This window comes from Dysidea avara, chromosome 1 (genome assembly GCF_963678975.1).
Source record: "Dysidea avara chromosome 1, odDysAvar1.4, whole genome shotgun sequence".
NCBI lineage: Eukaryota > Metazoa > Porifera > Demospongiae > Dictyoceratida > Dysideidae > Dysidea > Dysidea avara.
In genome coordinates, this window is record NC_089272.1 from 42054634 (window position 1) to 42118214 (window position 63581).

Below are 63581 nucleotides of genomic sequence, written 5' to 3' on the forward strand. Positions count from 1 at the left end.
ATTCAGTGTCATTGCTGATGACACAAAAATGTACTTAATTATTTGAAGCATTTGTGATGTAATTAAATTGTAGAAAGGCTTGGCAGAAAGGCTTGGACAAAATGCAAGAATGGTCAGGATTGCAGCTGTTCAATCTCAACCTAGAGAAATTTAAAGTTATGCACATTCAAACTTTAAATACAAATTACACAATGGGAAATCTTCTACTACCCCAAAGTCCCTAATGAAGTTGACTTTGAAAAAAACTTGAGGCTTGTGAAAGGAGGGCATGTGGGCACATAAACTTTGCCAAATATTAATAATTCTTTTTAAATGTAATTATTCCATGAGCTTGCAATTTTCATCAAATATGTAACTAGGCAGGCTGACATTTTATCCCAGTACTGAATTAGGACATATGACTCATTATTGGTTGTAGTAGTTATGTACCCACATGTCCTATTTTTGCATTCTAGTCATATTCAATAAACCCACAACCACATACTCACAGCATTTCTTACAAGCATTGTTTACCTAAATTATAAGCTAGATCTAGGTCACATAAAATAATAATAATAGAAAGTGAAGCAGCATACAGTGTACATATAGCTAAATTATGATCAAGCACATACAAGGTGCATAAAAAAATATTTTAAAACATTGCAGCTTACATACTACATGGAAACACCAGCTATTACAATAAGATATAAATCACTCCAAACATTTATAGTAAAGTGTTCAATTAAAGCAAACAATAACACTGTTTATAGAGTCTCATGGATATCCTGTAAATCCTTGATTAGATCGCGTTTTAATAGTGCCATACTCGTCATTAATCCTCCCTGCATTGCACCAATAAATCCACATGTAGAGATGTCTTGACCAGTCAAATATAAGCCAGGCACTGGAGTCTCAGGACGTAGCATTGCTGCTGTGATGGGGCTAAATCTGTCCCTGTTGTGATCACAACCATAGATCTCACCCCTGGGAGATGATAAAAAGTATCTGTTGGTCAGGGGGGTTCCAATTTCAAAACATTCCACCTTGCCTTCAAGCTGTGGGAACATCTCTAATACCTGTGTCCAAATTTTGTTACCCAAATTTTTTTTAAGGTTGTGATATTCTGGACTATATTGTCCCATTTTCTCATGATCATCTTTCCAGATTTCAAACCACTCATAAGGTGCCAATGCTATGACAGCACAAGTGGTCTTTCCTGGAAAGCGCTCCTTCCAAGTTGGGTCTTTGGTAGATGGAAATGAAATGAATAGGGAAGGGATTCCTTTCTCTTTAGCATCCTCAGGTGTACCTGACACATAGCCTTGTATAGTCTTGAGATTACTGTCTATAAAAGCCCAAATGTTACTACGGACTTTTACATCCAGCTCCTCATAGTTACCTCGTAAGCCAACAAATAAATGCAATGTTGCAATTCCACTTTTAACTTTATTAAGGGTTGTGTTTAGGCCATATAAGTTTGGGGGTAATAAGCGGCTATAGGTATTAAGTATGCCAGCATTAGATATTACAAGTGGTGCTTTGATTTCAACAATTTTTTTATTACCATCCTGTACTTCAACACCAGTGACATGTGTATTGTCTTCATTCAGTAAAATACGTGTGACAGGAGCCTTAACTAGAACACGTCCTCCACTTCTCTCAATCACTGGGATTATGTGAAAAGCAATCTCGCTACCTCCACCAACAGGATAATAACCACCATTTAAGAATTGATTTACTAACAAGGCATGCATTACAAAGCTGGTGTCATTAGGAAGATTGCCATAGCAACCAAAGTTATATGCTAGAACTGTTTTGAGATCCTCATTATCAGTAATGTCGTTAAGAACGTCCTGTAAAGTCTTCTTGCTCATCTGAAAAAAATCTGAATGGTAAACCAACCCAGTGTAATTGAGAAAAGAAACAAACCACTGTGGAAAAAATTTGATGTACTTGAACATAGCTTCACCTTTACATGCATCTTTGACCATTGTCAAATATTTATTGATTGCTGCTACGTCTTCTGGAAAATGCTGGGTAAGAGATTCGACAAATTCATCTGAAGTAGAAAGAATATCAAAATTATTTCTACCTGCAGAGTTCCTGATATGTACGCTATCGTAATTATTATCCAGTTCTTTCCAACGAATTTGTCCATCAGAAATTTGATCAAGTAGCACCTTTGAAACTGAAGGGTTGCTATTGCCCATTCCGCCAACATAGTGAATACCAACATCAAATTCATAGCCTTTCCAAATAAAAGTGCGACAGCAACCACCAGCCTGGTCATGCTTTTCCAAGACGAGGACACGCTTTCCTGTTCTACTGAGAATAGCCGCAACTGTGAGCCCGCCAATTCCACTTCCAATAACGATCGCATCTAAATTATCGGGAATCTTTTCTTTGCTAAACGGCTGGTTGAGGACTTCCTCCCTTTTTATTCGATCTTTAACTAGTGGCTTGGGTTTATTCCACTTATTATCAGTACGAAACGGATTTTTATATCTTGGTATAAGAATCCAGAGCAAGCCACTTGATATAGCAAGGAGACGAGCGTATCCGTCTAAGCGCTGAACTATTTTAGGTGAAAATAATAAAAGAAGCTGTAGTAGTACTACTACTACAACTATACAGTAGGCCAGGAATATCATACTCGAAGTTTAATTATGAGTAGGTGATGCAATGCTGTACTATTTATATAGCTAGCTAGCTAGTAATTGCTTTGTCATCAATCAATGGCTTTGTAATTACGTAATCAATACACCTGCACGGTAGTGTGTCGTGCGGCCAAGAAGCCAGCACGCAACACCCGCACGTATATTGACAGGAAGAAAGAAAACGCGATTTTCACACTTCCGTAGCTCTGTGTTGCCCCTACGAAACAAGACAAATTTTGCTGTGGACACGCCCGCAAACTTCAGTACTCCACATACCAAATTTGAGCGAACTGAATCTCTTCAAGCGTTCCCGAGATATGTGACTTTCAAAAATTGGCTTAGTTTCTTCGGGTTTTTTTTCTTCCTCTTTTCGCACACTTACAAAAACTGTCACAAAACGCGAACGCCATATCCGATTGCCTTGAAATTTGGCACACAGAGGGGGTATAAAGGCGCATCATGGTACCAAGTTTGGCTGAATATTTTTATTATTTCGGCACTAATGGCACTCCCATCCTCCCTGATCTCTAGCTAGAACTTAAAACTAATTTAATTTATATAAAAGACAAAAAGCAGCTAAACCTACAGAGCCTACACAGGCCTACAAAAACACCGCATGGACCGCCAGCATACACACAGCAAAACCCCCTGACAGGGGCCTTAAATACGATGAGCAGTGAAGGTGTTAATAGCGATTATTCACGAAAAATAACACTAATATCAGATCTGTGGTCGCATGTTAGTCCGAGGATTCACTTTTCTGTTGTACACATTCATCATAATCATGATGGTCTTCTCTCTCTTGTCACGCCTACAGGGTAAACCGCTGTCACAGTGATATGTGTTTTCCCGAGTTTCGTGTTTCCCTGCACACATAACCCTAGGGATCCATGTTTCCCCGCACACATATCACTAGGGATGCGTGTTTCTCCGACAAAGGCGCTAGTGATATATGTTTCCCTGCCAGTTTCTCAGTTTTCTTATGGCTACCACCGCGTTTATATACTTTCTGCTGCTGATAAGACTAGCTAGCTATACTGCTATATTGCTGGGCTTAGCTAATACTGCTACTGCTCACATATCACAGTACTAATATACTGCTGCTACTGTAACTACTTCACTGCTTACTGACTCTACAGCTACTAGCTATAATATCAAGACACACGATATGTCGTGCGGCCCAAGAAGCCGGCGCGCCACACTGTGGGTATATTGACAGGAAAAAGAAAACGTAATATTCACACCTTTGTATCTCGGTAATCCCTTATCCGATTGGAACCAAATTTGTTACAGTGTTTCCCGCCACCCAGGGGAGTCTATATTCCAAATTTGAAGGAAATCGTTCCAGCCATTTCCGCGATACGAACTGGCAAAGTTTCAATTTTTTCTTCTTCGTGCATGTTTTCGCACACTTGCAAAAATAATTATTGCTATAAAACGCAAACGCGTACTCCGATCGCCTTGAAAGTTGGTACACAGAAAGGAAATCCAAAGGCGAATCCTAGTATCAAATTTGGTGCAAATCCAATGAATGGTTCAGAAATTATGACCGATTATTCGCGTAAAACAAGATCGATTTGTTGTCACGCCTACAGGGTAAACCGCTTCGTGGAATGAGTTGAAAATTGCTATGTAGATGGAGTAACCATCGTAGGAGTGATTTTTGGTGGTTTGAAGAGAATCGAGATAAAGACCATGGAGATATGACACAAAATCCGACCTGTGTCACAATTACGAGATCGATTTTTATGAATAAAAAAGTATTAGTTTTTTCCACGCCTACTAGGAAAACCGCTTAGAGCAATGAGCTGAAAATCGGTGTATAGCTGGAATAATCTTCATAGAAAGTACTTACAGTAGTACAGAAGAATCGGATTACAAATCACTGAGTTATCGTACGAATTCGGAAAGCCAACTCCGTGAATAGCAAATGCGAGATCGAGATACTCTAATAGAACAGTCACCCTAATAGAGCATTCAGCTAATTTATTTACTCTATTGTAGAATTCTATTACATTGCAACTTATTCTGTAGGGAGTTCAGCTGCAAACAGTAAATCTTATAGACAGTTCCGCAAGAAGCAAGTCACCTTATAGAGAGTTCAGCTACAATTCAGCCTACAAATATATCATTGTAGTGATCCAGAACATTACAAGTCACACTGAAGAGAATTCAGCAATAAACAAGTCATGCACCCTGTAGAGTTCGACTACACTCTCTAGAAAATTCAGCTACAAGCAAGTCACTGTGGAGAGTGTTCAGCTACAAAGAAACTACCCTGTAGAGAGCTCATCTATACAAACAAGTTACCCTATAGAGATCGGCTGCAAACAAGTAGCCTTGTAGAGAGTTCAGCTACAGACAAGTCACTTAATAGTTTATACAATGTTCAGCTACAAGTAAGTCACTTTGAAGAGAATTCAGGTCACTCTGTACAGAAGTTTGCTACAAACAAGTCACCGTGTAGAGAGTTCAGCAACCAAAAAACCACCCTGTAAAGAGTTCAGATTTACAAACAAGTTACTCTGTAGAGAGATCAGCTAGAAACAAGAAGAGAGAGCTCAGCTAGAAGAAGTCACCTTGTCGAAATCTCAGCTGCAAAGAAACCCTGTAGAGAAATCAACTACAAACAAATCACCCTGCTGAGCGTTCAACTATAAACAAATCAGCCTGTAGAAAGTTCAGGTACAAACAAATCACCATATATAGAGTTCAGCTACAAAAAATCACTTTGTAGAGAGTTCAGCTACAAAGAAACCATCCTGTAAAGAGTTCAGCTACAAACAAGTTACTCTACAGTGAGATCAGTTTGAAACAAGAGATTTCAACTACAAACAAATCACCCTGTAGAGAGTTTAGGTATGAACAGATCACCTTGTAGAGAGTTCAGCTATCAAGTCACCCTATACAGAGATTAGCTAGAAGCAAGTCACCTTGTAGAGAGCTCAGCTACAAAGAAACCATCTTGTAGAGAGTTCAGCTACAAACAAATCACCATGTAGAGAGTTCAGCTAGATAAAAGTCACCCTACAGAGACATCGGGTCATCCTATACAGAGATCAGCTAGAAGAAAGTCATGCACCTTGTAGAGGGTTCAGCTACAAAGAACCCAATCTGTAGAGAGTTCAGCTAGAAACAAGTTACCCTATAGAGAGATCAGCTAGAAACAAGTCACCCTGTAGAGATTTCAGCTACAAACAGATCACCCTGTAGATAGTTCAGCTAGATACAAATCATCTTGTAGAGAGATCAGCTAGAGGAAGCCACCTTGTAGAGAGATCAGCTAGAAACAAGTCACCTTGTAGAGATTTCAGTGACAAAGAAACCATCCTGTAGAGAGTTCAGCCACAAGCAAATCACCCTGTAGAGAGTTCAGTTACAAACAAATCACCCTGTAGAGAGTTCAGCTACAAACAAATCAACCTGTAGAGAGATCAACTCGAGGAAGTCACCTTGTAGAGAGATCAGCTAGAAACAGATTACTGTGTAGAGAGTTCAGTTACAAAAACATCACCCTGTAGAGAGATCAGCTACTGTAGAAACACATCACCCTGTAGAGAGTTCAGCTACAAACAAATCACCTTGTAGAGAGTTAAGCTACAAACAAATTAGATACCCTGTAGAGAAATCAGCTACAAACAAATCACCTTGTAGAGAGTTCACTTACAAATAAATCTACCTGTAGAGATATCAGTTACAAACAAATCACCCATTGTAGAGAGATCAGATCACCCTGTATAGAGTTCAGCTACAAACAAATGACCCTGTAGAAAGTCCAGGTATTAAAAAGTCATCCTGTACAGCGTTGAAACCGGGTCGGGTCATCAGGGTCATCCGGGTCACATTTTCTCAGGGTCATCCGGGTCTGACCCGGTTTACAATTTATCCGGGTCTGACCCGGATTTGGATCACGTGAGAAACGAAATTGTTCGTTTGACGACGTGGAAACTTATAAACGCTATCGCGTAGCTCTTTCGTGAGCCACGCCCACTTATCGCATTACCAACATACGCTCAGCCACGCTCATTTGTTAGTAAGTGTAGTATGTAGCACGAAATTGAGGGTATCTATGGTGAGGGGTAGCTATTGTCAGTAGGTGAAGACCCTTTTTTTTTTTTTTTCTTTCTTTTTTTTGGTCTTCAACCTACAGCCAGGCTGAAGTTGCAATATTTACTCAACACGAATCGAACGCTCAAAATGTAGACTCGTTCGCTCGCTCGAGACTATCTGAAACGCGTCTCGGCTTTAATTAATCCTGGTCACATCCGGGTCAGCAGTAGTGACCCGGTTTCAACGTTGATCCTGTAGATAGTTTTGATACAAACAAATCACCCTATAGAGAGATCAGCTAGATGAAGTCACCTTGTAAAGAGAACAGCTACAAAGAACCCACTCTGTAGAGAGTTCGGTTAGAAACAAGCTACCCAATAGAGTGATCAGCTAGAAACAAGTCATCCTGTAGAGAATTCAGCTACAAACAAATTACCCTGTAGAGATTTCAGGTACAAACAGATCATCCTGTAAATAGTTCAGTTATAGGTACAAGTCACCATGTAGTAGGAGAAGTCACCTTGTAGAGAGATCAGCTGAAACAAGTCACCTTGTAGAGACCAGCTACAAAGAAACCATCCTGTAGAGAGTTCAGCTACAAACAAGTCACTCTGTAGAGAGTTCAGCTACAAGCAAATCAGGAGTTCAGGTACAAACAAATCACCCTGTAAAGAGATAAGCTAGAAACAATTCACCCTCTAGAGAGAATCATGTGTAGAGTTCAGCTACAAGCAAATCACCCTGTAGAGAGTTCAGCTACATTTCAAGTCCCTTAGTAAAGAGATCAGCTGTGAACAAGTTATCCAGTAGGGAATAATAGAAATGTAATAAATATATGCAGTGTAGGGAGTAATGGGTTAAGTAACGCGTTACATAATATTTACTTTTGTGGTACGTAACTAAGTAATATAACGCAATACGCTATAAAAACAGGTAATATAACTCAAGTTACTTTACTTACAAATGTAACGCGTTACCTAAGTAATATAGTTACTGTAACGAATCTAATATTATTACTACAAGTAACGAAGTTACTAATCTCGTTAGTTATCCACTGAGTAACGCCTAGCCACAACGAAGTAGTGAAGCCTACTGAATGAAGCTTATTCACCAGCTTCTTACTTATAACCAAGATTTGCACATTGTCTAACAACACAATCATGTCACGTGATAAAGTGGTAGTTTCACACGTGATAGCTTAAAGCTGTGGACACAGTAATATAATACGTAATATTATTATAGTTACTTTATTTTATGGGTAATATGTAACTGTAACTAAATAGTTCAGTTGCAAGTAATATGTAATATGTAACTAGTTACTTTTACAAAGTAACTTGCCCAACACTGAATATATGTATATAATTTGTATAATATTACTGATAAAATCAAAAACAAAAACAGGTGAAAGTATTAAAAATCTGCTTTGTCTGTTTATTCTTCCTGTGGTAAAGAAAAAGGATAGGTTAAAAAAGCCTCAAAGTCAGCCTATGGCCGGCTTTGGGGTATGCAAATGCAAAAAGAAGTGATATCTAATCTACCTGGGACTAATTTGACCAAAACTAGAGTATGCATCCTCAGTCTGGGATCCTCACTTATCTAAAGATATCCAAGCCATTGAGAGGGTGCAGAGAATTGCTGCCAGATGGGTAAAATCTAACTACAACTGGGAAAACAGTGTGACCAGCATGCTTTCAGAGTTGCAATGGCCCGCATTGAACATTAGAAGACAAATTTCAAGGCTCTCTATCTTATACCAAGGACTACACAATTCAGTTTCACTAGAAATACCTACCTATATTACAGCCACTACCACCACACCCTTCACCAGATTTCAACATTATTTTCACTTCAATATACCTACTGCTAGAACTAATTATTATCATAATAGTTACTTTCTAAAATCCTTTCGTGATTGGAACTTACTACCCATTTCTGCTATCAAAGCTGCTACTCTAGAAAATTTTACTAATCAACTACGTAAGTTATTAATTGTATAATTATATTATCGTAACTTTTCTTTTTTTATTGTAATATAATGCACTATAACTCACTGATTGATTATAACTAGCAATTATATGTATGTACTGTATGCTGTAACTTATTATTTATGAATAGTAATTGTAATCAACACATGCACTGTTTATTATTAGTAACTGTAACATACACATTGTAGCATACATACTTTAACTTATTGATTGTAACGTGTTCTGTGATTTACATCCTAGGCAAACCAGCTGTGCTGCCTGCCTAGTAATCTCTCACAAAGTTACATGCTTACCATGTAACTTTGTGAGAGATTATGTGAGTAACATCAGCTATCATTTCTCGTGATTTTGAAGGACACAATTGCTCAAACATTGGCTGGAAAGAAAAGTGTACAAGGATGTTATCATATCAAAATTGTATTATAACAATTGAAATTGGCATGATGGCATGACAAAAAGTTGTATATCCACACAGGAAGTAAACTGATCACCAACTGATTTGCATGCATATTATTGAAAAATGTAACTACATAGAAAGTTTGATCAACACCAATTAAAAAGATCACTTAATTGCGTAATGCATTACTGCCACTATTCGTAAACCACAATGAATACATGATTATGTACACCAATTTTGAAGTTATGGAAATGATTATAGACAAAATGATTACATGTTAATGTCAGCTGTTATACACTATAGTTTGAGGGAGTTCAGGCGTCAGATTATATCCACATGTCGTTTATATAATTAACCCTCAATTAGTAGTTTCTGTAGTTGCACACTACAATTAGCCAAGGTCATCATTGTTCAGTTATTCAATATGGTAAAATGGTTATGTCACTTCTAATCCAGTGGAGCCTGCCTTATAATCTACATAAAATCATCAGTTAAACTGTTCATTGCAATAATCCCACGATATATGCTGCATGTCTGTTTACATTAATTTAATTTTACTGACTAATGTAACCATGTACCTTCTTCAGTGTATTGGTTCACAAATGACCTGCCTATTGATAGGATATTTGGTCCTAAGGTAACTGGTCTGGTCCAGGAGTGAACCCATTTTGTATGTGATGAACTAGGGGCAGTGGAGCAGGCCAAAAAGTGAGGGGGAAAAAAAGGTAACCATATATGCTGACAATAGCTGTCTGCATTCTCCTTTTTAAGTTTCCAATAGTCAAATAGGACTTCTAATACAGGAAAATTGGAAAATTTAAACTCCAGATTAACTCTAAAGTTTACACAACAGGCAAAGCTTAAGTTTTCAATCAAGTTATTGTACAACCCTTCAAGGCAGTTTTATGTTCTGCCAGTATTTGCTTAAGCTTGTATTCCAAATTATTATGTAGATGCTTCATCATCATAGCCATCAACATTATCTTCACAAAAAGCTAATGCAAGTCATGATTACTCCCAAAGGCAAACAGTGTGTGTGACTACACAACATCATTCTTTACCAGGCCAATGCATTTTATAGCAAGGTGAATGTTTTAAATTGCACAGCCCATCTTTATATTGGGTATACAATTCCTAACAGCTGGCATTAACTATATATCCAATGACTTTAATCGATGCATACAAATTTTCCTTTTTCCCATCAACCATCAAAATGTAACCAACTCCCTGCTGATGTAATCAATTCCTCTACCCCTAAAGAGTTTTGTAATAACATGAATAACTTTATGATCACACCTGTGCGTTATAATCTTCTGATTACTGCACAGTAATAAATATAATATAATAATAATATAATCTTCAATACACAATTGCATAGTTGACTCATAGTTGTGTAAACATTGTGCAAATGTGGTTTCCATATTTAGGATTGCGGTAAATTTGTGGGAATTATCAAACTATCACATGTCTAGCTGCCATACCCAAAACTTCAGCTGTGAAATGACTGCCTTAAAAACACAAGTACTTATTAAGCATGACACACAACACACAATTATGTTATGTAGTAGTTAAAGGTCACCTTACATGAGTACTAATTTTGTTGATCAGATCAAGTGTATAAATTTTACTCCAATGCAACCACAGTGAACATAACCATGTAAACATGTTATGTGTGTCTACAATGGAAAAAATATGACAATTTGCAGTTCCAGGAATTATAATATTATATAGCCTTGAAATATGAAACTGAAAGTGGTTTATACATGGAATAGCTCCTGTAAACTTTGTTTACATAAGGGGAATTATTAAAAGTATTAGAAAAGTTTGCTTAGTCATCTACTCAGAACTGACAGTTAGTTTAACTGTGTATACACTTGTATAAGCTATTGTTCCTGCTATGTAACTATGGCAATGATTAGACAAAATAACGATTTACTGTGCAATTCTTAATATAATGACATGTGTGTAATTAACCCTCGATTAGTAGTTTCTGTAGTTGCACACTACACTTAAGGTTATCACTACTCAGTTATTCAATATAGTGAAATGGTTATGTCACTTCTAATCCAGTGGAGCTTGCCTAATAATCTACATAAAGTCATCAGTTAAGCTGATCATTGCAATAATCCCATGATATATGCTGTCTGTTTATTTTACTGACTATTGTAACCACCTGTTTTAGTGTTTCATAGTGCATGCAGTAAACTATTTATCTGTTATTCCTCAAGTTGAGTGTCATTGGTTCACAAATGACCTGCCTATTGATAGGGTGAACCCATTTTAGTTATGTCCACCTAAAAACAATAGAGATCAATATATAGATTTAGTGGAAACTACAGTAAATGAATACTTACTGATAAAATATGCACTAAACACAATTTTCACTGCACTACATTCTCTTTGTCAAGTTTCCAATAGTCACAAGTAGGACTTCTAATACAGGAAAATTTAATCTCCTGATTAACTCTAAATGCATTGTGGTAAATGTGTATACAGTTCATAGAAATGATCTAGTCAAAAATTTAGTACTTAATAGACAACCTTTAGCTACTAATATATGTGATTCGAAATTGTATTCTGTGTGTCATTCTTTACTAAGTTAAGTACTTGTGTTTTAAGGCAGTCCTTTCACAGCTGAAGTTTTGAGCATGGAAACTAATAACTAAGAAAGCCAATAATGTAAAATACTTTTTACAACGTAATATAAGCAAGTGTCTCCCCAAACCAAAAGTAATTGTTACAAGGCTTTTGTTAAATCTATATTAGAATATGCAAGCACTGTCTGGTCACCCCACATGCAGAGAGACATTGATACCATCAAAAAATGTTCAAAGGTGTGCAGCGAGATTTGTAACTAACAATTATTCCCGATACGCAAGTTTGACTGAAATGTTATCCAACTTGAGCTGGCCCACATTAACCAGATGTAGAAATGAACAGAAGGCTATAATGTTATATAAGATCATAAACTGCCAGGTTGATATAAATACTGACGATCTCCTTATTCCCAACATCTACCACACCAGAGGACACATAAAAGATTTATGTTACCAATGACAAGGATTAACTCTTACAAATTTTCTTTTTTTTCCGTCCGCTATCAAAATTTGGAATTCCTTACCACACACATGATCAACTCAACAAAGATTGAACAATTCAAGCACAACCTAGTGGAGACTATTTAATTAGTAATTATTTAGCTATGATTGTAATTGTACTATTGTTTCTTTTATGCAGCACACTCTTCTTGAGGTCTGCACAATACAACAAATAATTATACAAGCAAGTACTAAAGATAATATGAAATGAAATGTGGTCAAAATTACATCATAAATAATGAATTAATTAATTAATATACGAGAAAACTACAAGGCATACAGACATGCACTAACCGGCAATACAATTACCATTGAATGAAGGCACAAACGTATAAAGCTTACTCATTTTCGTGCTGGTGACTAAAAAGCTGTGTTATTCCATATAACGCACACAACAAAACAGTTAATTAAGGCGACCACGCCCTACACAAAACATGAAGGGAGTTTGCACAGCCAGCTGCACAGCACAAGACTGAAGAGGAAGAAGATTAATAGCAGTATGTTTGTTTGTACTGTTTATTCTTTTATATTCTTTAACCTGGCTTGCTAGGCTCTGGTTGGCTTGGCTGTCTGTAAATGTATTGTAAACAGCGTGGTATGTTTTAATGTTTGCTTGTATTGTATATTTTTCCTTCACCTGGCTTACTAGGCTCTGGTTGGCTTGGCTGTCTTTCTTCATCTGGCTCACCTGGCTAATTTTAACCTGCCATACTCGTAAAGAGCGTGCTTACAAACAGATTGTTTTACCAGCCATTGAGTATTGTTCTGCTATACGGTAGGGTCCGCAACGTGAAAAATGAAGTTGCAAGAAACAAATCCTCAACTATCGTAGTATGTTACCCTTAGTGCCCCATCACTAATACCACCCTTGGTTTGGAACTGCGTTCCCTTGTTGGAGAGACACGCGGATTTTAATATCTCACGTGATTGATCTTTATTTCGTGCGCTCCAAAGAAGGCGTCCAGAGCTCCCAGATTCTGAGTGTGATTTCAAGTGTTGTTGGCCTACCAAACCATACATAGAAGTGAGTAAAAATTTTCGCGTGTTTTCCACAAAGGCTGATTTTCTGCTGATGGGTCGAGAAAATTATTCGTTCGAGGCGCTTTACCAGCCAAGAGAAGAGAAGCCAATCCTATCACATAAGATGGTAATGAAGTTGGATGTATAAGTATTCTACACACCAAGTTTGAAAGAGCTGCTACCTTTCTAACCATCTGGCTGGCAGAGGTGAAATTTTCAGTGCAATGATCTTCAATGATTTTGGTGGGTTGCCTCCTTCCTACTGTTACAAACTGTCTTCCTAGGGGCTTTAAATCAAGGGAAGATCCAGAAGAACATCTGAGGTTTCTAAGAAGTGGTCAAATCCTTGACATTTAAAGTTAAAAGGTCATTGGAAACTACTACTCTAATAGAACATTCACTCTATTAGAGAACCATGTACTATAGTCACTACATTTTCCATCTACTATTGGTTGTGTCATTTGAACAGCTGTAGACAAGTTGCTTAGTTAATAAAAGTTGCACAGTCATTATAATATTATTGTAATGTATAGAGAGAGAACCATCATTATTATAAATGAGAAAACACAATAAGTACAGTTAGCTTACAGTATGTGCGACCTCAGTCTCGTGTGACCACAATCAGATCGTAGTAAAAGATCTGTGTGAGCATGGCAAGGTAACTACAAGAACAAAACTGACAAACATACATACATACAGAAAACAAAAAAAATGATTAGTAGTTACAAATTTAAAGAGACCACTCACTGCAGTTCCTAGCCAAAAAAATTCGTTGTGAGCATGTAATGCTGCTCTATCTAGAGTCTGTCTTATGTTAGATTTGGTGGCAATAGATGGCTGAGTGAAATCAATAAAACTCTTTAAGGCGTGAATACTGCTAGGCAGATAGTGACCTAGCACACTAATTTCTACTGTTTCATAATAGTTAGGAATTTGTAAGCGGTCAAATTCTGAAAGCAGCTCAGTCTTGTTTTGCTTCCTGGATCTTGCTTCCTGAATGTGATGCTCAGAGTCCAAAGGACAAGTCAGTTCTAGTAAAGCCACAGTAGATGCTTCAGAGTTGTAGACAACAATATCTGGCCTGTAAGGTGTGAACAGTAGGCTTGATGGTACAGTTCCGTGAGGTCACTGGCTCGTAAGCCATGTATGTCTGCATACACTTGAATTGATGAAAAGCCGACAAAAATGTCCACAAGCCAAGATGCCAGAAGATAGAGAACCTTGTCATAATACAGAATATAGATACAGATCAAAGGCCTTGTGTATGTATATGTCAATTATTCTGCATAACCTAGCTAGCAACTTCTTCAATGTTTAGGACAAAGGCTATAACTTTAAGAACACAACTATGCAATGTTTGAGGTGCATATTGTATTTTTCGACATCCTCATGCAGTGTGGTTGGGTGATTTTTGTACAGGTGAAGTATAGTCTTCCAGGGACATCCCAGACATCCTGCAATGTACATGATGATGGAATCGCTGCTAATTTTCACAAATTGTTGACATATATAGTTACATTTTTATCCAAATGTACTTAGTCATAATTATAGGAATGCATCTAGCTATAATTTTATTTAAAACAAGGTGGTATATACTTTTAAAAAGTTGCACAACGTTAATTTATAACATTACAATTTTCATTTTGTCATTAGCACTCTCAGTCAAAGTTTTAAAGCATAAAAATATTCTAGGATGAAATCCCAGACCCCTACCGTGTAGATGATCTCATGCTAAAACAAGCACACTCTAAGTGTTGCACTTCCCTGCATTCTATGTTGCACACTCATTATCTCACTCAGGAAAGCAGTCACCATAACTGAATCATCCATGATAGCTGTCAATCTAATGATAGTTTATGGAATGATTGGCAGTATGATTTTAATGTAGGAATAGCAAGGGTGGATGAGATACCTTTATTTAAAGGAGGGCTGGCATCTAGATTGATGATGCCATGGTCTAGCTATATATAAGTTGAAGACCAAAAAAAGGTCACTACCTGCTGGCAATAGTTTCCCTCCACCAACTAGACTATATCTCCTTATTTATAACTACATATTAATTATGTAGCTTGCTACACTGCTCCTCTAAGAGTACTGTGACTGCTCTATTAGAGTATCTCAATCTTGACTGCATGCTCTATTATAATAGTACCTCAAATATTGATGCTATTGAGCTAGGCTCTCCATCACAGCTACAGATAATTTTAGGGAGGCTAAGCCCCCATAATTTTTTCACAGGGTTACATCCCCTTCTTTGCCACCCCTAAGGAATAGACTGTTTTTTTTAACCATAAAATTGTGTTAACAACTTTCAAGTGTAGGCTGTGTACCACAATAAGCACATACTAAATTTATAATTATGAGCAAAAGTAAGCATGTTTATCACTGCAATAATTCCTTCATAATTAACTCTATAATAATTATCTATATTCAGTAGTTGCATTGTGCTCAAGAAATAGACAAACTACCAGGTATTTCATTTCTCATTCCAGTTCCTGCATCCATTTCCCCACATCCTATTAAGCTATAATAGTGAGGCATACCATATATACTTGTACATTAACCTACTCGCATGCTAGGTCACTTCAAGAACAAATTGTGTGATTAGTCTATTACATTACACACATGTAATTTACAGTACAATATCCATGGCAGACAATAAACAAATCATACATGTGCACGAGTAGCATGACCATATGCTTAAATAAATTATATAGGTCACATAAACTCAATCATCAGTTTTTCATCCATCAATACCCAAAATATTGCACAAGCTAATAGCAAATTGTTTCTTTACAGACTAGTTAGTTGAATTGATAACTAAATGATTTGTAATGTTACTTTTTACTCTGTTCTAGCCATGCATATATTAACTTTGATGACAGCTTCTTACAGTTGCACTCAACAATCAATGGAACAAACAATCATTGATATGGAAAGGGAATTTTAAACAATGACATAGGCAGAGATGCAAAATTAATAGATCTAGATGAACAGAAATTTGGCTTTATTAAAGCAGATAACATTGCAGATTGAGGAGTATTTTCAAGATAAGTTTGTTATTATGAATGGGTGTTGTTACACAGAGCTGTCCAATGCATATGAACCTGTGACAAGCAGAAATCAATACAACAGGTTAAATGTATTCTTTGGACAATAAATGCACTAACGTGTTCAAGGAATTATTCAACTACGCACATCCTTAAATATCAAGTACTTGCAATTGAATGTAAAAAGTTACACTTTAATTAGTCCATACAGGCACAGATTCCATCTGGATGCGTGCCCCAGGGATCTGAAACAGTTCTTTGGGTGGCCATTTTCACTCAAAAATTAAGCAGCTACTAACACTTGTGATTGCGCTATTAGAATGATTAAGAGCACACTGATCTTTTGCTACAAGAATTGACCACAAAAACTGGGGGACCATGGCCTTGTGGTTCCCTGCCCTATTTTCACTACCTGTGCAAAACATGATAAAAGGACACTGTAAAAAACGTGTGTAATCTGTAGGTCTACTACACCTATAAAGTAATAAACTACTCTAATAGAATGGTCATATAGACAGATGAAACTGTGAAGCTTTACCTCTACCTTAGTCATGAATCAATAATTTAACAAACTCATAGGCCATATATACACAGCAGAATCAGGGTATTATGGCTATACTGCATTACTAAGTTGTTATTTGTTTAGGCAATTGCACAAGATACATAATTATTATAGTTAATTTTCATATAGAAAACCAGGGATGTAAAATGTGAGGTTACTGAAGCTGGACCTGCAATAGAGTGCTCTGGCTGATACAAAATGATTACTTCATAGCAAATGAATGGATTTCAAATACTATTATACTCTCTAGCATTCTGTACACTGCATTGCTTGCATCATCACAAAGTTAAAATATCAAGATTTAAATGTCCATGAAATGCACACTTGCCAGCAATCTATACAGCTGTTTAATTGACACAAACAAAAGCAGATGGTAAATGTAGTGACTACATGGTTATTCTAATAAAACACTGAATGTTCTATTAGAGTAGTAGTTCCAATGACCTTTTAATTTTAAATGTCAAGGATTTGACCACTTCTTAGAAACCTCAGATGTTCTTCTGGATCTTCCCCTGATTTAAAGCTCCTAGGAAGACAGTTTGCAATAGTAGGAAGGAGGCAACCCACCAAAATCATTGAAGATCATTGCACTGAAAATTTCACCTCTGCCAGCCAGATGGTTAGAAAGGTAGCAGCTCTTTCAAACTTGGTGTGTAGAATACTTATACATCCAACTTCATTACCATCTTATGTGATAGGATTGGCTTCTCTTCTCTTGGCTGGTAAAGCGCTTCGAACGAATAATTTTCTCGACCCATCAGCAGAAAATCAGCCTTTGTGGAAAACACGCGAAAATTTTTACTCACTTCTATGTATGGTTTGGTAGGCCAACAACACTTGAAATCACACTCAGAATCTGGGAGCTCTGGACGCCTTCTTTGGAGCGCACGAAATAAAGATCAATCACGTGAGATATTAAAATCCGCGTGTCTCTCCAACAAGGGAACGCAGTTCCAAACCAAGGGTGGTATTAGTGATGGGGCACTAAGGGTAACATACTACGATAGTCGAGGATTTGTTTCTTGCAACTTCATTTTTCACGTTGCGGACCCTATATACGGGACCCTTACCAGCAAACATCAATCTACAAGCTAGAAATGATACAACATCGTGCTGCACGGTTTGTTTTAAATAAACCTTGGAGGAGGAACCATAGAGACAATATAACTGACATGCTAATAAGATTGAAATAACAATCCCTCGAGAATCGTAGAAGACACATTTAATTCTGTTATTTAAGTTTGTAAACAAGATGATACACATTCCTACACAGTATTCGCCAGCGCCATCCCCCTAACAACTATTACAGTATTGTGTATCTCCTATCATAGGCGGCGGAAAGGGGGGGGGAGGGGGAGGGGGGGGCTAGGGGGCTAAAGCCCCCCCCTCAGAATGATACCACGCCGAAGGTATCCTTCTTGGTGGGACTCAAAACTGCGATAAAGATCGAGATACTCTAATAGAGCAGTCACTCTAATAAGGCAATCACAGTATTAGAGCAGTGTGTAGCGAGTTATGTAAGGATTTTTATGTTGTTTATCAGCTATGAATGCGTAGCTGGTGAGGTGGGCAGCTATTGTCAGCTGGTTGCGACCTTTTTTTTGGTCTCACCATACCAAACCAGAGACTAAGTCTGGGTCAGTCCAGCCCCCCTCATATCAACTACTTCCTCCGCCCCTGCCACTGATGAACCCCATTTGGCTACCAGTGACCTCTAGTTGATACTGTGCTGTATATTGGATACCTACATAGCTGAATATTTTCCATCTTCGGTGATATTGCCAATAATGTATTTGCTGTATACAATACTACAATGATGTACAGCTCTCTCCTGTATGTTTTGTATGCATATACTGTGTACACATCACTGTGCCATTACCACACCAATAATGTACCAGCACTTACTGTAGCTACTGGTGGAATCTAGTTACGATGCCACTGTTGTGTTATATCTGTCACTATTGTGACAAAGGTGGATTTGGGATGATGATTATTTTAATCGTGCCTTCACCACCTATTGTAAACGCATCACTTATGTTTATTGTATGTGCTACTGTATATATATGTGTATCTTTTCCACCCACATACACTGTGATGACCATGCACATACTGTGATGACCATGCACACACTGTTTTTACATGCCCTATTAGTAGATTGCCCCATTGGTGGGTGTACTTGGTTGTGTGTGGGCATTAATATTACTTTGTCTACTAATTGCAATAGTTGCACATTCCATTTGTTATAATTATTAGCTGTGTATATTTTGTGGAAATGTGGTTTCCATATTTAGAGTTGTGATAAATTTAAATTAAGTTCGTGGAATTATACAACTATCACATGTCTATTATTATTATTATTATTATTATTACTTGGTTATGTAATTATTATTTCTAGGCCCGGGGCGCAACTGTACCCAATATAAAGACGAGTTGTACAATTCAAACCATGTTGATGGCTATAATGATGAAGCAAAGTATATTATTATAGTGTAAAAGTAATTTTAAAAACTAAAACATGGGAATAGAGATTGCTGAAAAAGTAAAGAAACAAGAGTCAAACAAGCCAGCATGTTAAACACAGATCTAGAGAGATCTCTATTTGGACTCAATGGATATGGTAGCAACAAAGGTAAAAACAGTAGTTTCTCCATGCAAATAAGTACTGAGAATGCTTCTGTATAAATGTTTATTTGAGTACAAATAGGGATCTTTGTGTGTTTAATTTGCTGGCTTGTTTGATTCTTGTTTCTTTACTTTTTTCAGCGATCTCTATTTCCATGTTTTAATTTTTTAAATTACTTTCACATTAGTTTGTTTATTTTTTATAAATTAATTTATGGATAGCTAACATGGTAATAAGATGTGCTGGTGGTGCTTGATATTATACAGTACTAAACATGTATATCAAAGTCATTCAAGTACAGTAGCTGTTAAGCAGTCAGTTAATATTATCAGAGTTAGCAAACACCAGTGTATTGCTTCCTTACTATTAAATGTAGCTTGTACTATATAGCTCTGACATATCCAACTATAGGCAGTGTACAGCATGCTCTAGTCAGCAATAGTATGGCTTCAGATTTATCATATAGGCATGCATACTTGTGCAGTTATGTGATCACAGTAAGTCAAGAGCGTAGTGGTACACAACAACATTGTTGCTCTGGCATGAACTTAAAATACTGTGGTTAAACATAAGTAATGATATTGGGTTTCCAAATGAATGTGTTAACATGAATATATTGGATATTTATTAACACAATTAACACATTGGTTACCCTTGCAGAAACTAAGTCAGAAGAGCAATGGAAAAGTGAACCTACAAGAAGCAAAATTGCTTGAGAATGGGTGCTATCATTGTAATATGCATTAAAAAATAGGTCATGGATGTTAAGAGAGATATGGAAGGAAAGTTACGTATTTTTATCTGCAAACAGTACTCACATTTTGCTCCAGCCCTGTAAGAAAAAATTTTATTATTATTATTATTACAGACAGTAACTATTATTATAGTACAGGAATAATATAACAGGCACTAAGCCTGTAATAGTCCTGATCCTAAGATTCTATACATAACAGAAAATAAAACTTAGATACCATATTTAATGGTTTGGTAAAAAGTGTCGCATCTTGTCTTAAATAATGATAAAGTTGGTGCTGTAACAACTTCCTTTGGTAGGTGGTTCCAACAGTTTATCATTCGTTGACTAAAAACATTTGCCCTGACATCATTGAGTATTTGTTGTTTATAAAGTTTGAAAGGATGACCCCTAGTTCATGGTAAAACATCTATTATGAAAAACTGAGATTGATCCAAGTTGAAATGATAATAATAAGATGAACAAAATGGTTGAAAATGACAGATTTCAGTTCTTTAAAAAGTATTTTATCAAGTCCTTTTGACTTCATCTTTGCTAATGTACCTAAACTTCTTCCAAATAACTTCTAAGACTTCTTTTGAGGTTGGAAAAGGTTTCTAAGGTGGTGTTTAGTTGAGTGTTCTATTAGGATTTTGGAAAAACATAAGCGATCTCTATTATGGACCACTACTGTGGTTCATGATATTGCAGGGTGAACTCCTAACTTTACCATTAGAGTAGTAATCTACATAATAATTTGGAATTATGTTCAAGGAAGCTATAGCAAATACTGGCAGAACTTAAACTGGCTATATAAAAGAGTTGTACAACTACTTGATTGAAAGGTTGAACTGTGCCTGGAAAACATTATTATTACTAGGCCCAGGGCACATACAACCAAGTACAACCACCAATGGGGCAATCTACAAATGGGGCATGTACAACAGTGCATGACCAGCACAGTGTGTGTGGATGGAAAAGATGCACTTTCCACATCATATCATGCCACGGATGTGGCACTCTTCACTTCTCACTACACGGGATCCAGGAAATATTTTAATAACAGATATCACGTGCAAGCGTAACAGAAATAAAATTACAGGCGCTTTTTGTGTTTATACTGTACAATTGTGGTGGACTGGTGATGCCACACCCCAGAGAATGATTTACATGATGGTTGTGTGGCTTCTCGTATGGAGGTATGTATTTCTCTGTGTGTGTGTGTGTGTATAGCTTTGGCTACTTGGCCCAAAAAGTGGGGGGGAGGGAGAAACATGCTTTTGAAAATAGTTTTGGGGGCCGGTTCCTACGCCCTTGCAAGGCAGAGAAATGCTCCATGTTAGAACTGATGTCAAAAGATAAGCATGTAGTGTTGGAAATAATTTAAGATAGCCGGGTGTGATACCAAAATAGTTATCACAAAGACAAACAGCCTGCAGGCTACATGTATATGTGACCGGATCTTGGAAAACCTACCTTTTGGGCACAAGCAAACTTTTTGGGAAAACTCAATTGAAAATTTCAACATTTTTTTCAATATTAATTTTTTTTGCACATTTGGATAAAGCAACTATTAAACCCTCTTGATGTGAAGTTTCACACCCATAGCTTCTTTTTCTTAGGAGATATGGATGATTATATCTGACCATGTAGTAATTTCACATGCGTGGGACAACAATTAACTTACAAATTAGGTGATTTGTTCAGGTGCTGGAATGGCTAAAACTTAGTCTTAGACAATAATACAGGGCCGTAGCCAGACTTTTATCTGGGTAGGTTCTTTTAGAAGAAAAGTGGACCTTTTTTGAGGCCCGTTTTATATGGATTACATTATGGTGTGGCATGCTGAAACTAGGGGGGTCTGGGGGCATGCCCCCCCAGGAAATATTTTGAAAATAGACACTAAAAGGTTGAATTTAGTGGCATTCCAGTCAATAAAAATAACAATTTTTAGGTAAGCTCAAGACCAGCTATTTGGATGACATCTGGGAAATATCTCTACTGCTACTGTAATTATACCATCTGTGATTATACCATCTGTGATTATACCATCTGTGATTATACCATCTGTGTCTATAATATATTGGAATGTCACAGTGAATAAGAATGGGAAAGATTGAGCACTCTGTTGGATCGCGCATTGAAGCATGCATGGATGCTATTTATGGGCTCTGCATGGGAGGGGCTTGCCCACCAAAAATTTTATATTATGAAAGTTCTAGTTTAGACAACAAATATGGTTTTGTAAATAAATAAGTAGTTACATACAGATTTTATAAGAAAATGTAATTGTGACTGTTCTATTAGGGTGATTGACTGCTCTATTAGAGTATCTCGATCTTGCATTGCATTACAAGCACTGAATGAGTCAGCTACTCGGAGCACTTAATTTAGCTTCTTATTAGTGGTGTTTATTAAACTGGAGCTAATGGACTTATGCTACAGAAAATTTGGACTTGTATACTAAAATTGTGGACCTTTTTGCTAAAATTGTGGACCTTTTTCCCAAGAGGGCGGTTCTTCCGAACCCCCCGAACCCCCCCTGGCTACGGGCCTGTAATACATGGCATTTAATTGCATAAATGTACCAAGAATACTTCATTAAACTATCAGAAATGTCTTTTAAAGTATTCTAGATAGTAAAAACGGAATTATTGGTAAACAAAGTGGTTTGTCACCATTTGTCACCCTTAATCACTCACAGAACTCAATACATTACCATAAAAGTTAGTTTGTAATGTACAGGAGAGAAAATTGGCCATATCTCAGGAATGCTTAAAGATATTAAGTTGAAATTTTGACACAAGAAAGATAAGCACCCAGTACCTTATTTAAGCTATAAAACAGAAAATTGACCAATGTGCCAAAAAGGTAGGTTTTCCAAGATCAGGTCACATATTAGTAATGAACTTATTCCAGTGAGTATTTGTCATCAAAACATGATTGCTCCAATACAGGATTGGAGGATCACATGCTTACCATGTAACTTTGTGAGAGATTATGTGAGTAACATCAGCTATCATTTCTCGTGATTTTGAAGGACACAATTGCTCAAACATTGGCTGAAAAGGAAACTGTACAAGGATGCTATCATATCAAAATTGTATTATAACAATTGCAATTGGCTTGGTGCCATAATGGCATGACAAAAAGTTGTATATCCACACAGGAAGTAAACTGATCACCAACTGATTTGCATGCATATTAATGAAAAATGTAGCTACATAAAAAGTTTAATCAACACCAATTATTATTCACTTAATTGCATAATGCATTACTGCCACTATTCGTAAACCACAATGAATACATGATTATGTACACCAATAATTCTGAAGTTATGGAAATGATTATAGACAAAATGTTTACATGTTAATGTCAGGTGTTATATACTATAGTTTGAGGGAGTTCAGGCGACAGATTATATCCACATGTCATGTATATAATTAACCCTCAATTAGTAGTTTCTGTAGTTGCACACTACAATTAGCTAAGGTTATCACTGTTCAGTTATTCAACACGGTAAAATGGTTATGTCACTTCTAATCCGGTGGAGCCTGCCTAATAATCTACATAAAGTCATCAATTAAACTGTTCATTGCAATAATCCCACGATATATGCTGCATGTCTGTTTACATTAATTTAATTTTACTGACTAATGTAACCATGCACCTTCTTCAGCATATTGGTTCACAAATGACCTGCCTATTGATAGGATATTCGGTTCTAAGGTAACTGGTCTGGTCCAAGAGTGGATCCATTTTGTATGTGATGGACCAGGAGCAGTGGAGCAGACCAAAGAAGAAGGGGAAAAAAGGTAAGCATATGCTGACAATAGCTGGCTACATTCTCCTTGTTAAGTTTCCAATAGTCAAATAGGACTTCTAATACAGGAAAATTGGAAAATTTAAACTCCAGATTAACTCTAAAGTTTACACAACAGGCAAAGCTTAAGTTTTCAATCAAGTTATTGTACAACCCTTCAAGGCAGTTTTATGTTCTGCCAGTATTTGCTTAAGCTTGTATTCCAAATTATTATGTAGATGCTTCATCATTATATATAGCCATCAATATTATCTTCACAAAAAGCTAATGCAAGTCATGATTACTCGCAAAGGCAAACAGTGTATGTGACTACACAACATCATTCTTTACCAGGCCAATGCAGTTTATAGCAAGGTGAATGTTTTAAATTGCACAGCCCATCTTTATATTGGGTATACAATTCCTAACAGCTGGCATTAACTATATATCCAATGACTTTAATTGATGCACACAAATTTTCATTTTTCCCATCAACCATCCAATGGAACCAACTCCCTGCTGATGGTATTAATTCCTCTACCCCTAATGAGTTTTGCAATAACTTAAATAGCTTTTATGATCACACCTGTGAGTTATAATTTTCTGATTGCTGCACAGTAATAAATATAATATAATAATAATATAATATTCAATACACAATTGCATAGATGACTCATAGTTGTGTAAACATTGTGGAAATGTGGTTTCCATATTTAGGATTGCGGTAAATTTGTGGGAATTATCAAACTATCACATGTCTGTAGCTACCATACCCAAACCTTCAGCTGTGAAATGACTGCCTTAAAAACACAAGTACTTATTAAGCATGTCACACAACACTCAATTATGTTATATAGTAGCTAATTAAAAGGTCGCCTTACATGAGTACTAATTTTGTTGGTCAGATCAAGTGTATAAATTTTAAACCACAGTGAATATGACCATGTAAACATGTTATGTCTGTCTACAATGGCAAAATTATGACAATTTGCAGTTCCAGGAATTATAATATTATATAGCCTTGAAATAGGAAACTGAAAGTGGTTTATACATGGGATAGCTCCTGTAAACTTTGTTTACATAAGGGGAATTATTAAAAGTATTATATAGTAAAGTTTTGCTTAGTCATCTACTCAGAACTGACAGTTAGTATAATTGTGTATACACTTGTAAGCTATTGTGCCTGCTATGTAACTATGGCAATGATTAGACAAAATGACGATTTACTGTGCAATCCTTAATATAATGACATGTGTGTAATTAACCCTCGATTGGTAGTTTCTGTAGTTGCACACTACACTTAAGGTTATCACTACTCAGTTATTCAATACGGTGAAATGGTTATGTCACTTCTAATCCAGTGGAGCTTGCCTAATAATCTACATAAAGTCATCAGTTAATCTGATCATTACAATAATCCCATGATATATGCTATATGTTTATTTTACTGACTATTGTAACCACCTGTTTTAGTGTTTTATAGTGCATGCAGTAAACTATTTATCTGTTATTCCTCAAGTTGAGTGTCATTGGTTCACAAATGACCTGCCTATTGATAGGGTGAACCCATTTTGTATGTGATGGACTACTAATACAGAGCGGTAACAATATAGCTATGTCCAATTAAAAACAATAGAGATCAATAGATTTAGTGGAAACTACAGTAAATGAATACCTACTGATAAAATATGCACTGAACACAGTTTTCACTGCACTACATTCTCTTTATCAAGTTTCCAATAGTCACAAGTAGGACTTCTAATATAGGAAAATTTAATCTCCAGATTAACCCTAAATGCATTGTGATAAATTTATACAGTTCATAGAAATGATCTAGCCAAAACTTTAGTACTTAGCTAATAGACAACCTTTAGCTACTAACATACGTAATTCGACATTGTATTCTGTGTGTCATTCTTTACTAAGTTAAGTACTTGTGTTTTAAGGCAGTCCTTTCACAGCTGAAGTTTTGAGCATGGAAACAAATAACTAAGAAATCCAATAATGTAAAATGCTTTTTTACAACGTAATATAAGCAAGTGTCCCCCCAAAGCAAAAGTAATTGTTACAAGACTCTTATATTAGAATATGTAAGCACTCTCTGGTCACCCCACATACAGAGAGACATTGATACCATCGAAAATGTTCAAAGGTGTGCAGCGAGATTTGTAACTAACAATTATTCCCGGTACGCAAGTGTGACTGAAATGTTATCCAACCTGAGCTGGCCCACATGTAGATATGAACAGAAGGCTATAATGTTATATAAGATCATAAACTGCCGGGTTGATATAAATACTGATGATCTCCTTATTCCCAACCCTGACATCTATACCACACTAGGGGACACATAAAAGATTTATGTTACCAATGACAAGGATTAACTCTTACAAATTTTTTTTTTCTGTCCACTATCAAAATTTGGAATTCCTTATCCCAGCACATGCTCAACTCTTCAGAGATTGAACAATTCAAGCACATCCTAGAGACTATTTAATTAGTAATTATGTGGCTATGATTGTAATTGTACTATTGTTTCTTTTGTGCAGAACACTCTTCTTGAGGTCTGCACAATACAACAAATAATTAACAACTAAGTACTAAAGATAATACAAAATGCGGTCAAAATTACATCATAAATAATAAATTAATTAATTAATAAGTAATTAATTAATTAATTAATGTACTCGAAAACTACAAGGCATACAGACATTATGATTATGATCATGATTACTGAAAACACAGTTACAAACTGATATGTTCAGGTAAGGAAAAACATTACAAATCACATAGATAAGAGTCAGTTATAATTTATCTATAAATACTTGTAGAGATTGGGATTCTATTGTGTCAGTTGGTAAATTGTTCCAATCGCGGATAGATTTGGGGTAGCTAATAGCTAAATTTATAATGATCTGTTCTAGCAAACGGAATCTCAAAGTGGAAGGGGTGGTGGTGGCGGGTGGGATATGTGGTGTTAGTGAAGTAATTTGGGACTGTTAAGACTGATGAGGAGTAAACAATGTTGTAGAAGAGTTTTAATCTAGTCACAAATCGTCGGTGTTGAAGTGATGCAGGGGCGGATCCAGGGGGGGGGGGCTTTTGGGGGCTGAAGCCCCCCCCCCCCCCCCCCCCATTCATATTTAGGCTTTACTTGATCAATATGCTGAGTATTATAATGAAATTTTATAATGAGTATTATAATGAAATTTTTTTAATTAAATCTTGATCAATATGCTGAGTATTATAATGAAAATTAAGTATTATAATGAAATTTTTATTATAATGAAATTTTGAGTATTATAATGAAATTTTAATGAAATAATGAAATATGGCAATACTTAATTCAGGTACACAATTACCATTGAAAATGCTCTCAAATTCAATCTTGTATTGTTCAAATTTCAAAATTTTCTACTTTCAACATTATCAAGACACACGGTAGTGTGTCGTGCGGCCCAAGAAGCCGGCGTGCAACCCCGTGAGTATATTGACAGGAAGAAAGAAAACGCAATTTTCGCACCTCCGTAGCTCTGTGCTGCCTTGATGAAACAAGACAAATTTTGCTGTGTACATTCCGTCCAACTTCAGTACTCCACATTCCAAATTTGAGCGAAATCGCTTCGGGCATTCCTGAGATATGCGACTTCAAAAATTGGCTTAGTTTCTTCGTTTTTTTTTCTTCTTATTTTTCTTCCTCTTTTCGCACACTTACAAAAACTGCTATAAAACGCGAACGCGTTATCCGATTGCTTTGAAATTTGGCACACAGAAGGGGGTATAAAGGCGCATCTCTGTACCAACTTTGGCTGGAATACCATAAACAGGCAAAGAGTTATGAGCAATTATGCACGAAAAATAACACCAATATGTTGTCACGCCTACAGGGTAAACCGAGTATGGGAAGAAGCTGAAAATCGGTGGGTGAATAGGTTAACTATTGAACCTCAAACCTTTTGTGGTTTGAAAGAAATCGAGCTAAAAACCAGGAAGATACAGCGAAGAAATCAACAGTGTGTAACAATTACGCAATCGAGATTAGCTAATTTTTATTATTATTATTATTATTATTATGCTTGCCACGCCTACCAGATAAACCACTTGGGGTAATGCTTTGAAAATCGCTGTACAGATGGAGTTATCATCTTAGAAAGGCTCTTCAATGCTGTAGAAAAATCAGACTTAAAGCCACGGAGTTACAACACGAAATCCAACTTGGTGTAGCAAGTGCGAGATCGAGATACTCTAATAGAGCAGTCATCCTAATAGAGCAGTCACCCTGAACAGAATTCAAAAGATCAGTTAGAAATAAGTAACCTGTATAGAGATCAGCTACAAACAAATCACCCTGTAGAGAGTTCAGCTACAAACAATTCACCCTGTTCAGACATCAGTTAGAAGAAGTTTTCTTGTAGAGAGTTCAGTTACAAACAAATCACCCTGTTGAAAGATCAGCTAGAAGATGTCACCTTATAGATAGTTCAGTTACAAAGAAACCACCATGTAGAGAATTCAGCTACAAACTAGTGACTCTGTAGATACATCAGCTAGAAGAAGTTACCTTGTAGAGAGTTCAGCTACAAAGAAACCATTCTGTAAAGAGCTCAGCTGCAAACAAATCACCTATACAGAATTCAGCTACAAACAAATCACCCTGTAGAGAGATCAGCTAGAAGAAGTTACCTTGTAGATAGTTCAGCTACAAACAAATCATCCTGTAGAGAGATCAGCTAGAAGAAGTTACCTTGTAGATAGTTCAGCTACAAACAAATCATCCTGTAGAGAGATCAGCTAGAAGAAGTTACCTTGTAGATAGTTCAGCTACAAACAATTCACCCTGTACAGAGCTCAGTTAAAAGAGGTTTCCTTGTAGAGAGTTCAGCTACAGACAAATCACCCTGTAGAGAGATCAGTTAGAAGAAGTTACCTTGTAGATCATTCAGCTACAAACAATTCACCCTGTAAAGAGATCAGCTAGAAGAAGTTACCTTGTAGAGAGTTCAGCTACAAAGAAACCATCATGTAGAGAATTCAGCCACAAACAAATCATGTATAGAGAGTTCAGCTACAAACAAATCTCCCTGTAGAGAGATCAGCTAGAAGAAGTTTCCTTGTAGAGAGTTCTGCTACAAACAAATCACCCTGTAGAAAGATCAGCTAGAAGAAATCACCTTGTAGAGAGTTCAGCTTCAAAGAAGCAATCATGTGAGAGTTCAGGTACAAACAAATTGTCCTGTAGAGAAATCAGCTAGAAGAAGTTACCTTGTAGAGAGTTCAGCTACAAAGAAACCATCATGAAGATAGTTCAGGTACAAACAAATCACCCTGTAGAAAGATCAGCTATAGAAGAAATCACCTTGTAGAGAGTTCAGCTACAAAGAAACTATCATGTAGAGAGTTCAACTACAAACAAATGACCCTGTAGAAAGATCAGCTATAGAAGAAATCACCTTGTAGAGAGTTCAGCTACAAAGAAACCATAATGTAGAGAGTTCAGCTACAAATAAATCGGCCTGTAGAGAGATCAGCTAGAAGAAATTACCTTGTAGAGAGTTCAGCTACAAAGAAACCATCATGTAGAGAGTTCAGCTGCAAACAAATCACCTGTAGAGAGTTAAGCTACAAACAAATCTCCCTGTAGAGAGATCAGCTAAAAGAAGTCACCTTGCAGGGAGTTCAGTTACAAAGAAATAAACCATGTAGAGAGTTCAGCTGCAAACAAATCACGTGTAGAGAGTTCAGCTAGAAACAAGTCACCCTGTAGAGAGATCAGCTAGAAAAAAGTCACCTTGTAGAGAGTTCAGCTAGAAGAAGTCACATTGTAGAGCTACAACGAAACTACCATGTAGAGTTCAGCTGCAAACAAATCACCCTGTAGAGAACTCAGCTACAAACAAATCGTCCTGTAGAAAGATTAGCTAGAAGAAGTTACCTTATAGGGAGTTCAGCTATGAACAGATCACCCTGTAGAGAGTTCAGCTACAAACAAATCACCCTGTAGAGAGTTCAGTTACAAAGAAACCACCATGTAGAGAGTTCAGCTGCAAAAAAAATCAATCACTCTGTTGAGAGTTCAGCTAGAAGAAGTCACCTTGTAGAGAGTTAAGCTGCAAATAAATCACCCTGTAGAGAATTCAGCTACAAACAAATCACCCTGTAGAAAGATCAGCTAGAAGAAGTTACCTTGTAGAGAGTTCAGCTGCAAACAAATCACCTATAGAGAGTTCAGCTAGAAACAAGTCACCCAGTAGAGAGTTCAGCTAGAAGAAGTCACATTGTAGAGAGTTCAGCTACAATGAAACTCCCATGTAGAGAGTTCAGCTGCAAACAAATCACCCTGTAGAGAACTCAGCTACAAACAAATATGCAGTGTAAAAAGATCAGCTAGAAGAAGTTACCTTTTAGAGAGTTCAGCTACAACGAAACCACCATGTAGAGAGTTCAGCTAGAAAAAAATCACCTGTAGAGAGTTCAGCTAGAAACAAGTCACCCTGTAGAGAGATCAGCTAGAAACAAGTCACCTTGTAGAGAGTTCAGCTAGAAGAAGTCACGTTGTAGAGAGTTCAGCTGCAAACAAATCACCCAGTAGAAAGTTCAGCTATGAACAGATCACCCTGTTGAGAGTTCAGTTAGAAACAAGGAATCCTGTAGAGAGATCACCTAGAAGTATCGCCTTGTAGAGAGTTCAACTACAAACAAATCACCCTGTAGAGAGATCAGCTAGAAGAAGTCACCTTGTAGAGAGTTCAGCTATAAAGAAACCACCATGTAGAGAATTCAGCTGCAAACAAACACCCTGTAGAGAACTCAGCTACAAACAAATCGCCCTGTAGAAAGATCAGCTAGAAGAAGTTACCTTGTAGGGATTTCAGCTACAAACAAATCACCCTGTAGAGAGTTCAGCTACAAAGAAACCATTCTGTAAAGGGCTCAGCTGCAAACAAATCACTTGTACAGAATTCAGCTACAAACAAATCACCCTGTAGAGAGATCAGCTAGAAGAAATTACCTTGTAGATAGTTCAGCTACAAACAAATCACCCTGTAGAAAGATCAGTTAGAAGAAGTTACCTTGGAGAAAGTTCAGCTACAAAGAAACCATTTTGTAAAGAGCTCAGCTGTTAACAAATCACCTGTACAGAATTCAACTACGAACAAATCACCCTGTAGAGAGATCAGCTATAAGAAGTTACCTTGTAGATAGTTCAGCTACAAACAAATCACCCTGTAGAGAGATCAGCTAGAAGAAATTACCTTGTAGAGAGTTCAGCTACAAAGAAACCACCATGTAGAGAGTTCAGCTGCAAAGAAATCACCCTGTAGAAAATTCTGCCACAAACAAATTGCCCTGTAGAAAGATCAGTTAGAAGAAGTTACCTTTTAGAGAGTTCAGCTACAAAGAAACCATTCTGTAAAGAGCTCAGCTGCAAACAAATCACCTATACAGAATTCAGCTACAAACACATCACCCTGTAGAGAGATCAGCTAGAAGAAGTTACCTTGTAGATCGTTCAGCTACAAACAATTCACCCTGTAGAGAGAGCAATTAGAAGAAGTCACCTTGTAGAGTGTTCAGTTACAAAGAAACCACCATGGAGATTTCTGTAATCAATATAATATTATGTGACCGGATTTGCGAAAAGGGGTCTTCCACACACATCCAATTCCGTAACCGTTGGAGACCATAACTCAGTGTTCAAGTAACATATTAACCTGAAAATTTCACCACGTATTCAGCTATAGTGGTGCTCACCACTGTCCAAAAGTCAAGGCAATAGCTCTTTCCAATCTGAAGTTATCAATTGTCAAAGTTGGCAAATTGGATGTGTGTGGAAGACCCCTTTTCGCAAATCCGGTCACATATGTATTATACAGTATATATAATTTGTACATTTACTGATAAAATATTTAAAGTACATCTACTTCATTTTTTCTTCTTCCTGTAGTAAAGAAAAAACATAGGTTTAAAAAGTCCCAAAGCTGGCCTATGTATACAAATACAAAAAGAAATGAAATCTAATCCAAAACAGCCAAGCTGTAAAAAGTGTGCGGCCCTCAGAAAGGCTATGGTGAAAAAAAGATGTGAAATCCAAGGTGGTGGCCAAGAAATGGCTGTGATAGTAGGTTAATTGTAAAAATTTTAATAATGACACTTTAGGTAAATTTTGTGAAGCGGCACAAAAATTCACCCGAATTGTCGTTATTAAAATTTTTACCATTAACCTACCATCACAGCCATTTCTTGGCCGCCACCTTGGATTTCACATCTTTTTCACCATAGCCTTTCTGAGGGCCGCACACTTTTTTACAGCTTGGCTGTTTTGGATTAGATTATTCTAACATGCACCTATTCTTGGTTGTCCATACCTACCCAAACTTTTCCATTAGCAAAATGCTTCAGAGAGCCATACCTATAATCTAAAGGCAGTATATAAAATATCTACAGGCAGAAAGTATTAGGGATTTTATGTGGAAATGTCTCCAAATTGCAGTATTTTAGCATCAATTTTTCAAAATTTTCCTTGGGGGGGGGCATGCCCCCAGACCCCCCTAGTTCCAGCATGCTTCGCATGCTGGGAAACACCTCTACCCAAGAGATTAGTACCTTGACTTAGCCCCCCCCTTTTATAAATCCTAGATCCGCCCCTGGTGATGGCCATTGTTACAGTAGATCTGCTAACATAGATGTAACACTACTGTTATATCGGTAGTCCGACTTGACCCAACGAGCAGCACGTCGTTGTACCATTTCTATACTTTGTATCTCCTTCTGCAAGTAGGGGTCCCATACTGCCGATCCATACTCCAACAGTGGTCTCACTATACTGGTGTAGGCTAAACATTTAGTTTCTGCAGAACATCTATAAAAGACATGCACTATCCGGTGATAGAATCGCCATTGAATGAAGGCACAAACGTATAGCGCTTACTCATTTTCGTGCTGGTGACTAAAAAGCCGTGTTATTCCATATTACACATACCACAAACGCTTAATTAAGGCGGCCACGCCCTACACAAAACACAAAGGGAGTTCGCACAGCCAGTTGCACAAGACAAGGCTGAAGAGGAAGAAGATTAATAGCAGTATGTTTGTTTGTGCCGTTTATTCTTTTATATTCTTTAACCTGGCTTGCTAGGCTCTGGTTGGCTTGGCTGTCTGTAAATGTATTGTAAACAGCGTGGTATGATTGATTGATTGATTGATCGATTGATTGATTGATTATAACTTTACACAGAGACTAAAAAAGGGGCTAGTTGTGGCCAAAAAGCTAGTTGTAAATGACTTTTAGCTAGTTGTAAATGGTGATTTGGCTAGTTGTAAAAGTCAGACTAAAATACAAGCTGCACCACAGAAAAGAATAGGGTCAAAAGTTATATGTGCTGTGCATGTTTACAGTGTAATGCAGGAATTTGACTAAAAGTACCTCAAGATCCAATCTTGAGATGGCCATTTTTTAAAAATTTCCATCTGTGGTCCACTAAAATTGCAACTTATATAAGTTATGGTCATTTTCACAGTCCACTATAGACATAAAATAATTGCTTTAAAACTAATACAACAATATAAAGAATTGGCTTGTACATCACAGTAAGTTTGTTTGCTATTTCCTAGTTCCAGATCTCAGTCAGTGATCTCCAATTGCTTCCCCTTGCCACAATTAAATATGCATGCCCCTGAAATCCCCTCAATCTTTCCCTTCACTGCAGGCATTCCACTACATAACAATTGTGATACTATAGAGCACAAAATACAAAATATGTAATTCCAATGCAAAAGCAAATTTGTTTATATGTGCTATACCCCCCAGGTCTCAGGTTTGGGCTAGTTGTAAAAAAATTGTTTTTTTAGCCACTGACTTTACCAGTACTGCATACAAGTATGTTTTAATGTTTGCTTGTATTGTTTACTTGTATTGTATATTTTGTCTTCACCTGGCTTACTAGGCTCTGGTTGGCTTGGCTGTCTTTCTTCATCTGGCTCACCTGGCTAATTTTAACCTGCCATACTCGTAAAGAGCATGCTTACAAACAGATTGTTTTACCATCCATTGAGTATTGTTCTGCTATATGGGACCCTTACCAGCAAACATCAATCCACAAGCTAGAAACGATACAACATTGTGCTGCACGGTTTGTATTAAATAAACCTTGAAGGAGGAACCATAGAGACAGTATAACTAACATGCTAATAAGATTGAAATGGCAATCCCTTGAGAATCGTAGAAGACACTCATGTTTTAGTCTGTTATTTAAGTTTGTAAACAAGATGATACACATTCCTACACAGTATTTGCCAGCACCATCCCCCTTAACAACTATTACAGTATTGTGTATCTCCTAATATGTATGCATATAGTGTGCACCCATCACTGTGCTATTGCCACACCACTGATGAACCCCATTTGGCTACCAGTGACCTCTAGTTGATACTGTGCTGTATATTGGCTACCTACATAGCTGAATATTTTCCATCTTCGGTGATATTGCCAATAATGGATTTGCTGTATACAATACTACAATGATGTATAGCTCTCTCCTGTATGTTTTGTATGCATATACTGTGTACACATCACTGTGCCATTACCACACCAATAATGTACCAGCACTTACTGTAGCTACTGGTGGAATCTAGTTACGATGCCACTGTTGTGTTATATCTGTCACTATAGTGACAAAGGTTGATTTGGGATGATGATTATTTTAATCGTGCCTTCACCACCTATTGTAAACGCATCACTTATGTTTATTGTATGTGCTACTGTGTATATATGTGTATCTTTTCCACCCACACACACTGTGATGACCATGCACATACTGTGATGACCATGCACACACTGTTTTTACATGCCCTATTAGTAGATTGTCCCATTAGTGGGTGTACTTGGTTGTGTGTGGGCATTAATATTATTTTGTCTACTTATTGCAATAGTTGCACATTCCATTTGTTATAATTATTAGCTATGTATATTTTGTGGAAATGTGGTTTCCATATGTGACCCGGTCTGCGAAAAGGGCTCTTATAGCCTTTCCAATTATCCATGTTTGGCTAATCATAACTCCTAATCTACTAAAGCTATCACCATGTAATTACACCCACAGCTACTGCCAGGTTAGGGTTGTTGAGTGACCAAATTGTAGGCTTGTACCATATTCACCAGTCAAGTTATGGGTTACCATATATATGCAATTGGAAAGGCTATAAGAGCCCTTTTTGCAGACTGGGTCACATATTTAGAATTGTGATATATTTAAATTAAGTTCGTGGAATTATACAGCTATCACATGTCTATTATTATTATTATTATTATTATTATTATTATTATTTCTAGGCCCGGGGCGCAGCTGTACCCAATATAAAGACGAATTGTACAATTCAAACCATGTTGATGGTTATAATGATGAAGCAAAGTATATTATTATAGTAATTTTAAAAATTAAAACATGGGAATAGAGATTGCTGAAAAAGTAAAGAAACAAAAGTCAAACAAGCCAGCATGTTAAACACAGGGAGATCTCTATTTGGACTCAATGGATATGGTAGAAACTAAGGTAAAAACAGTAGTTTCTCCATGCAAATAAGTATTGAGATTGCTTCGGTATAAATGTTTATTTGAGTACAAATAGGGATCTTTGTGTGTTTAATTTGCTGGCTTGTTTGACTCTTGTTTCTTTACTTTTTCAGCGATCTCTATTCCCATGTTTTAATTTTTTAAATTACTTTTACACTGGTTTGTTTACTTTATATAAATCCATTTATGGATAGCTAACATTATAATAAGATGTGCTGGTGGTGCTTGATATTACACAGTACTAAACATGTATATCAAAGTCAGTCACGTACAGTAGCTGTTAAGCAGTCAGTTAATATTATCAGAGTTAGGAAACACCAGTGTATTGCTTCCTTACTATTGAATGTACATTGTACTATATAGCTCTGACATATCCAACTATAGGCAGTGTACAGCATGCTATAGTCAGCAATAGTATGGCTTCAAATTTATCATATAGGCATGCATACTTGTGCAGTTATGTGATCACAGTAAGTCAAGTGTGCAGTGGTACACAACAACGTTGTTGCTCTGGCATGAACTTAATATACCGGGGGTAAACATAGGTAATGATATAGGGTTTCCAAATGAATGTGTTAACATGAATAGATTGGATATTTATTAACACAATTAACACATTGGTTACCCTTGCAGAAACTAAGTCAGAAGAGCAATGGAAAAGTGAACCTACAAGAAGCAAAATCGCTTGAGTATGGGTGTTATCATTGTAATATGCATTAAAAAATAGGTCATGGACGTGAAGAAAGATATAGGAAGGAAAGTTATGTAGTTTTTATCTGCAAACAGTACTCACATTTTGCTCTAGCCCTGTGAGAAAAATAAGAATAATATTTATTATTATTATTAATACTATTATTATAGTACAGGAATAATATAACAGGCACTAGGCCTGTAATAGTCCTGATCCTAAGATTCTATACACAACAGAAAATAAAACTTGGGTATCATATTTAATGGTTTAGTAAAAGTGTCGCATCTTGTCTTAAATGATGATAAAGTTGGTGCTGTAACAACTTCCTTTGGTAGGTGGTTCCAACAGTTTATCACTCTTTGACTTAAAACATTTGCCCTGACATCATTAAGTATTATTTTGTTGTTTATAAAATTTGAAAGGATAACCCTTAGTTCTTGGTAAAACATCTATTATGAAAAACTGAGATTGATCCAAGTTGAAATAATAATAAGATGAACAAAATGGCTGAAAATGATAGATTTCAGTTCTTTAAAAAGTACTTTTATCAAGTCCTTTTGACTTCATCTTTGCTAATGGACTTAAACTTCTCCCAAATTAACTTCTAAGGCTTCTTTTGAGGTTGGAAAAGGTTTCTAAGGTGGTGTTTAGTTGAGTGTTCTATTAGGATTTTGAAAAATGTAGGCGATCTCTATTATGGACCATTACTGTGGTTCATGATATTGCAGGGTGAACTCCTAACTTTACCATTAGAGTAGTAATCTACATAATAATTTGGAATTATGTTCAAGGAAGCTATAGCAAATACTGGCAGAACTCAAACTGGCTATATAAAAGAGTTGTACAACTACTTGATTGAAAGGTTGAACTGTGCCTGGAAAACATTATTATTGTTACTAGGCCCAGGGCACATACAACCAAGTACAATCACCAATGGGCCAATCTACAAATTAGGGCCGGAGCCCACGGTCCGGCCGGCCGGTCCGGCATTGGCCGGACCACTTTTCAGCTACTTTAATTTGAAAAAAGATCGAGATACTCTAATAGAGCAGTCATCATAATATACTCTAATAGAACAGTCATCGCAATACTCTAATAGAGCATTCGGTTTAGAAAATAGCCACTGTTCTACTTAGTCTAAGTCATTAAATCTATGCTAATTGTCCTCAAATCACTCAAAAGTTCCAGTGAGTCATAAAGAACTAAGCTTTCACTGAAATTTTGAAAGTAAAATTAGCTATGAAATGGTACTGTAGTACAAAATTACCAGGATATATCCTTAATGTTAACAAAAAGAGAAAGAGGCTTTGCAAGTAAAATAGCTTCAAGATGCCATTTCAGAACATCTATAATTTTTTCACCCACAGAGTGACAAATACATGGAACTCCCTGCCAGCAGAAGTTGTTTCAGCACCAACAATCTCTACTTTCAAAGCAAGTCTTGATAATTATTGGAATGACATAGGATATGGATATGAACAAAGGCCAAGTGCCTAAACTTTATTTTTGTAACCCTGTTTGTATTATCCATCCATTAATAATAATAATAATAATATTTAAAAATTTTCCTGGGGAGCATGCCCCCAGATCTCCCTAAATTGGCATGCTGTGTGTGCTTAGCACATGCAGTTGAGTATCACATGATCTAAAAATCACATCAGATCAATAAGTAGTATGACCTCCATTGCAGTCCATGGATGGCCGGACCACTCAAAATCTCTAGGCTCCGGCCCTGCAAATGGGGCATGTACAACAGTGCATGACCAGCACAGTGTGTGTGGATGGAAAATATGCACAAACAGTAAACATAAGTGATATATGCAATTACAATAACAGTTTCTAGTGAAATAACCTGCTTCTTTTATCACTGACGTCTGCTCTTGGAAACTTCAGCAGCCATGCACGTAAGCTGGGCTATATGTCCTAAAGTGGTAACATGATATACTACAAGATGAAATATAGGAGATACACAATACAGGAGATACAGTGCAGGTAATACACAATGCTGTATGCAAGCCAACAAAGGGAGACAGCCAAGCCACCCATAAGCCAGGAGACTGCTAGGTGAAGGCAAAATGTACAATACATTATTCATGTCAAGAAAACATTAAAACATACCATGCTCTTTACAATACATTTACAAACACTAGAGGTAGCCAACTGAGCCAACTATAGAGCCTAGCAAACTTCCTTTGTGTTGTTGTGTTGGGCGTGGCCACCTTAATTACTTGCCTCAATTTACATGGAGCGCATCCGCTGGCAGCTGGCATGACGACTTGAGACTTGGTGTGCCAGCTGGCAACAATTCCAAAAACAAATGATCAGTAGTTCGTTCGTCTAGATCGCTGTTTGAATCCGCCTGGTCGATTAACTGCATTGTAGTGGGCATCACGTGCTAGTTGTTTTGATCGGCGCTAAATAGAATAGTCGTACGGTTTCTATCACCTCCACTAAAACATTCGCCCATTATACGATTGTCTCTTCATACAACATGGATTCTATTCCTGGTGAGTGCAAAGCCTTAGGCCTTGTAGTTTTCTCAAACATTATTGATTTTATTATTAATGACATATTTTTAACCACATTTCGCATTATCTTTAGTACTTGGTTGTATAATTATTAGGCTGTTGATATTTAGCCGGTCATTGCAAAAAAAAAAACTTAGAAAAAATCGTGACACAAAAAAGCTTAAGAAACGAAGAAAAAAAGTGTGACACGTGACCTAGACTCGAACCCGTACATCCAGGTTTAGAGTACCAACGCTCTACCACTGTACCACCGGTGCTTGCTGGCTACTCCTCTTGTTTTGTACTATTTAAATTTTACAAATATAAAATACTATAATTATAGTCTAACCATATCAGTGAGGAAGAAACCAAAGCTGAACCCGACCCTAACACTAACCTGACGTTTGCCTGTTAAACGTAATGATGACTTTCACTGCCTGTATGAAGGTAGGTTTATGGGTGAGTTCGAGGCGAGCTAGCTCGCCTCGAACTCACCCAGAAACTTACCTTCGTACAACTAGTGTATTTGATACTAGAGTTATAGGTGACACTTCCCAACAAACGACCGGCTAAATAAATATTTGCACCGTGACCGGTGACCGGCTAAATATCCACTTTGTAATTATTATTATTATTAATTGCTTGGCAGCACACAACTGTCAAGCTGGGCCGCAGGCCTTTGAGAGTGCCCATATCCTGTTGTTCTCCATAAATCATCAAGATTCTTCTTAAATAATGCTACCGTTGGTGCAGAAATGACATCTGCTGGAAGAGGAATCCACAAACTCACTACTCTGTTGGTGGAAAAATTATGCCTCGCTAGCAGTCAAGATCGAAATTTAAAGAGTTTATGGTGATGACCTCTGGTGGTATCCGTAGTAAACATTCAATATCTTGTAGGCCTCTCCATTAGATCTCCCTTTAGATATCTACAGTACAGTGAAAGTTTCTCTAGAGGAGTTTCATACGGTAAATCAAATGAACTTGGTAATAACTTGGTGGCACGTCTCTGTATATTTTTCGCTAAGTAAGGGCTCCAGACCTGGATGCAATACTCCAAGTGAGGTCTGACATACATTTTATACAAAAAAAGTCAACAAGTCATCAGAATAAGTTTGAAGGACCTTCTTAGTAAACCAAGAACTTGCATAGCTTTTGCTGCAGCCTTCTGACACTGTTTCAAGTCTCTAGTGCACCAAATACCAAGGTCTTTGTTTTCTTGTACTTCTGTGATTTCAAAGGGTAGGTTTGTGGAACTGTCAGTGGCATAGCCAGAATTTTTGCCATGCCAGGGCACTGGGCAGGCAAACCTTCAACCATGCAACACACATACAAATATCTATCTTCATATGGACATCAATAGACCATTGTAAAAACGTGTATGCATCACTACGTATACTTTAATTACCTACACTACTGTATGCATGACCAATGTTCTTTAACCTTACTCTAAGTGAATGCTAGCTATTGACCTTCTTATTCCATATACACATCTCCGTCTATGGTCATAATACTAGACTTGGAAGAAACCTTAATTAAAGCACGAGGCGCTTTTGGTGTTGTATCACGTGATGATTGTGCTCTTCCAGTGCCACAGCCTAGAAATAAAAGAAAACAACTGCTGACTGAATAAGCATTCCATACGATTTGAACTATCACTTAGTAGTATCTACGTGGCTAGGCGGGTGCTAATGCCTCAAATATCTCGCCTTACTCTCCGATTTGAGTTTTGACTGCACCAATAGTTACACAAGTTAATCCAATTGTTAACTATCCATCCCACTATTTAATACTGGAAGAGTTAATAATAATCCTTGTCCTTCACTCCTTGTCACAATACTGCACGGTGTTTTTTGTAATCTCATGATCTCGCTTCTATTTATTGCCTCCCATTATTTGTACACAATCGAGTTATTTAAAGGGAGAATCCCTTGGATAATCCCATCCCTATCCATCGACTATATAGTCGGAAGAGAACAGACATTGGTGAAAATAACACGGTTAGTAAGTTATGTTATGTACCAGTATTTTGTACAATAATGGAGTAATTCACTTTAATCCAGCCAATGTCTTTAATTGCTCAGGGCTCTGGGTGGCTGATGGTGGCTGCTGATGAAACTACAGTAAATGAATCCCTACTGATAAAATGTGACCGAATTTTGGAAAATCACCCTTATGGGCGCATTTGACACCTAAAATATTTAATGATCAAATCACAAACCCTATTTGTTGATGGTTTTAAGCCATTCTCAATACGTTAAATTACAAGAAAATTCTTGAAATATTTTCAAAACTGTGCCCTGCTCTTATTAGCAATCCACTAAACACGAAAATTCTAATTATTTCACACACAACCATATGGATGATTTTCCAAGATTCAGTCACAAATATGCACTAAATACAGTTTTCACTGCACTACATTCTCTTTGTCAACTGAGTTTCCAATAGTCACAAGTAGGACTTCTAATAATTATAGGAAAATTTAATCTCCAGATTAACCCTAAATGCATTGTGATAAATTTATACAGTTCATAGAAATGATCTAGCCAAAACTTTAGTACTTAACTAATAGACAACCTTTAGCTACTAACATACGTAATTCGACATTGTATTCTGTGTGTCATTCTTTACTAAGTTAAGTACTTGTGTTTTAAGGCAGTCCTTTCACAGCTGAAGTTTTGAGCATGGAAACAAATAACTAAGAAATCCAATAATGTAAAATGCTTTTTACAACGTAATATAAGCAAGTGTCCCCCCAAACCAAAAGTAATTGTTACAAGGCTCTTGTTAAACCTATATTAGAATATGTAAGCACTCTCTGGTCACCCCACATACAGAGAGACATTGATACCATCGAAAATGTTCAAAGGTGTGCAGCGAGATTTGTAACTAACAATTATTCCCGGTACGCAAGTGTGACTGAAATGTTATCCAACCTGAGCTGGCCCACATGTAGATATGAACAGAAGGCTATAATGTTATATAAGATCATAAACTACCAGGTTGATATAAATACTGATGATCTCCTTGTTCCCAACCCTGACATCTACTACACCAGAGGACACATAAAAGATTTATGTTACCAATGACAAGGATTAACTCTTACAAATTTTCTTTTTTTCTGTCCACTATCAAAATTTGGAATTCCTTACCCCAGCACATGCTCAACTCTACAGAGATTGAACAATTCAAGCACAACCTAGAGACTATTTAATTAGTAATTATGTGGCTATGATTGTAATTGTAATATTGATTCTTTTGTGCAGCACACTCTTCTTGAGGTCTGCACAGTACAACAAATAATTAACAACCAAGTACTAAAGATAATACAAAATGCGGTCAAAATTACATCATAAATAATAAATTAATTAATTAATAAGTAATTAATTAATGTACTCGAAAACTACAAGGCATACAGACATTATGATTATGATTAGAAAACACAGTTACAAACTGATATGTTCAGGTAAGGAAGAACATTACAAATCACATAGATAAGAGTCAGTTATAATTTATCTATAATACTTGTAGAGATTGGGATTCTATTGTGCCAGTTGGTAAATTGTTCCAATCGCGGATAGATTTGGGGTAGCTAATAGCTAAATTTATAATGATCCGTTCTAGCAAACGGAATCTCAAAGTGGAAGGGGTGGTGGTGGCGGGTGGGATATGTGGTGTTAGTGAAGTAATTTGGGACTGTTAAGACTGATGAGGAGTAAACAATTGTGTAGAAGAGTTTTAATCTAGTCCAATGGTGGATCCAGGATGGGGCATTTGGGGTAAATCCCCCCCTCCCCCTTCAAGAAATTGCATACAAGATCGAGATACTCTAATAGAGCAGTCGATTACTCTAATAAAGCAGTCACAATGTTCATGAGGCAGTGTAGCTTACCTATGAAGCTATAAATAGGATTTTATTTTACATAACAGACGTGATATATTTGGTAAAGGATAACTAGCTATTATTGTTGTGACCTTTTTTTTGGGGGGGGGGGGGGGGGGGGGTCTTCAACTGTTTTTCAGCAAGGTGCCCCCCCTCTTTCCAAACTCTGGATCCGCCCCTGTAGTCACATATCGTCGGTGTTGAAGTGATGGCCATTGTTACAGTAGATCTGCTAACATATATGACACTACTGTTATATCGGTAGTCCGACTTGACTCAACGAGCAGCACGTCGTTGTACCATTTCTATACTTTGTATCTCCTTCTGCAAGTGGGGGTACCATACTGCCGATCCATACTCCAACAGTGGTCTCACTATACTGGTGTAGGCTAAACATTTAGTTTCTGCAGAACATCTATAAAAGACATGCACTATCCGGTGATAAAATTGCCATTGAATGAAGGCACAAACGTATAGCGCTTACTCATTTTCGTGCTGGTGACTAAGAAGCCGTGTTATTCCATATAACACACCACAAATGCTTAATTAAGTCGGCCACGCCCTACACAAAACACGAAGGGAGTTCGCACAGCCAGTTGCACAAGACAAGGCTGAAGAGGAAGAAGATTAATAGCGGTATGTTTGTTTGTGCCGTTTATTCTTTTATATTCTTTAACCTGGCTTGCTAGGCTCTGGTTGACTTGGCTGTCTGTAAATGTATTGTAAACAGTGTGGTATGTATTAATGTTTGCTTGTATTGTTTACTTGTATTGTATATTTTGCCTTCACCTGGCTTACTAGGCTCTGGTTGGCTTGGCTGTCTTTCTTCATCTGGCGGCTCACCTGGCTAATGTTAACCTGCCATACTCGTAAAGAGCGTGCTTACAAACAGATTGTTTTACCATCCATTGAGTATTGTTCTGCTATATGGGATCCTTACCAGCAACCATCAATCCACAAGCTAAAAACGATACAACATCGTGCTGCACGGTTTGTATTAAATAAACCTTGGAGGAGGAACCATAAAGACAGTATAACTGACATGCTAATAAGATTGAAATGGCAATCCCTTGAGAATCGTAGAAGACACTCATGTTTAATTCTGTTATTTAAGTTTGTAAACAAGATGATACACATTCCTACCCAGTATTTGCCAGCGCCACCCCCCCAAACAACTATTACAGTATTGTGTATCTCCTAATATGTATGCATATAGTGTGCACTCATCACTGTGCTATTTCCACACCACTGATGAACCCCATTTGACTACCAATGACCTCTAGTTAATGCTGTGCTGTATATTAACTAGCTACATAGCTGAATATTTTCCATCTTCGGTGATACTGCCAATAATGTATTTGCTGTATACAATACTACAACAATGTATAGCTCTCTCCTGTATGTTTTGTATGCATATACTGTGTACACATCACTGTGCCATTGCCACACCAATAATGTACCAGCACTTACTGTAGCTACTGCGGTGGCATCTAGTTACGATGCCACTGTTGTGTTATATCTGTCACTATTGTGACAAAGGTTGATTTGGGATCATGATTATTTTAATCGTGCCTTCACCACCTATTGTAAATGCATCACTTATGTTTATTGTATGTACTACTGTGTATATATGTGTATCTTTTCCACCCACACACACTGTGATGACCATGCATACACTGTTTTTACATGCCCTATTAGTAGATTGTCCCATTAGTGGGTGTACTTGGTTGTGTGTGGGCATTAATATTACTTTGTCTACTTATTGCAATAGTTGCACATTCCATTTGTTATAATTATTAGCTGTGTATATTTTGTGGAAATGTGGTTTCCATATTTAGAATTGTGATAACTTTAAATTAAGTTCGTGGAATTATTCAGCTATCACATGTCTATTATTATTATTATTATTATTATTTCTAGGCTCGGGGCACAGCTGTACCCAATATAAAGACGAGTTGTGCAATTCAAACCATGTTGATGGCTATATTGATGAAGCAAAGTATATTATTATCTAATCCAAAACAGCCAAGCTGTAAAAAAGTGTGCGGCCCTCAGAAAGGCTATGGTGAAAAAAAATGTGAAATCCAAGGTGGCGGCCAAGAAATGGCTGTGATGGTAGGTTAATGGTAAAAATTTTAATAATGACAATTCAGGTAAATTTTGTGAAGCGGCACAAAAATTCACCTGGATTGTCGTTATTAAAATTTTTACCATTAACCTACCATCACAGCCATTTCTTGGCCGCCACCTTGGATTTCACATCTTTTTTCACCATAGCCTTTCTGAGGGCCACACACTTTTTTACAGCTTGGCTGTTTTGGATTAGATTTCATTTCTTTTTGTATTTGTATACCCCAAAGCCGGCCTATGGCCAGCTTTGGGACTTTTTTAACCTATGTTTTTTTTCTTTACTACAGGAAGAAGAAAAGATGAAGTAGATGTACTTTAAATATTTTATCAGTAAATGTACAAATTATATGTATAATACATATGTGACCGGATTTGCGAAAAGGGGCCTTCCACACACATTCAATTTGCCAACTTTGACAATTGATAACTTCAGATTGGAAAGAGCTATTGCCTTGAAATTTGGGCAGTGGTGATTTCTTTGCAGCTGAACTCTCTACAAGGTAATTTCTTCTAGCTGATCTCTCTACAGGGAGATTTGTTTGTAGCTGAACTATCTACAAGGTAACTTCTTCTAGCTGATCTCTCTACAGGGTGATTTGTTCGTAGCTGAATTCTGTACAGGTGATTTGTTTGCAGCTGAGCTCTTTACAAAATGGTTTCTATGTAGCTGAACTCTCTACAAAGTAACTTCTTCTAACTGATCTTTCTACAGGGTGATTTGTTTGTAGCTGAACTATTCTACAAGGTAATTTCTTCTAACTGATCTCTCTACAGGGTGATTTGTTTGTAGCTGAATTCTGTACAGGTGATTTGTTTGCAGCTGAGCTCTTTACAGATTGTTTCTTTGTAGCTGAACTCTCTACAAGGTAATTTCTTCTAGCTGATCTCTCTACAGGGAGATTTGTTTGTAGCTGAACTATCTACAAGGTAACTTCTTCTAGCTGATCTCTCTACAGGGTGATTTGTTTGTAGCTGAATTCTGTACAGGTGATTTGTTTGCAGCTGAGCTCTTTACAAAATAGTTTCTTTGTAGCTGAACTCTCTACAAAGTAACTTCTTCTAACTGATCTTTCTACAGGGCAATTTGTTTCTGGCAGAATTTTCTACAGGGTGATTTCTTTGCAGCTGAACTCTCTACATGGTGGTTTCTTTGTAGCTGAACTCTCTACAAGGTAATTTCTTCTAGCTGATCTCTCTACAAGGAGATTTGTTTGTAGCTGAACTATCTACAAAGTAATTTCTTCTAGCTGATCTCTCTAGTGGGTGATTTGTTCGTAGCTGAATTCTGTACAGGTGATTTGTTTGCAGCTGAGCTCTTTACAAAATGGTTTCTTTGTAGCTGAACTCTCTACAAGGTAACTTCTTCTAACTGATCTTTCTACAGGGCAATTTGTTTGTGGCAGAATTTTATACAGGGTGATTTCTTTGCAGCTGAACTCTCTACATGGTGGTTTCTTTGTAGCTGAACTCTCTACAAGGTAACTTCTTCAAGCTGATCTCTCTACAGGGTGATTTGTTTGTAGCTGAACGATCTACAAGGTAACTTCTTCTAGCTGATCTCTCTACAGGGTGGTTTCTTTGTAGCTGAACTCTCTACAAGGTAACTTCTTCTAGCTGATCTCTCTACAGGGTGATTTGCTTGTAGCTGAACGATCTACAAGGTAACTTCTTCTAGCTGATCTCTCTACAGGGTGGTTTCTTTGTAGCTGAACTCTCTAAAAGGTAACTTCTTCTAACTGATCTTTCTACAGGGCAATTTTTTTGTGGCTGCATTTTCTACCGGGTGATTTCTTTGCAGCTGAACTCTCTACATGGTGGTTTCTTTGTAGCTGAACTCTCTACAAGGTAATTTCTTCTAGCTGATCTCTCTACAGGGAGATCTGTTTGTAGCTGAACTATCTACAAGGTAACTTCTTCTAACTGATCTTTCTACAGGGCAATTTGTTTGTGGCAGAATTTATACAGGGTGATTTCTTTGCAGCTGAACTCTCTACATTGTGGTTTCTTTGTAGCTGAAATCTCTACAAGGTAACTTCTTCTAGTTGATCTCTCTACAGGGTGATTTGTTTGTAGCTGAACTCTCTACAAGGTAACTTCTTCTAGCTGATCTCTCTACAGGGTGATTTGTTTGTAGCTGAATTCTGTACAGGTGATTTGTTTGCAGCTGAGCTCTTTACAGAATGGTTTCGTAGCTGAACTCTCTAAAAGGTAACTTCTTCTAACTGATCTTTCTACAGGGCAATTTGTTTGTGGATGAATTTTCTACAGGGTGATTTCTTTGCAACTGAACTCTCTACTTGGTGGTTTCTTTGTAGCTGAACTATGTACAAGGTAATTTCTTCTAGCTGACCTCTCTACAGGGTGATTTGTTTGTAGCTGAATTCTGTACAGGTGATTTGTTTGCAGCTGAGCTCTAAACAGAATGGTTTGTTTGTAGCTGAACTCTCTACAAGGTAACTTTTCTAGCTGATGTCTCTACAAGGTGACTAGTTTGTAGCTGAAGTCTCTACATGGCAGTTTCTTTGTAACTGAACTTTCTACAAGGTGACTTCTTCTAGCTGATCTAACACAGGGTGATTTGTTTGTAGCTGAACTCTCTACAAGGTAACTTCTTCTAGCTGATCTCTCTACAGGGTGATTTGTTCGTAGCTGAATTCTGTACAGGTGATTTGTTTGCAGCTGAGCTCTTTACAAAATGGTTTCTTTGTAGCTGAACTCTCTACAAAGTAACTTCTTCTAACTGATCTTTCTACAGGGCAATTTGTTTCTGGCAGAATTTTCTACAGGGTGATTTCTTTGCAGCTGAACTCTCTACATGGTGGTTTCTTTGTAGCTGAACTCTCTACAAGGTAATTTCTTCCAGCTGATCTCTCTACAGGGAGATTTGTTTGTAGCTGAACTATCTACAAGGTAACTTCTTCTATCTGATCTCTCTACAGGGTGATTTGCTTGTAGCTGAACGATCTACAAGGTAACTTCTTCTAGCTGATCTCTCTACAGGGTGGTTTCTTTGTAGCTGAACTTTCTAAAAGGTAACTTCTTCTAACTGATCTTTCTACAGGGCAATTTGTTTGTGGCTGCATTTTCTACCGGGTGATTTCTTTGCAGCTGAACTCTCTACATGGTGGTTTCTTTGTAGCTGAACTCTCTACAAGGTAATTTCTTCTAGCTGATCTCTCTACAGGGAGATCTGTTTGTAGCTGAACTATCTACAAGGTAACTTCTTCTAACTGATCTTTCTACAGGGCAATTTGTTTGTGGCAGAATTTATACAGGGTGATTTCTTTGCAGCTGAACTCTCTACATTGTGGTTTCTTTGTAGCTGAAATCTCTACAAGGTAACTTCTTCTAGTTGATCTCTCTACAGGGTGATTTGTTTGTAGCTGAACTCTCTACAAGGTAACTTCTTCTAGCTGATCTCTCTACAGTGTGATTTGTTTGTAGCTGAATTCTGTACAGGTGATTTGTTTGCAGCTGAGCTCTTTACAGAATGGTTTTGTAGCTGAACTCTCTAAAAGGTAACTTCTTCTAACTGATCTTTCTACAGGGCAATTTGTTTGTGGATGAATTTTCTACAGAGTGATTTCTTTGCAACTGAACTCTCTTCTTGGTGGTTTCTTTGTAGCTGAACTATGTACAAGGTAATTTCTTCTAGCTGACCTCTCTACAGGGTGATTTCTTTGTAGCTGAATTCTGTACAGGTGATTTGTTTGCAGCTGAGCTCTAAACAGAATGGTTTGTTTGTAGCTGAACTCTCTACAAGGTAACTTTTCTAGCTGATGTCTCTACAAGGTGACTAGTTTGTAGCTGAAGTCTCTACATGGCAGTTTCTTTGTAACTGAACTTTCTACAAGGTGACTTCTTCTAGCTGATCTAACACAGGGTGATTTGTTTGTAGCTGAACTCTCTACAAGGTAACTTCTTCTAGCTGATCTCTCTACAGGGTGATTTGTTCGTAGCTGAATTCTGTACAGGTGATTTGTTTGCAGCTGAGCTCTTTACAAAATGGTTTCTTTGTAGCTGAACTCTCTACAAAGTAACTTCTTCTAACTGATCTTTCTACAGGGCAATTTGTTTCTGGCAGAATTTTCTACAGGGTGATTTCTTTGCAGCTGAACTCTCTACATGGTGGTTTCTTTGTAGCTGAACTCTCTACAAGGTAATTTCTTCTAGCTGATCTCTCTACAGGGAGATTTGTTTGTAGCTGAACTATCTACAAGGTAACTTCTTCTAGCTGATCTCTCTACAGGGTGATTTGTTTGTAGCTGAATTCTGTACAGGTGATTTGTTTGCAGCTGAGCTCTAAACAGAATGGTTTGTTTGTAACTGAACTCTCTACAAGGTAACTTTTCTAGCTGATGTCTCTACAAGGTGACTAGTTTGTAGCTGAACTCTCTACATGGTGGTTTCTTTGTAACTGAACTTTCTACAAGGTGACTTCTTCTAGCTGATCTAACACAGGGTGATTTGTTTGTAGCTGAACTCTCTACAAGGTAACTTCTTCTAGCTGATCTCTCTACAGGGAGATTTGTTTGAAGCTGAACTCTCTAAATGATGGTTTCTTTGTAGCTGAACTCTCTACAAGTTAACTTCTTCTAGCTGATCTCTCTACAGGGTGATTTGCTTGTAGTTGAACTATCTACAAGATAACTTCTTCTAGCTGATCTCTCTACATGGTGATTTGTTTGTAGCTGAATTCTGTATAAGTGATTTGTTTGCAGCTGAGCTCTTTAAATAATGGTTTCTTTGTAGCTGAACTCTCTCAATGTAACTTCTTCTAGCTGATGCTTTTACAGGGTCACTAGTTTGTAGCTGAATTCTCTACATGGTGGTTTCTTTGTAACTGAACTCTCTACAAGGTGACCTGTTCTAGCTGATCTTTCTACAGGGTGATTTGTTTGAAGCTGAACTCTCTACAAGGTAACTTCTTCTAGCTGATCTCTCTACAGGGAGATTTGTTTGTAGCTGAACTCTCTATATGATGGTTTCTTTGTAGCTGAACTCTCTACAAGGTAACTTCTTCTATTGATCTCTCCACAGGGCGATTTGTTTGTAGCTGAACTCTCTACATGGTGGTTTCTTTGTAGCTGAACTCTACAAGGTTATTTTTTCTAGCTGAATTATCTCTTTCCATAGTTGCATGAACTCCCTACAAGGTAACTTCTTCTAGCTGATCTCTCTACAGGGTGACTTGTGTGTAGCTGATCTCTATACAGGTTTCTTATTTCTAGCTGATCTCTTGAATTCTCTTCAGGGTGACTGCTCTATTAGGATGACTGCTCTATTAGAGTATCTCGATCTCGCACTTGCTGCACTAAGTTGGATTTCGTGTTATAACTCCGTGGCTTTAAGTCTGATTCTTCTACACCATTGATGAGCCTTTCTAAGATGATTACTCCATCTGTACAACGATTTTGAAAGCATTACCCCAAGCGGTTTATCTGGTAGGCGTGGCAAGCAGTCGTCTTTTTTTTATTAGCTAATCTCGATTTCGTAATTGTTACACACTGTTGGTTTTTTCGTTGTATCTTCCTGTTTTTTAGCTCGATTTCTTCCAAACCACAAAAGGTTTGAGGTTCAATAGTTAACCTATTCACCCACCGATTTTCAGCTTCTTCCCATACGCGGTTTACCCTGTAGGCGTGACAACATATTGGTGTTATTTTTCGTGAATAATCGCTCATAACTCTTTGCCTGTTTATCGTATTCCAGCCAAAGTTGGTACTGGGATGCGCCTTTATATCCCCCTTCTGTGTGCTAAATTTCAAGGCAATCGGATATGGCGTTCGAGTTTTATAGCAGTTTTTGTAAGTGTGCGACAAGAAAAAGAAAAATAAGAAGAAGAAAAAAAACGAAGAAACTGAGCCAATTTTTGAAGTCGCATATCTCGGGAACGCGCTAAGCGATTTCGCTCAAATTTGGAATGTGGAGTGCTACAGTTGGAGGGCATGTCCACAGCAAAAATCGTCTTGTTTCATCAAGGAAGCACAGAGCTACGGAGGTGCGAAAATTGCTTTTCTTTCTTCCTGTGTTACGCGCCGGCTTCTTGGGCCGCACGATACACTACCGTGTGTCTTGATAGTGTAAAAGTAATAATTTAAAAATTAAAACATGGGAATAGAGATTGCTGAAAAAGTAAAGAAACAAGAGTCAAACAAGCCAGCATGTTAAACACAGAGAGATCTCTATTTGGACTCAATGGATATGGTAGCAACTAAGGTAAAAACAGTAGTTTCTCCATGCAATTAAGTACTGAGAATGCTTCTGTATAAATGTTTATTTGAGTACAAATAGGGATCTTTGTGTGTTTAATTTGCTGGCTTGTTTGACTCTTGTTTCTTTACTTTTTTTCAGCGATCTCTATTTTCATTTTTTAATTTTTAAAATTACTTTTACACTAGTTTGTTTATTTTTTATAAATCCATTTATGGATAGCTAACATGATAATAAGATTTGCTGGTGGTGCTTGATATTATACAGTACTAAACATGTATATCAAATCAGTCACGTACAGTAGCTGTTAAGCAGTCAGTTAATATTATCAGAGTTAGCAAACACCAGACTGAGTGTATTGCTTCCTTACTATTGAATGTACCTTGTACTATATAGCTCTGACATATCCAACTATAGGCAGTGTACAGCATGCTATAGTCAGCAATAGTATGGCTTCAGATTTATCATATAGGCATGCATACTTGTGCAGTTATGTGATCACAGTAAGTCAAGTGTGTAGTCGTACACAACAACATTGTTGCTCTGGCATGAACTTAAAAATACTGTGGTTAAACATAGGTAATGATATTGGGTTTCCAAATGAATGTGTTAACATGAATAGATTGGATATTTATTAACACAATTAACACATTGGTTACCCTTGCAGAAACTAAGTCAGAAGAGCAATGGAAAAGTGAACCTACAAGAAGCAAAATTGCTTGAGAATGGGTGCTATCATTGTAATACGCATTAAAAAATAGGTCATGGATGTTAAGAGAGATATGGAAGGAAAGTTATGTATTTTTATCTGCAAACAGTACTCACATTTTGCTCCAGCCCTGTGAGAAAAAATAAGAATAATATTTATTATTATCAAAACTCACGGTAGTGAGTCGCGCGGCCAGTAAAGCAGAAACGCGCCGCAGACAATAGATGACGCGACCACTACGTGAGGATTTTACAGGAACGAACGTTGTCAAATTCGGCCTTCCTGTAACTCACCCGCCACTTACGCTATCCCTCTGAAACTCTAGAGTTGAACTCATCGTGTCACTAGTAACTACCACACAAGCAGTGAAGCAAATCCATGCCGATTGTTTCGTGATCGAGATTGCCGACATCAAAGGGGAAGTTTCATTTTTTATTATTTTATTTTTATCGCATGCGGTTAGACGCAACCGCAGGTGTATGCCTTGCGTTCCTTTGTGCATTCCAAACATTGATTGCCCTGCTATCGCTTCAGTATTCACTCAATCGCCTCAAGATTCACATCATCGATTTCACCATACATGATTACCCTTCAGTCGTAATGTCAGCACCAAACGAAGTTTCAGTCGTCCTCAGTCGACCTAGAGGCCAAATACAAATCCCAGATTGTTGTTTTCCGCAATACTCGCTTGGCATGTAGGGCAATGTATCTTTAAACTGTTCTAAAAGTTTCGTTCAGATTGAAACATATGTTTTCGAGAATGACTAGTTTGAAATTTGAATATAGTCGCCCCCACGTAATTTGCTATCTAAGAATTTTACACGGAATTTAAAGAATGACGCAGAGCACAACTGCGGTCACTGGATATTGATGAACTGGCGCTCTATGTAGTTAATCAGTGCATATAGCCACAAAGAAGTGTGCTGCCATAGATTATAGTCCACAGATATAATCTATGGTGCTGCATACCATCGTTCGTTTTTAAATTTAGTCGCCCCCACCGTGACGTAATTTGTCCTCTAAGGGCGCGGCTTAAAGAATGACACAGAGTACAACTGCGGTTACCAGTTGTTGACACAAGCTGCGAGTAATTAGCACATGTAGCTAGCCAATTGTCACCACGCATTATTGCATTTTATAACACCCCACACAAAAATTACACATGTAATTACAACATACAGAGGACACATGAATACCAAACACTTTTCACAACAATAATGTAAGAATTGTACAATAATGACTGTAATATAACTGCTATGAAAATGTTTTCCAGTGGCCCGCCGTGGTAACAAGTCTCACATGACGGCATGTATATTCATCCAAGTACAATGGGAGTAACAAGTAAGTACGATGACAAGTTAATATGACTCCATTTGTAGAATCCAGATGAGTGGGTGTTGCTCCAGTATGTCTAAACAGTTAACAAACATTCCTGTTATAAATACGTGCTAGAGTTGCAATATAATAATAGTATAGTATTTAAATGCAACAATACATAGTCTCCATTGCATCACTATCAATCAAACGACACTAAGTGGAGGATATTGTCACATCTCTAGTATGTACACTCTATCAGTACAACCTGTCTTAATGGCCACCAGTATAGAAAGACAACCTCTCTTGAAAAGCCAATTCCAATTGAGAATTTATACACTATTACCTGCTTATTGAGTGAAGGTGGCAATAAACAAGTTCCACCGTAATTTATACATGTGATCTGATCCTGTATATTCTGTCAGTGGATGAGATCCACTTGGCCAGGACAAAATGTGACTCAAATGTCCTAGATGATCCATACTCAACCCACTTATGACCCAGTGGCACAATGGAACTGAGTATAGAGAATACAACTATATTTATTTCTAAGATGTGTGGATGTGTGGACACATTACAACACATTACATGTACATATAAGACATGCTACGTACTGTTTTAGCATTTCAAGTCACCACATTATGTACGGACCAGCCAACAATGCTTCATAGTGCCCATCAGTAAACCTGAAGAAAAGTTACGAAAAATAAAAATTGACATAAGTACAATGAAACCTCATTAATATGGCCAGCTGTGGAACCACAAAATTTGGCCTGAATAACAAGGTGGCCTTATTAATGAGGTCATAAAGTACTGCTTAGCTATATTTGGGATCTACTAGAGGTGGCCAATATAATGAGGTGGTCTTATTAAAGAGGTGGTCACTAAGTGAGGTTTCACTGTACATACAGTTCACAATCACAATGGTGAACAATATTAATGGTTAACAATATACACTGAAACCTGCAGGTCACTTCTTGTGGAAGATTGCTCTCTAGACTAAATGACACATTCAGAGATGGATGATACAGTAACACATTGTGACTTCAATACTTGTGATGTGTCAATGCTAGGCAGCAACCATATACACGGCACTGCCGATGCACAACATCACACTTGCTCGCACACACAATTTTGCTCAAGATTTTACAAATTGATAATTAAGAGGTGTGGAAACTAGCTGTTCACTCGAAAGACTGTGTGGCAGCTGTTTTCCTTCTGTACAAGTGGCCACCAAGACAGGTCCACTGTGGATGAAAGCCAGGCATTAGATATTTGGTATTTCATGTGTTGAAGGCATTCCAGGGCTTCCAGTAGTCTCAAATCTCACCACAGTTTACCTCAGGCAGTGTTGTGGTCACCACGAAACCACCGGAATGCTGTGTTATGTTCATCTTATGCTTGGTTACTATATTGTAGAACTGAAATGGATACTCTGAAAAATATATCCTATGGATAATGACTTCATCACTTTCTTCATCAGGAGCTTATAAGGACCAATAGTGAAACTTTTACACTTTGGGCTGACAGCCAACTGCCTAAGTCTGAAGCAGTGCCTTTGGTGCTCTAACAGATTGGCTGCCCCCTTGCTGCCAGCACTCACTGTCTCATACGCTGTCACACACTAAATCCATCTCTATAGCCAGTTAGAACAGCATGCTTCTTACCTTTTTTAAGCCCACAAAATGCAGCTACCTCTTTAAAAAGCTAGGTCAGAAATTTTTTATCCCTACGGCCTGAATAATGACCAGTTTTCACTGTACTATTAGTGATTAGTGATCATGGAGAATTATTTATTAAGATACTAAGATATACAAACGCTACAACCTCTAAATATAGCAGTAAATTTTTTACCCTGGCTAATGTCTCGTAATAATCGTGAGAGACTCTACTGTGACAAATACATGTTTTCATGATATGTGCTAATCGCCTTTTTACAATTAAGTTTTACAACACAAATACATGTATAGTTAAACTCACCAATTGTGACTAAATCCCTTCAACACGAAAAGACGAGTAATGAGACAACCTTGGAGACAACAGCCTCAAGCCTATTCCGGTGCGCTTATTTAGTAGTAATATAAATTTTAAAGGTGTTTGTTTACAACAGGACATAATTACGCGCCCTTCTATTGTCTCTGTACATACTTGCCTTTTCTTTACTATTCTCATTTCATTTCACAAGATCTCTTGGCAGGGGCATAGCTTCTTCGCTTGAACTAGTCAATGCTTGAAGTAGATCGAGATACTCTAATAGAACAGTCACATTTCTACAAGTGCCATATTTTTATATTGTAAGTCTGTAAGTAGCTAGTAATTTAAACTATACAATCCTATGCTAAGCAGAAGTTGTAACTATGCTAAATATTGATTGCTGTGTTACAGCTTCTGTGTACACCCTCCAGTGCCCAACTGGTAAAGTAGATAATAACAATAACAACAGCTGTTTTGTGACTGCTCTAATAGAGTATCTTGATCGTTTTAATGCAGTACAAGATGAAAGGCAAAGTGTTATTAAGGGTTTACTAGTTAAAATGGGTGGTAGCTGACTGCAGTTGCATACTACTAACAGGGCCGTCCAGAGAAATTAGAGAGCCCAGGGAAAAGAGTTAAAGAGGGGCCCAGTGGCAAGGAAGGGTCTAGATCCTGACTGCTCTATTAGAGTATATCGATCTTTCTTTAAACAGGTATTCAAGGGGCCCCTTTCGGGCTGGGGCAGGGTAAAAAATACTCCAGTTACCCCCACCCCCATGTGGGCGGCCGTGGCCACTAAAATTACAGTTATATTTTAATATTCTGTCACTGTAATCTGGGGTTTCTGTCAAAACCATGGAAACTCACCTACTGTTATCAACAGTGCATTGCTTATTCTAACAAAAAGTATTGAAATCCCATCCAAAAACAGCTTATAGCTGTAAAAAAAGTGCGCGTCCAAGTAAAGCAGAGTTAACTGCGACAAAAAGTAATGATATCATAATGCGGCCATGTGCGAGGTGTGCAAGTTGTAAAATTAATATTAGCTAATCAGATAATACAATGTTATTGTTAAAGTGTTAATGAGAACTATGTGATGCTGCTATTTTTAAGTGTGTGAGCATCTTCATAAATGCCACACAATTTTAATTCTGAATAAAGCAATGTGTATAGATTCTCTGATAGCAATAAATAGTTTGAGTTTGGCCGTCTTTCCTGTGCTACAAACAAAGGAAAGGTGGCCAAACTCAAACTATTTATTGCTATCAGCGAATCTATACACATTGCTTTATTGAGAATTAAAATTGTGTGGCATTTATGAAGATGCTCACACACTTAAAAATAGCAGCATCACATAGTTCTCATTAACACTTTAACAATAACATTGTATTATTTGATTAGCTAATATTAATTTTACAACTTGCACACCTCGCACATGGCTGCATTATGATATCATTACTTTTTGTCGCAGTTAACTCTGCTTTACTTGGACGCGCACTTTTTTTACAGCTATAAGCTGTTTTTGGATGGGATTATTATTACAGACAGTAACTATTATTATAGTACAGGAATAATATAACAGGCACTAAGCCTGTAATAGTCCTGATCCTAAGATTCTATACACAACAGAAAATAAAACTTAGGTACCATATTTAATGGTTTGGTAAAAAGTGTCGCATCTTGTCTTAGATAATGATAAAGTTGGTACTGTAACAACTTCCTTTGGTAGGTGGTTCCAACAGTTTATCATTTGTTGACTAAAAACATTTGCCCTGACATCATTGAGTATTTGTTGTTTATAAAGTTTGAAAGGATGACCCCTAGTTCATGGTAAAACATCTATTATGAAAAACTGAGATTGATCCAAGTTGAAATGATAATAATAAGATGAACAAAATGGTTGAAAATGACAGATTTAAGTTCTTTAAAAAGTATTTTATCAAGTCCTTTTGACTTCATCTTTGCTAATGTACCTAAACTTCTTCCAAATAACTTCTAAGACTTCTTTTGAGGTTGGAAAAGGTTTCTAAGGTGGTGTTTAGTTGAGTGTTCTATTAGGATTTTGAAAAAACATAGGCGATCTCTATTATGGACCACTACTGTGGTTCATGATATTGCAGGGTGAACTCCTAACTTTACCATTAGAGTAGTAATCTACATAATAATTTGGAATTATGTTCAAGGAAGCTATAGCAAATACTGGCAGAACTTAAACTGGCTATATAAAAGAGTTGTACAACTACTTGATTGAAAGGTTGAACTGTGCCTGGAAAACATTATTATTGTTACTAGGCCCAGGGCACATACAACCAAGTACAACCGCCAATGGGGTAATCTACAAATGGGGCATGTACAACAGTGCATGACCAGCACAGTGTGTGTGGATGGAAAAGATGCACTTTCCACATCATATAATGCCACGGATGTGACACTCTTCACTTCTCACTACACAGGATCCAGGAAATATTTTAATAACAGATATCACGTGCAAGCGTAACAGAAATAAAATTACAGGCGCTTTTTGTGTTTATACTGTACAATTGTGGTGGACTGGTGATGCCACACCACAGAGAATGATTTTACATGATGGTTGTGTGGCTTCTCGTATGGAGGTATGTATTTCTCTGTGTGTGTGTGTATAGTTTTGGCTACTTGGTCCAAAAAGTGGGGGGGAGGGAGAAACATGCTTTTGAAAATAGTTTTGGGGGCCGGTTCCTACGCCCTTGCAAGGCAGAGAAATGCTCCGTGTTAGTACTGATGTCAAAAGATAAGCATGTAGTGTTGGAAATAATTTAAGATAGCCGGGTGTGATACCAAAATAGTTATCACAAAGACAAGCAGCCTGCAGGCTACATGTATATTAGTAATGAACTTATTCCAGTGAGTATTTGTCATCAAAACATGGTTGCTCCAATACAGGATTGGAGGATCACATGCTTACCATGTAACTTTGTGAGAGATTATGTGAGTAACATCAGCTATCATTTCTCGTGATTTTGAAGGACACAATTGCTCAAACATTGGCTGAAAAGGAAACTGTACAAGGATGCTATCATATCAAAATTGTATTATAACAATTGCAATTGGCATGATGGCATGACAAAAAGTTGTATATCCACACAGGAAGTAAACTGATCACCAACTGATTTGCATGCATATTAATGAAAATGTAACTACATAGAAAGTTTAATCAACACCAATTATTATTCACTTAATTGCATAATGCATTACTGCCACTATTCGTAAACCACAATGAATACATGATTATGTACACCAATAATTCTGAAGTTATGGAAATGATTATAGACAAAATGTTTACATGTTAATGTCAGCTGTTATATACTATAGTTTGAGGGAGTTCAGGCGTCAGATTATATCCACATGTCGTGTATATAATTAACCCTCAATTAATAGTTTCTGTAGTTGCACACTACAATTAGCTAAGGTTATCACTGTTCAGTTATTCAACACGATAAAATGGTTATGTCACTTCTAATCCGGTGGAGCCTGCCTAATAATCTACATAAAGTCATCAATTAAACTGTTCATTGCAATAATCCCACGATATATGCTGCATGTCTGTTTACATTAATTTAATTTTACTGACTAATGTAACCATGCACCTTCTTCAGCATATTGGTTCACAAATGACCTGCCTATTGATAGGATATTCGGTTCTAAGGTAACTGGTCTGGTCCAAGAGTGGACCCATTTTGTATGTGATGGACCAGGGGCAGTGGAGCAGGCCAAAGAAGAAGGGGGAAAAAGGTAACCATATGCTGACAATAGCTGCCTACATTCTCCTTGTTAAGTTTCCAATAGTCAAATAGGACTTCTAATACAGGAAAATTGGAAAATTTAAACTCCAGATTAACTCTAAAGTTTACACAACAGGCAAAGCTTAAGTTTTCAATCAAGTTATTGTACAACCCTTCAAGGCAGTTTTATGTTCTGCCAGTATTTGCTTAAGCTTGTATTCCAAATTATTATGTAGATGCTTCATCATTATAGCCATCAACATTATCTTCGCAAAAAGCTGATGCAAGTCATGATTACTTGCAAAGGCAAACAGTGTGTGTGACTACACAACATCATTCTTTACCAGGCCAATGCATTTTATAGCAAGGTGAATGTTTTAAATTGCACAGCCCATCTTTATATTGGGTATACAATTACTAACAGTTGGAATTAATATCCAATGACTCTAATTGATGCATACAAATTTTCCTTTCACCATCAACCATCAAAATGTAACCAACTCCCTGCTGATGTAATTAATTCCTCTACCCCTAATGAGTTTTGTAATAACTTAAATAACTTTTATGATCACACCTGTGCGTTATAGCTAATCTTCTGATTGCTGCACTGTAATAAATATAATATATTAAATAATAATAATATAATATTCAATACACAATTGCATAGTTGACTCATAGTTGTGTAAACATTGTGGAAATGTGGTTTCCATATTTAGGATTGCGGTAAATTTGTGGGAATTATCAAACTATCACATGTCTAGCTGCCATGGGGGTTTAGAAAACCCGGACCGGATCGGACCGGACCGGACCGGACCTGACCGGACCAGGTCAACTTCTTCAAGTAAGCCAATTCACACAATAGCTAGCTATAACATACACTCTTCACCTTATAGCCACTCTGCCAAGAACATAATTAGCTAGCTACGATGGCTCAGACTGCAACAGCGATCGCGCACGAAACTTCATCCACGATAAAACAACCTAACTAAGCTATTAAAATACTATCTACTACATTTCACTACACAATCGCTACAAAGCTACAGGCCCTTTCTGTTGTAGTCAACCGTTACACACACTAGTGACCGCCCGAATTTATTAGAATCGTGATATACAAAGTGAAAGGAATTAAGATAACAGCAAACCTTCGAATTTATGTAAAGGAATGGCCATGGATGACTGGCTAAACTAAGAAAGGTAAGCTAGTGCCCATGCAGGGTAGCTTTATAGAGATTTCTGGAGTAGTAAGGTTTTGTTCTATTTAAAGCTTACCTTGACATGTAGCAAATATTCCATTACTCATTCATCACTACCGAAATAAATTCAGAGGTTTGCTGTTATCTTAGTTCCTTTCACTTTGTATTTCACGATTCTAATAAATTCGGGTGGTCACTAGTGTGTGTAACAGTTGACTACAACAGAAAGGGCTTGTAGCTTTGTAGCGATTGTGTAGTGAAATGTAGTAGAAAGTATTTTAATAGCTTAGTTAGGTTGTTTTATCGTGGATGAAGTTTCGTGCGCGATCGCTGTTGCAGTCCGAGCCATCGTAGCTAGCTAGTTAATTATGTTCTTGGCAGAGTGGCTACAAGGTGAAGAGTGTAGTCTATGTTATAGCTAGCTATTGCGTGAATTGTATGTTACAGCTATTGTGTGAATTGGCTTAATTGAAGAAGTTGACCTGGTCCGGTCCGGTCCGGGTTTTCTAAACCCCCAGCTGCCATACCCAAAACTTCAGCTGTGAAATGACTGCCTTAAAAACACAAGTACTTATTAAGCATGACACACAACACACAATTATGTTATATAGTAGTTAAAGGTCACCTTACATGAGTACTAATTTTGTTGATCAGATCAAGTGTATAAATTTTACTCCAATGCAACCACAGTGAACATAACCATGTAAACATGTTATGTGTGTCTACAATGGCAAAAATATGACAATTTGCAGTTCCAGGAATTATAATATTATATAGCCTTGAAATATGAAACTGAAAGTGGTTTATACATGGAATAGCTCCTGTAAACTTTGTTTACATAAGGGGAATTATTAAAAGTATTAGAAAAGTTTGCTTAGTCATCTACTCAGAACTGACAGTTAGTTTAACTGTGTATACACTTGTATAAGCTATTGTTCCTGCTATGTAACTATGGCAATGATTAGACAAAATAACGATTTACTGTGCAATCCTTAATATAATGACATGTGTGTAATTAACCCTCGATTGGTAGTTTCTGTAGTTGCACACTACACTTAAGGTTATCACTACTCAGTTATTCAATACGGTGAAATGGTTATGTCACTTCTAATCCAGTGGAGCCTGCCTAATAATCTACATAAAGTCATCAGTTAAGCTGATCATTACAATAATCCCATGATATATGCTGTCTGTTTATTTTACTGACTATTGTAACCACCTGTTTTTATTAGTGTTTCATAGTGCATGCAGTAAACTATTTATCTGTTATTCCTCAAGTTGAGTGTCATTGGTTCACAAATGACCTGCCTATTGATAGGGTGAACCCATTTTGTATGTGATGGACTACTAATACAGAGCGGTAACAATATAGCTATGTCCAATTAAAAACAATAGAGATCAATAGATTTAGTGGAAACTACAGTAAATGAATACCTACTGATAAAATATGCACTGAACACAGTTTTCACTGCACTACATTCTCTTTATCAAGTTTCCAATAGTCACAAGTAGGACTTCTAATACAGGAAAATTTAATCTCCTGATTAACTCTAAATGCATTGTGGTAAATGTGTATACAGTTCATAGAAATGATCTAGCCAAAATTTTAGTACTTAATAGACAACCTTTAGCTACTAATATACGTGATTCGAAATTGTATTCTGTGTGTCATTCTTTACTAAGTTAATTACTTCTGTTTTAAGGCAGTCCTTTCACAGCTGAAGTTTTGAGCATGAAAACAAATAACTAAGAAATCCAATAATGTAAAATGCTTTTTACAACGTAATATAAGCAAGTGTCTCCCCAAACCAAAAGTAATTGTTACAAGGCTTTTGTTAAATCTATATTAGAATATGCAAGCACTGTCTGGTCACCCCACATGCAGAGAGACATTGATACCATCAAAAAATGTTCAAAGGTGTGCAGCGAGATTTGTAACTAACAATTATTCCCGATACGCAAGTTTGACTGAAATGTTATCCAACTTGAGCTGGCCCACATTAACCAGATGTAGAAATGAACAGAAGGCTATAATGTTATATAAGATCATAAACTGCCAGGTTGATATAAATACTGACGATCTCCTTATTCCCAACATCTACCACACCAGAGGACACATAAAAGATTTATGTTACCAATGACAAGGATTAACTCTTACAAATTTTCTTTTTTTTCCGTCCGCTATCAAAATTTGGAATTCCTTACCACACACATGATCAACTCAACAAAGATTGAACAATTCAAGCACAACCTAGTGGAGACTATTTAATTAGTAATTATTTAGCTATGATTGTAATTGTACTATTGTTTCTTTTATGCAGCACACTCTTCTTGAGGTCTGCACAATACAACAAATAATTATACAAGCAAGTACTAAAGATAATATGAAATGAAATGTGGTCAAAATTACATCATAAATAATGAATTAATTAATTAATATACGAGAAAACTACAAGGCATACAGACATGCACTAACCGGCAATACAATTACCATTGAATGAAGGCACAAACGTATAAAGCTTACTCATTTTCGTGCTGGTGACTAAAAAGCTGTGTTATTCCATATAACGCACACAACAAAACAGTTAATTAAGGCGACCACGCCCTACACAAAACATGAAGGGAGTTTGGACAGCCAGCTGCACAGCACAAGACTGAAGAGGAAGAAGATTAATAGCAGTATGTTTGTTTGTGCTGTTTATTCTTTTATATTCTTTAACCTGGCTTGCTAGGCTCTGGTTGGCTTGGCTGTCTGTAAATGTATTGTAAACACCGTGGTGTGTTTTAATGTTTGCTTGTATTTTATATTTTGCCTTCACCTGGCTTACTAGGCTCTGGTTGGCTTGGCTGTCTTTCTTCATCTGGCTCACCTGGCTAATGTTAACCTGCCATACTCGTAAAGAGCGTGCTTACAAACAGATTGTTTTACCATCCATTGAGTATTGTTCTGTTATATGGGACCCTTACCAGCAAACATCAATCCACAAGCTAGAAATGATACAACATCGTGCTGCACGGTTTGTATTAAATAAACCTTGGAGGAGGAACCATAGAGACAATATAACTGACATACTGATAAGATTGAAATAACAATCCCTTGAGAATCGTAGAAGACACTCACATGTAATTCTGTTATTTAAGTTTATAAACAAGATGATACACATTCCTACACAGTATTCGCCAGTGCCATCCCCCCTAACAACTATTACAGTATTGTGTATCTCCTAATATGTATGTATATAGTGTGCACTCATCACTGTGCTATTGCCACACCACTGATGAACCCCATTTGGCTACCAGTGACTTCTAGTTGATACTGTGCTGTATATTGACTAGCTACATAGCTGAATATTTTCCATCTTTGGTGATATTGCCAATAATGTATTTGCTGTATACAATACTACAATGATGTATAGCTCTCTCCTGTATGTTTTGTATGCATATACTGTGTACACATCACTGTGCCATTGCCACACCAATAATGTACCAGCACTTACAGTAGCTACTGGTGGCATCTAGTTACGATACCACTGTTGTGTTATATCTGTCACTATTGTGACAATGGTTGATTTGGGATCATGATTATTTTAATCGTGCCTTCACCACCTATTGTAAATGCATCACTTATGTTTATTGTATGTGCTACTGTGTATATATGTGTATCTTTTCCACCCATACACACTG

The 63581-nt window shown here is 37.2% G+C and overlaps 3 long non-coding RNA genes and 1 pseudogene across 4 annotated transcripts; 1 reads left to right on the top strand and 3 right to left on the bottom strand.

Moving 5' to 3' along the window:
* Positions 1-536: 536 nt before the first annotated feature.
* Positions 537-2630, bottom strand: LOC136246819 (all-trans-retinol 13,14-reductase pseudogene; annotated as a pseudogene).
* Positions 2631-20302: 17672 nt separating this feature from the next.
* On the top strand, positions 20303-23404 carry LOC136264769 (uncharacterized). The gene is made up of 2 exons (XR_010705305.1): positions 20303-21353; positions 23112-23404. It is a non-coding gene; the product is annotated as an uncharacterized lncRNA (long non-coding RNA).
* Positions 23405-33462: 10058 nt separating this feature from the next.
* Positions 33463-60624, bottom strand: LOC136264753 (uncharacterized). Of its 2 annotated transcripts, XR_010705303.1 has the most exons (6): positions 60528-60624; positions 40746-40841; positions 39121-40681; positions 38069-38139; positions 34567-34675; positions 33463-33690 (listed from the first exon to the last, which is right to left on the bottom strand). It is a non-coding gene; the product is annotated as an uncharacterized lncRNA (long non-coding RNA). The 2 variants fall into 2 exon arrangements; XR_010705302.1 differs by having other exon boundaries at positions 39121-40841.
* Positions 52766-55894, bottom strand: LOC136264762 (uncharacterized). The gene is made up of 3 exons (XR_010705304.1): positions 54953-55894; positions 53587-53658; positions 52766-53069 (listed from the first exon to the last, which is right to left on the bottom strand). It is a non-coding gene; the product is annotated as an uncharacterized lncRNA (long non-coding RNA).
* Positions 60625-63581: the final 2957 nt, after the last annotated feature.